This window comes from Schistocerca americana, chromosome 9 (genome assembly GCF_021461395.2).
Source record: "Schistocerca americana isolate TAMUIC-IGC-003095 chromosome 9, iqSchAmer2.1, whole genome shotgun sequence".
In the NCBI taxonomy this organism is placed as follows: domain Eukaryota; kingdom Metazoa; phylum Arthropoda; class Insecta; order Orthoptera; family Acrididae; genus Schistocerca; species Schistocerca americana.
Genome location: NC_060127.1, coordinates 149,033,581 through 149,105,669, shown reverse-complemented (window position 1 = coordinate 149,105,669; position 72,089 = coordinate 149,033,581). Strand labels below are relative to the sequence as shown.

The following is a 72,089-nucleotide window of genomic DNA, read 5'->3' as shown; positions in this document are numbered from 1 at the left end:
CAAGGATGTTAGCAAACGTTCCTCTGCCGACTAGGAGGAACCTGTGGTATCAACATGATAGCTGTCTAGCCCATACTGCACGAAGTACTACAGTATGTCTTCAAGAGTGGTTTCCAAATCGTTGGATTGGATTGGATGCAGATGACCTGTACCTTGGCCATTCCATTCTACTTATACTGATATGCCAAAACATTATGATTGCTGCCCCCTGCAATACTGAATGTCATCTGGTGGTTTTGCAGCCACGTGACGCATTGAGGAAAGTGCATGAGCGGAGCAGATATCAATGAAGAGTCGTCCTACTGACGTTATGGGGTACAGATGGGAAATCCACTGACGACAGCGACTTTCAAAAAGAGTGCACTGTTGTGGCCTGGCACCTTGGATCGAGAATCATGGAAACGATGAAGCTCCTCGTATGTTCTCGTCGTGTCGCCATGTAAAATGGTTGACAGACGGTGAAATCACAGATAATTTGTTGGATGTCCACAAGCTCATCACAGAACACGAATGGTGAAGGCCTTCCCGCTCCGTGGAGCAGGACAGAAGGCGATCTGTGGCAGGTCTGACGGCAGAGTACAGTGGCTTCGGAACACAGCACTCAGCACACATTGTTCAACATGGTGTTTCTGGTACCGAGCGCTGCGGGTTTCGAATCTGCGCCGGACAGCATGGAACTCGATGGCCACTAGAGGTCTCTGCAGCAGTCACACCATACACTGTGGATGCGCACGCTCCTGGCCCCGAGTGTAATGCGAGGGCGCCACTGTGGAGCACGTGGTCCCAGCGTCCAATAGCGACATACCTTGTTGTGTATTTAGGCGGCAGCTTCTCGCTCAGCGAGCTGAGATACCTTGGCCTCACCCTCGACCGACACCTCACCCGGACCCCTCATCTCCAGACCAACCAGCAGAAAGCCCATTCCCGCCTCCGCCTTCTGAAACTCTTGTCTGGCCGGACATGGGAATTGCATCCTTCTACCATCCTCCACAACTACATATCCCTCATCCGTCCCATCCTCTGTTATGCCAGCGTTGCCTGGATCTCCGCCCCCACCCGCTTTTACAAGGCCCTCCAAATCCTTGAATGCCATGCGCTCCGCCTTGCCTTCCGTATCCACCTTCCTTCCCCCACACGGCTCCTGTATGAACTGATCCCCTTCCCCCACCTCCTCCTGTTCCTCCAACATTTCCGCTTCCTTTACATTGTCTCCAGGCTTGATCCCCCCCACCCTCTGGTTTCCTCCTTCCTCTCCACCCCCCGCCCGTTGCCGAACCTCTATCGCTGTATCCCTCCCTCTCTCCACCTCCACACTCTCCATCTCCTTCATCAGGGCAATTTCCAGCGCCTCCCCCTCCCAGATGATGAACTTCGCTGTGACATCTACTCATCCTTCCAACTATAACCTGGCCTTGTTCCCCCCCCCTCTCCAGGGCCTTCTTTTACCTCTCCCCTCTTTCTCCCAGAGCGGATTTTCCTCCATCCCCCCCCCCCTGAGACCCTGCACCCCATACTTACCTCTTTCCTTCCCACATCCCTCCCTCCCTGGCCTTCTTCAGCGCACACCCCGCCCATCTCCCCCCTCTCTTCCCCTCCCTGCCTTCTTCCGGTCTCCCTCATCTCCTTACGCCTGGCAGATCCTCCATTTTGATCATCGTCAGTGTTGTGTTTAGTGCTGTTTCTCCTGTGCGTCAAGAGGTGTGATTTTAATTGTGTGCTGCCTTGAGTTTCGCTGTCAGTGTTAGTTATGTGCTATGCCATCAGTCGATACTTTATGCACTGATCATACTGTGCCTTGTGTTCTTTTAATTGTCACAGTGTGTGGTTTTTTTGTGTGCGCTACTTTTTACGGTTTTTATCTCCATTTTACAGTCGCCCCTTTTTTTTGGCTATTGCCTTCCATGATGTTCCCCCCTTTTCTTCTATGTTCACCATATTCTCTCCTTTGTATATTTTTAACTGTCTTCTGTTGTTTGTTCTATGTCTTTCGGCTGAAGAGCAGCGCATATGCTGCTGCCAGCCCGCCCCGATGGGGAATTGAAATACAATAAAGAAAAAAAAAACTGTGCGAGGCAGTCTGGTATTCGTGCTGAGTCGGTTGATATCTCGTTTACAGATATCGTGTTTACGTTGCGTGTGCTTACTTCCTGTTTACGATTGGACGTTGTTTTGATTTCGTGAGGTTATCTCTTGTGACCCCGTTGCTTAGTACTTTGTTGTTGATCTTGGTGTCTGGCTCGGTTGTCCGTCGTCGTGCTTGTCCTTCCATTCCCGTTCGTCCGTCTTGTTTGTTCGCGGGCCGCATCCGTTCAGTCCCACCGCGTTTTCGTTAGCGGCAACCCCGCGACCGCCCCTGTCGTGGTTACAACAGGGTTCCACATCACTCGACCCCTGCATATTTCCATGTTCGCTCAAAGACATCGTCATTTACGAGGGCGTTCAGTAAGCAAGAAAACATTTTTTGGTTGAAAAAATGTGGCATTTGTCTGTGACGTAGTTATGTTCCAAGAAGAGAGCTGTCGTTGAGTTTCTTTTGTAGGAAAGCCATAGCATCGCAAATATTCATAGGCGCTTGCAGAATGTCTACAGAGACCTGGCAGTCAACAAAATCATGGTGTGTCCTTGGTGGAGGCGTCTATTATCACAACAAGGTCACACAAACTTGGCTGATCTCCTGCATACCGGCGACACAGGTGTGACTCCTGCAGCGTTGGAACGTGTTGACACTCTCATTCGAGGTGATCGATGGATCACAGTCAAACACCTCGCTGCTCAACTGGACATCTCTGATGGTAGTGCTGGCACACTCGTCCAGCAATTGGGATACTCAAAGTTGTGTGCCCACTGGATTCCTTGCAGCCTCACGGAAGAGCGTAAAGAGCAATGGGGAATTTCTTGCACATTACATGGCTGATCGTCACAGTTTTTTGTCGAACTTCGTCACAGGCAGGCAGTGAAACGTGGGTCATCACTTAGAACTGGAAACAAAACGGCAATCCACAGAGTGGTGCCAGACCACCTCCACTGAAAAGAAAAAGTTCAAAGCTGCACCCCCAGTTGGTAAAGTCATGCAAACGGTCTTCTGGGACTATGAAGGAGTTATTCTGTTTGATGTCCTTCCACATGATGTAATAATCAACACTAAAGTGTACTGTGCTACCCTGAGGAAACTGTAGAAACGATTCAGCGTGTTTGTCGCCACAAATGCAAACGAATGTCTCCTTTTCCATGACATCGCAAGGCCTCACAGAAGTCTGCCAATCCGAGAGGAGCACACAAAACTTCATTGGTCTCTTTTTCCTCACTCACCCTATGGTTCGGATCTTGCACCACCTGTCTGTTCGGTCCAGTGAAGGATGCACTCTATGGGAAGCAGTATGCGGATGGTGGAGAGGTTACTGGTGCAGTAAGATGTTGGTTCCGACTACTGGAACCCTGAAAAAAAAATTTGTGTGTTGCATTACTTACTGAACACCTGCCGTACTATAGCGCTGGGAACAGGAACGTTGTACTGTGCATTGATGGAAAAGTGTCGCCCGGGTAGATGAATCATATTTATTGTTATGTCAGGTCGATGATAGTGTCTGGACATGGTAAGATCCCGGCAAACAGCTGCTCGAAACATAAATCACACCACAAATGCAAACGCATGGTAGCATTATTATGCTAAGGGGGATATTCGCCTAAGCTTCCATGTGACCTGTGGTAGTAATCAAAGGCACCACGACAGCTGTGGAGTACTGAACGATGTTGTGGACAACTTGTACCCCTTCATGCTTGACGTCTTCTCTGTTGTTGATGGCATTTTCCAACAGGATAGTAGTCTGTGTCACAACATGTGAAGCATGTTTGAGCAGCAGAGTAGTGAACTCACGGTGATGTCTATGCCAACAAATTCACCCGGTCTGAACCCAATGGAACTACTAGCATGTTGCTGGGCGCCAGCTCTGCACCTACAAACCTTTGGCTCATAATTTATGGGAGCTGTGTGTATATGGCACATGCTTCTGGAAACCTATAATACCACACAGAGTCGCTGTTGTATTTCTTTCCAAAGATGGCCCTAGATGCTATCAAGCAGGTGGTGTATCTACATCTGCATCTACGTGTTTACTATGGAATACAGACTTAATGTTTGACGGAGGGTTCACTGAACAACTTCCAGACTATTTCTCGACGATTTCACTTGGCAAGAATGAAGACCAAAACTTTTCTCTATTAACTCTCATTTCTCTTAGTTTATCCCATTGTAGGGGTCACCCACTCCTGGGCTGGAACCCCTACTGTTTTGTCAGGATCCAGACTGAAGACCTGTGTGGTGTTGGTAGATGCAATAAGACAGTATTCAAGATTATTCCATTTATTATTGAGAATATAAGTCGTTGCGTGTCGTCTGAGACGGCTAGTGGCTACATAATCCAGAGAGGAATCCACTAAATCCAACGGTGGACTCGAGGCTGCCGAGTACACTGCATTGGCTGGGAGTGGAAGTCGATGACATCCTGAAGCAGTGGCTTGCCACTTGGTGTTGGGCAAGCCCCGTCAGTAGTCCTGCTAGGAGGTGGGGGTGATCGTGACAATTGTGTTTTGGGGAGTACTCAGTCCCTCCCAGATCACTGTCTGTGTTGCCCTAACAGATGGACCGCAATGTCGTATGCATGATGTCATGCTGAACCTGCCCAGCCAGTAGGATAGGCAGTCAGACTAGTTCAATGCTGGACTTTAGGGTCACCTTTTGCCCTGGACCAGAGCCCTGTTAGTAGACATCCGGACTACTCATCAATGCTGGCTGCTGTGCTGACTTAAGTACTGGATGCTGGACTTCATTATCCATGGCTATGGGTCACTAATCTTCTCATAAGGCAGTAAGTGTAAAACCAATACAAGAACGATCTTACACACAAGATGTTTCCATACCACAACCAGAAACCACGTGCACCGTCGATCCTACTGACTACATGCTCTAGGCTAGTGGGGGGTCGAGGCTTTACGTCATCAAGGAGAGACTCTGCTCTACGACGTCATTCGTAGTGATCAAATCGGTTCTGCTCTTCTCAAGTTGTCAGTAGTTTTCAGTTCCACAACATTTGCCTGACGAATTTGCCACAGTGTCTTTACTGCTTAGTCAAACTCCTAATAGGCAATGTTGCTTCCTACCTAGTGTCTCCTACACAAAATTACGGAGTCAGTTTGGTCTGCATTCCTCTAACGATTTTGTGTTGAGCTGGCTCGCAATCTTGCTTAAGTGTCGAGGTTTCAGTCTTACTGACCGAGTAACGCTGTTGAAATTTTTACACTTCACAGTTGGTGGCTGTTGATAGCCACTTCCAAGTGACTGAGTAATCCCAGCTGTTCGAGCTTCAAAAATTTTACTCACCCGTTTCCTTATTGATTTGTCACATAACACTATGGCTGTTTCTTTCTAATTACGGTACGTCAGAATCAACAAGATGTTATGCTGTTCAGAGGAGAGAGTTTCTGACTGTAATTTTGTGAAGAGATAGTGGCTTTGCTGTGATGATTGCCACCAAAATTCGCTTATACACTACTGGCCATTAAAATTGCTACACCACTAAGATGACATGCTACAGACGCGCAATTTAACCGACAGGAAGAAGATGCTATGATATGCAAATGATTAGCTTTTCAGAGCATTCACACAAGGTTGGCGCCGGTGGCGATACCTACAACGTGCTGACATGAGGAAAGTTTACAACCGATTTCTCATACACAAACAGCAGTTGACCGGTGTTGCCTGATGAAACGTCGTTGTGATACCTCGTGTAAGGAGGAGAAATGCGTACCATCACGTTTCCGACTTTGATAAAGGTCGAATTGTAGCCTATTGCGATTGTGGTTTATCGTATCGCGACATTGCTGCTCGCGTTGGTCGAGATCCAATGACTGTTAGCAGCGTCATGATGGTTGCATCTGTGTTTGGTGACATCGTGATGAACGCACGTTGGAAGCGCGTATTCATCATCGCCATACTGGCGTATCACCCGGCATGATGGTATGGGGTGCCATTGGTTACACATCTCGGTCACCTCTTATTCGCATTGACGGCACTTTGAACAGTGGACGTTACATTTCAGTTGTGTTACGACCCGTGGCTCTACCCTTCATTCGATCCCTGCGAAACCGTACATTTCAGCAGGATAATGCACGGCCGCATTTGCAGGTCCTGTACGGGCCTTTCTGGATACAGAAAATGTTTGACTGCTGCCCTGCCCAGTACATTCTCCAGATTCCTCACCAATTGAAAACGTCTGGTCAATGGTGGCCGAGCATCTGGCTCATCACAATACGCCAGTCACTACTCTTGATGAACAGTGGTATCGTGTTGAAGCTGCATGGGCAGCTGTACCTGTACATGCTATCAAAGCTCTGTTTGACTCAATGCCCAGGCATATCAAGGCCGTTATTACGGCCATATGTGGTTGTTCTGGGTACTGATTTCTCAGGATCTATGCACCCAAATTGCGTGAAAATATAGTCACGTCAGTTCTAGTATAATATATTTGTCCAATGAATACCCGTTTATCATCTGCATTTCTTCTTGGTGTAGCAATTTTAATGGCCAGTAGTGTAGTATCTCTGTGAGTCCCTGCCCCATTTCGAGATGATAAAAAACAAGCTGCCCTTCTTCGAACTTTTTCGATGTTCTCTATCAATACTACGTTGTAAGGATCCCATACTTAGAAGAGAACAGTGAAGCGTAATTAGGTAGTCTCCTTTGTCGATTTGTTATGTTAATGAAACACAGCCTTTGGTTCCCCACAACATTTGCTAGGTGATGGTGCCATTTCAAGTCGTTCATAACTTGCTGCGGTAGGGCAGCGATATTATTGGGGTGCGAGGGGGGGGAGGGGGGGTAGAGCCAGTGGCAGTGGTTCTACGTAGTGCACAGACTCAACAGCTTTTAAGTTTGTGTGATTGGATTGCTAGTGTAACCACTAACGACGTTATGCCGACGATATTGGAGAAGTGTAAATTGCTAGTTCTCTTGGTCGAACAGTGCTTAATAACAAACAAAAATACATTCCAGACAAATTATCAATGAGATGTTGGTATTCTAAGAAGTATCCTTGATGTGCTCTGCATTAGGTCCCCATTGCCAAATGAGATCTTGCTGTTCGTATTTCTAAAGTACCGGTTGTGACAAAACTTCAAGAGAAAATGTAGTTGCAGACCTATTGCATAAATCTGAAACGGTTAGCCGCAGTCTTCAAGTTGAGAACTTCTGTCTGTGCAGACAACAGTGGGAAACGGTGAGTACTGACAGCGATGGAAGAAGAGAATAAGCGCTGTGCCCGTAACTACTTGTGTGTACAATTCAGGAAGATGTTACTGAAAACAAAATTTAAACTCATAGCTTACTCTGACATGACTGAAATATTTGTTTTTGTTTCTTTGATTGGTCATGCACACACTTTTAAGGTAGCATCATAAATTTATTTATTATAAGCGCCTAAATTTCCCTTTAAACAACATGCAACAACAATGTTAAGTAAACAGCTTTGTAGATAGAGGGGAGCAGGGGTGGTAATCACGACAATAAACAATCATTCACACTCTTGTCACTTACTATGAATACTTTTATTCTCGCAGCTATACACAATGTGCTTAGCATAGAGCGCGTGCAACAGAGAAGTGATCTGGCAAAGACACAGTTGTTCTTGCTGCAATAGGGCAGCAATATTATTGGGGGTAGAGCCAGTGGTTCTACATCTGCACAGAGCCCCCCCCCCCCCTCCCCAACAAGTCCAAAGCATGGTGACTGGAGTACATCCTGATGCGTTGTGCTGCTGGCGATTGCCAGGGCTGACATATCTTAGTCTGCCAGGTGTTTGGGCGGTCGGCCCATAGCGTCAGCAGCGGTGCCAATGTGACGGTGGCGGTATCCGTTGAGGTGTTGGTGGTTGGTTGTGTGTCATCTGGTGAGGCTGTCGGTCAGCCAGTGGCAGTGTCTGGGGTGTCAGTCATTATGAAGTGCTTTGGGGCCAACACAAACAGGAAGCTGTCTGAAGAAACAGGGGATTTCGGATCTGCTGTGTCGATCATAGGCGGAAGGGGCTTGGAGTGCTGTAGCCGGAATTTGGCCCTAACCACGAATAGTGAGTCCTGCAGTGTTACGGAAAAGTCTTCTGGGAGGTAGTCTCGCAGGTCCAGGCCTACTGTGAATTGGCTTGAGGGGCCTGGAGATGGGGCCAGTGGAGGGTAGACACTGGGTGTGTCTGCTAAAGTCCATGCCAGTTGTAGACAGTTCAGTAACACTGTTGTTGTTTTTCCAGCTTTTAAGATATCAAAAGTGTTCGGTCCTCATTTCAACACCTTTTACAGGCAACTGTACACAGTGTGGAGAGCAGGTTTGACAGTCCTGAGCATGATGTGGGTACACGATTGGAGGTCCTTATGCACAAAGATGATTGGTTTGGGCTGGTGCGATGGCGGTGGAATGCAGACATGGTGGATGTGGTCTCAGACAGGTTGATGGTTTATGATATGAACTCTGCTGAGAGGGTGATCGCTTTCCTGTAGAGGACCTCTGCCAGTGAAGCGTCCAGATCTTCGTTGCAGGCAGCTCATATGCCCAGCAGCACCCAAGGTAGGGCCTTCATCCACTCCTGGTTGTGGCACATGAGTGCTGTCTTGAATACCTGGTGCCACCATTCCACAAGACCATTGGGAACCAGTGGCACCCACAGAGGCGGTAGAGTTCAGAGAACAGGGCCGACTCAAACTGCTGGCCTGGTCAGTTGTCAGGGACTCTGGGAAGCTGAAGTGTGCAATCCATAGTGTGATGAAAGCTTGGGCTATAGTCGGCCGAGATATCAGTCAGCGGTGTGGCATCCACCCAACGAGTAGTCCTGTCTATGTCTGACAAGATGTATTTGTATCCGTTTGAATCTGGGAGTGGCCCCACCAGGTCTATGTGGACATGCTGGAAAGGACCTTTGGGATGGGGAATTTCCCAAAGGGCGTTTGGGTCTGATGTCCTGTCTTGGGCTGTTGGCATTGGATGCAGGCTCTTGTCCACAGAGCACAGTCCTGTTTAATGATAGTTCAAATGAAATGTTCCATTATGAGTTTCAGTGATGGGTTAGACAAGTTGTGGAGGAGGTTGAAAGCTGTCTTTCTAAAGTTCTGTGGCATGACTGGTTGTTGCCTACCATGGGATACGTCGCACCAAACTAGTTTGGTTGTGCTGCAATGGTGCACTGCTTGAGCTGGAGGCCCATTGTGTGTCCAGATAGCAGGTTTTGAAGGTTGGTATCAGTTGCTTGTGCCTCCACTAGTTTCGAGTCATGAGAGGTAGTCAGCCACTGTATTTTCTGCTCCTCGTACATAGCACACATCTGCAGTACATTGTGAAATCAAGTCCAGGTGGTGGAATTGTTGAGGGGAGACATTGGCTGGCGGGTTTTTATTAGCATCAGCCAGAGAGTGTGGTCTGTGTAGATAGTAAGCGACCAGCCCTCAATGTTGTCTCCGAAGTGCCAAACCACTTCATATATTGTCAAAAGCTCACAGTCGAAAGTTGACCACATTTTCTGGGTGTTGGTTAAGTTTCTGCCAGAAAAGCCATAGGGGTTGGGTTGCACTGGGAACTTCCTGTTCCTGTCCCAGTTGCCCGGTCACTGGCGTCGGCCCTTATAACCATATGGGTGTCCGACAATGGGAATGCCAGGGTGGTGGTCTGAGTGAGGTCAGTTTAGATATTCTCAAAAGCTGCTTGCATATCAGGAGTCCAAGTGAGCTTACATTTGCCTGACATGTTCTTGCTGCAGAGAGACTGTGAGCAGCTGAAGTGTTTCTGCAGCATGGGGGAGGTGTTGTTACTATGTCGTCAGCAAAAATAATTTCTCCTAACAAACGGTGTGACTCTTGACAGTCCATCAGGGGTGGTAGGTTATGGATTGCGTCTGTTTTTTCTTTGGTGAGGTGGATGCCTGCAGCATCTACGAGGTGGCCTATGAATGTATCACATTTTTGCCTGAGTTGGCATTTGTCCTCATTGACCACAACACAATGCTCTGCTAGTTTGTCAAATGCCACTTGGAGGTGTTTCTCATGATCTTGAGCTGTTTGTGAGAAGATAATTACATTGTGCAAGTAACAACAGCAAAAGTACATAGTAAAAAAACAACGGTGGAGCATTTGAATGCGCACTACTTGTACCAATACCAGTGCCTAACAGAAAGTCATGACACCAGCACTACCAACAACAGTCTTGTCAGTAAATGACAAACATATTGAGTGACATGGTAATTGACTGTTTGGGATTCAACCCTCCCTGCACTGATACTTTAATGCAGCCAATTATAGGTGGACCTAGACTTCTACCTTGGAAATGATACAACTGTGCAATTTTCAGACTGTACACTTCAGGATTTCTGTTCAAGAAGTGCTGCGAACAATTGTGCAGTTCCAGGCCTTCATGGGTGGAGATGGTCATTACACTGAGCAACGTCTGTACCCTGGAACATAAACAGGGTAAGCAATTAACAAATTTTACCCAAAAATGTGAAAATTAAAATGTGTTTCTTTCTATAGCTTATTTGTTATTGTCTTCCACATGTCCTTACAAGATGCCCAACGAACATTGTTTTTCATGGATGCCCTGGCGCGTAGAACCAATGGCCTTGCCGCAGTGGTAGCACTGGTTCCTGTCAGATCATCAAAGTTAAATGCTGTCAGGCTTAGCCAACACTTGAATATGTCACCGTCCGGGTCTGCCGAGTGCTGTTGGCAAGCGGGCTGCATTCAGCTCTTGTGAGGTCAATTGAGGAGCTACTTTACTGAGAAATAGTGGCTCCTATCATGAAAACTGACAACAGCTTGGAGTGCTGTGTGCTGACCACACTCCCCTTCGTATCCACATTTAGTAACCCCTGTCAGCTGAGGATGACATGGCGGTCAGTCAGTACCTTTGGGCCTTCTGAGGCGTGTTTGGATGGAGTGAACGTTTTATCACCACTTTGTAGGTTGTATTACAAAACCTAAACAGAGACACTATGTCCGGCATAGAAAAAGGTCATGATAAATGTCATTTTGGCGTGCAGTTCATAAAAATCACAAAAACTGACTGGCAATTATTCCCATAATTCATATGTAACAATAAAACACAGCTATATTGGAGGCTCATCAGTTATATTCACTATATATTGATTCATATCAAGGAGAACCTCTGGTTGTAGTAATTGTTAAAAGATTATTACAAAGTACACTAGATTCCAAGACAGAGCATAAAATGTTACAGACAAGTCATTTGATTTTGTGCTCCTATTAACATCCAACCTCCAAAATTCATACTGTTGAAGACAGAGTGTCCAAAGTTGGTTGCTTTCAGAGCTATACCTTCTTGTACTTCAGATTCAACATGAGGCTAGCCGGGCACAAATCCTGTAGTATAGGGTAGTGTCAAGGCTATCGCAAAGAAATGATGCTGTTCCATCAATGTTAGCAGGCAGCCCAAGTTATGACTCTTCTGATGTTACGTTAAAGGCTTCATACAAGCTGAAGGATTTAGAGTTCACTGAAGAACCAAGGATTTATTATTGAGCATCCCTTAACTGAAATGTTTTAATCTCTGGACGAATAAAAGCAGAAATATATATAGCTTATAAGCAATATAACGAACTTCCCATATAGTAATGAGGAAAACTATATTTGTTATCCCCCATTTTTCTACATTTTGTTGCATCATGAATTTGATATCCTTTGTTGTTGTTGTTGTGGTCTTCAGTCCTGAGACTGGTTTGATGCAGCTCTCCATGCTACTCTATCCTGTGCAAGCTTCTTCATCTCCCAATACCTACTGCAACCTACAACCTTCTGAATCTGCTTCGTGTATTCATCTCTTGGTCTCCCTCTACGATTTTTACCCTCCACGCTGCCCTCCAGTACTAAATTGGTGATTCCTTGATGCCTCAGAACATGTCCTGCCAACCGATCCCTTCTTCTAGTCAAGTTGTGCCACAACCTCCTCTTCTCCCCAATCCTATTCAATACCTCCTCATTAGTTATGTGATCTACCCATCTAATCTTCAAAATTCTCCTGTAGCACCACATTTCGAAAGATTCTATTCTCTTCTTGTCCAAACTATTTATCGTCCATGTTTCATTTCTATACATGTCTACACTCCATACAAATACTTTCAGAAATGACTTCCTGAAACTTAAATCTATACTCAATGTTAACAAATTTCTCTTCTTCATAAACACTTTGCTCACCATTGCTAGTCTACATTTTATATCCTCTCTACTTCGACCATCGTCAGTTATTTTGCTCCCCAAATAGCAAAACTCCTTTACTACTTTAAGTGTCTCATTTCCTAATCTAATTCCCTCAGCATCACCCGACATAATTCGACTACATTCCATTACCCTCGTTTTGCTTTTGTTGATGTTCATCTTATATCCTCCTTTCAAGACACTATCCATTCCGTTCAACTGCTCTTCCAAGTCCTTTGCTGTCTCTGACAGAATTACAATGTCATTGGCGAACCTCAAAGTTTTTATTTCTTCTCCATGGATTTTAATACATACTCCGAATGTTTCTTTTATTTCCTTCACTGCTTGCTCAATATACAGATTGAATAACATTGGGGAGAGGCTACAACCTTGTCTCACTCCCTTCCCAACCACTGCTTCCCTTTCATGTCCCTCGACCCTTATAACTGCCATCTGGTTTCTGTACAAATTGTAAATAACCTTTCACTCCATGTATTTTACCCCTGCCACCTTCAGAATTTGAAAGAGAGTATTCCAGTCAACATTGTCAAAAGCTTTCTCTAAGTCTACAAATGCTAGAAATGTAGGTTTGCCTTTCCTTAATCTAGCTTCTAAGATAAGTCGTAGGGTCAGTATTGCCTCACGTGTTCCGATACTTCTGCGGAATCCAAACTGATCTTCCCCGAGGTCGGCTTCTACCAGTTCGTCTGTAAGGAATTCGCATTAGTATTTTGCAGCCGTGACTTATTATACTGATAGTTCGGTAATTTTCACATCTGTCAACACTTGCTTTCTTTGGGATTGGAATTATTATATCCTTCTTGAAGTCTGAGGGTATTTCGCCTGTTTCATACATCTTGCTCACCAGATGGTAGAGTTTTGTCAGGACTGGCTCTCCCAAGGCTGTCAGTAGTTCTAATGGAATGTTGTCTACTCCCGGGGCCTTGTTTCGACTCAGGTCTTTCAGTGCTCTGTCAAACTCTTCACGCAGTATCATATCTCCCTTTTCACCTTCATCTACATCCTCTTCCATTTCCATAATATTGTCCTCAAGTACATCACCCGTGTATAGACTCTCTCTATACTCCTTCCACCTTTCTGCTTTCCCTTCTTTGCTTAGAACTGGGTTTCCATCTGAGCTCTTGATATTCATACAAGTGGTTCTCTTTTCTCCAAAGGTCTCTTTAATTTTCCTGTAGGCAGTATCTATCTTACCCCTAGTGAGATAAGCCTCTATATCCTTACATTTGTCCTCTAGCCATCCCTGCTTAGCCATTTTGCACTTCCTATCGATCTCATTTTTGAGACGTTTGTATTCCTTTTTGCCTGCTTCATTCACAGCATTTTTATATTTTCTCCTTTCATCAATTAAATTCAATATTTCTTCTGTTACCAAAGCCTACTGCAGTAGCACTTGATCCTCTGCTGCCTTCACTATTTCATCCCTCAAAGCTACCCATTCTTCTTCTACTGTATTTCTTTCCCCCATTCCTGTCAATGTGTCCAGATCACCAGAGAAAAGAAATAAACGTTAGTGTAACGGCAGAGGTGCCTGTTTCCCGTGCGGCTTTTCACAGCACTCCTGAGCAACATCAGTGCGAGGTAGGACGTTCCCTTGCTCGGCTGCAGGCTTGAACCTGTGATGAGATCATCATGCCACACCTGGTCCAAATTGTCCCACTGTTCAATGGTGTTGCCGCGCAAAGTACGTGGTCGCTGTCGACGTCTAGAAGTAGCTCGTTCGAGTCAATCCCACACGTGCTCTCTCTGAAACTCTGTACAGCCTCTGGTTCTTTCAGTTTATCCAGGTCCCATCTCCTTAAATTCCCACCTTTTTGCAGTTTCTTCAGTTTTAATCTACAGTTCATAACCAATAGATTGTGGTCAGAGTCCACATCTGCCCCTGGAAATGTCTTACAATTTAAAACCTGGTTCTTAAATCTCTGTCTTACCATTATATAACCTATCTGAAACCTGTCAGTATCTCCAGGCTTCTTCCATGTATACAACCTTCTTTCATGATTCTTAAACCAAGTGTTAGCTATGGTTAAGTTGTGCTCTGTGCAAAATTCTACCAGGCGGCTTCCTCTTTCATTTCTTATTGCTAATCCATATTCACCTACTACGTTTCCTTCTCTCCCTTTTCCTACTGCCGAATTCCAGTCACCCACGACTATTAAATTTTCGCCTCCCTTCACTATCTGAATAATTTCTTTTATTTCATCATACATTTCTTCAATTTCTTCATCATCTGCAGACTAGTTGGCATATAAACTTGTACTACTGTAGTAGGCGTGGGCTTTTTGTGTCTATCTTGGCCACAATAATGCGTTCACTATGCTGTTTGTAGTAGCTTACATGCACTCCTATTTTTTATTCATTATTAAACCAATTCCTGCATTACCCCTATTTGATTTTGTATTTATAACCCTGGACCAAACGTCTTGTTCCTCCTGCCACCAAACTATCCATTTCCCTTTTTAAATTTTCTAGCCTAGCTGCCCGATTAAGGGATCTGACATTCCACGCTCCGATCTGTAGAATGCTAGTTTTCTTTCTCCTGATAATGACATCCTCTTGAGTAGCCCCCGCCCGGTGATCCAAATGGCGGACTATTTTACCTCCGGAATATTTTACCCAAGAGGACGCCATCATCATTTAACCATACAGTAAAGCTGCATGCCCTCGGGAGAAATGATGGCTGTAGTTTTCCCTTGCTTTCACAGTACCAGCACAGCAAGGCCGTTTTGGTTAGTGTTACAAGGCCAGATCAATCAATCATCCAGACTGTTGCCCCTGCAACTACTGAAAAGGCTGCTGCCTCTCTCCAGGAACTATACATTTGTCTGGCGTCCAACAGATACCTCTCCGTTGTGGTTGCACGTACGGTACGGCTATCTGTATCGCTAAGGCACGCAAGCCTCCCCACCAACGGCAAGGTCCATGGTTCATAGGGGGGGGGGGGGGGGGGGGGGGGGGTGATATCCTTTATGCTTACAAAATTTTTCATATCACTATTTTACTGAAACATTTGCCTCACTGGAATGTTGACAGGTATTTACATGAACCACTTAGAGTAAGCATTTATCAAGGCTAACAACCACTTTAACAGCAAAATCATCTCCTACATTAGATGTGTGGACAAATCAATAACACCAAAAATGAAACTGATGCATCAGCAACAAATCAGAACACATGCACAAAAACATTTGTTTCTCATAGAATATAGGAACAATCACAACATTAACTTCTAAAAATTAAAAATCTGCAACAAAACCATAGATACCATTTTGAGATTTATAGGAAACCAACAGGCACTAATATTTGCACAAGGAAAATATCTTGACACCCAAACCAGCGAAAGATGACATACTTAAGATCCACAATTAATCACCTACATAAGATTTCACTAAAACTTAAATAACAATACCCGAGTTCAATAATTTGCAGGGATATGGAATCAAATTATCACACAGACTCAGTCGTAGGTAAATCAGATTGTAGGTTTACATTTGTAAGTAGGGTACTGGGATAATGCAACAGGTCTACAAAGTAGATCATTTACAAAACATTTGTGCCAGCCTTCTTAGAATATTGCTAAAGTGTGTTGGACCGAAGCCACATGGGACTAACGAGGGAAACTGAACGTATAGAATTAAGAGCACCTTGAATCGTCATAGGTTCATTTTACCAAAGGGAGACTGTCACTGAGATGTATAAAAAACCGGAACTGGCAGAAACTTGTAAGTAAACAACAATAATTTCACAAAAGCATGACAATATATTACACCCGTCCCCTATGTATCACTCCCGTAGGAACCTCAAAAAGAAACTTAGATTCCTTAAAGTGTGTACACAAGCTTTTCAGCAATTATTCTGCCTGTGCCCTATGGCGAATGGAATGGAAAGAAATCTTAATACTTGATATAATGGGAAGTACCAAGAGTACATATGTAGATATAGACATAACAAAAAAAATTAACATCGCTGCACCTGTAACTTCTAACAATGGACACAAGGCCTTCCATCATCACAAAAAAAAAAAAGATCAAACCAACACCAGTCAAGAAAGCTTCTCAACAGAAACTTGTGCAGACAGCACAGAACACCGTAGAAAACACCATATATAGAGCCATTATCATTTAAAAATATAATCTTTCATATAAACAACTTCCTGCAATTAGTCATTCATATCTTAAAGAATAATAATCTCCCCCTCCCCCCCTTTTTACAAAAAGATTAGGCTTATACAAGCTCAGTTGCAAAGATATATCCTCCAACATAGCCAAACATACACAGCAAATTGCCAGCAATCTGACATAACATCTGCTACCATAATATTTACACATACATGGGTGTCTCGTAATTATTTTTGTTTCGCTTTTGTATTTCAAAATATTTAACAAAATATTTCCATAGTATTTTTACTAAATTTGTTTCCTTTATTTTTTCATAATGGTTGTAATTAATGCTTTGTTGACTTCTGTCAGTTTTTTTAGGGCCACAGGACTTTCAATGTGACAAACTCAGTTCTCATCTTAGAAACCTGTTTATGTTCTTTTACACCTTTTTAGGTAGAAAAGCAACTGTGGGGTACCACCATCCCAAGAAACTTTTGCCACAATGGGAAACAGCCAACATTGCACATACAGCATAATTCAAATATAATTTTACACATGAACCGTCATTTCATGATGAACTTTTAATAAGTGGTACAGGTGCTATTTGTTCTTAATAAATAGCATTATTAAAATGGGCTGGTTCCTGTTCTCACTCTTTTTAATAAGAATTAAATCTGATTTTTCTTACCTGGTGACCATTCTCATAGAAGAACTTTGGAGAGAAAAAAATCTTATAATAATGAACAGAAAGATAAGTTTCATGCTTATAATTTTAAGGAAAGATTCACATCTTTGCAGAAAACTGGGTGTATAGGTTCTTTAACAATGGATGAGATCTGATTTAAGCCTTATTTTGATTATGAGGGTAACATTTAAAAGTCAGAATTTGGTAGTAACAAGGCTCCTACTGAAACTTCCTGGCAGATTAAAACTGTGTGCCCGACTGAGACTCGAACTCGGGAGGAGACGAGATACTGACAGAAGTAAAGCTGTGAGGACCAGGCGTGAGTCGTGCTTCAGTAGCTCAGATGGTAGAGCACTTGCCCGCAAAAGGAATAGATCCCAAGTTCGAGTCTCGGTCGGGCACACAGTTTTAATCTGCCAGGAAGTTTCATATCAGCGCACACTCTGCTGCAGAGTGAAAATCTCATTCGAGGCTCCTACTGCTGCACACGTCTTCCTTAGCCAGTTTGTCATTGTTGTCTTTTTTTTAAAGTAGCCAATCACTGCTGCTTTTTTTTTAAGTAGTTCATATTCTTGCAGTGATAAACCTTACAGCTAAACAATTTTTCTTTATATGTAAAGAAAATGTTATGTGGTCTGTGAAATGTTGGTTTCAGAATTTATTGTACTGTCTACGACAATAATGCAATAAACAGGTAGTGCATGGTGTTTATTAGTTCATCTATAAAACTTCGCCTAGATTGCCTGCACTCATCTAAAACAACTCAGCCACTGTTCTTTATAACTGATTCAGTCCACATTATACATGGTCCAGTCACAATAATGTGATCACCTAACAAAAGCCTGAATAATCCCCATCTGCTATGCGGATCGTTGAGAGACGTGGAGGAACAGCCAACAAGGTTCTCGATGATACCGACAGGGATGAGGAGCCGTGATGAGTCCAGTGCCATGGTGGCCAGCTGTGCCAAGTTTCTCAGTTGAGGATTCGTGGCACGAACAGCCCATTTTAGGTGATCCCACATGTTCTCAACTGGGTTTATATCTGGGGAGTATGCTAAACTCATCCTGGTACTCTTTCAACCATACTTTTACACTGCAAGCAGTGTGACATGTTGCAGTACCCTGCTGGTACATGCCACTGAGCCGAGGAAAAACAAACTGCATGTACACATGGACATGGTCACCAAGAATAGACGCGTGCTTGTGTTGATCCATTGTGCCTTCCTCAATGACAAGATCACCCAGGTAATGCCATGAATACATTCCCCCAGACAATTACACTCCCTTTCTCCACCCTGGAAACAATTATTGTAGGATGTTTGCTTTCAGATGTTTCACAATGTACACACCCACAGCCATCTGTCCGATGGAGCATAAAATGTGTCTCACCTGAGAAGACTACCTGTTGTCACTCAGTGGATGTCCAGTCACAGTAACGCAAATTCCAGCCTTCATCATCGACGAATAGCAATTAGCATTGATGAATGAATCAGGTGCCCACTGTGGAGACCCATACATAGCAACATTTGGTGAACAGTCATTGAGGAAACACTGTTGGTGGCCCCTCAGTTCATCTCAGCAGTCGGTTGCTCAACAGTTGCAAGTCTATTCACCAGTCACATTCCTGCAGCTGTCTTTTGACCCCGTCAGCTATGACTCAAGATGCACCACAGTTCATCTCAGCAGTCGGTTGCTCAACAGTTGCAAGTCTATTCACCAGTCACATTCCTGCAGCTGTCTTTTGACCCTGTCAGCTATGACTCAAGATGCACCACAGTTGCCCTGACACTTGTATTGGATAGCGCCATTTTGCAATGCGTGGCATACTCTAACCAAGGCAACATGTGAACAGTTGACAAACTTAGCTGTCTTGGAAATACTGAAAGCCAATCCTCGTGCCCTTTTGGACTTCAGGTAAATTGCTCTGTTTTGGAATTAAGACAATGACTGCAGTTTTTCACATCCCTCCACACTCTCCCTGGTAGCACTACAACTTGTTGTCCGGGTGGTTACTGCATGTTGATGCTGAACAAAGGAAATGGTCACATTAACGTGGCGGGACTGTGTACATGTATATGAGGTGTGTTCAATAAGTAAGAAACACATTTTTGCACAGAGTGTTTATTCCAGATTCCAAAAGTTTTGGAGTTCTTCTCAGGTGTGCAGACTCATCTGAGACCTTCTGTTGTCACGGAGTTGGAGATCACATTCCAACATTGCAGGAGTCACAGCTGTGTGCAGCCAGGTGGCCACCCTCCACACAGGTGTTTGGACAGGTTTGCGCAACCATATTGCAATGACGACAGATGCCTTGCCCCATGACTCATTGTTCCTTGGTTCACTGCCAGATATCCACAGACATTCTGCAACTGTCTCTGAATGTTTGTGATATGCTGGTTTTCTGTCAAAATAAACTCAATGACAGCTCTCTCCTTGGAAACACACCTCCATTACAGACACCATTTTCAAGGTTACACATAGTGCAGCCAGCTATCAGAACTTCATGAAATCATTGAGGCTGAAGTGGAAATATTCCCTAATATCCCACAAAAAAATTCTGCATTTTTTCAACCAAAAATGGCTGAGGTAAAAAGTGTTTTATTACTTACTGAAGGACCACCTCCCTCTGTAATTGAGTTAACAGACACTCAAATTTTTCCTAAATACCACAAATTTAACAAAAATAGTAATGATTCTTAGCTATTACTGGGATTCCTTCACAAGATGGAATGTAATGGGCCGATTGCGGACTCCATCTGAAATCTCTGTCAATATTATCATGAGAAACACGGTGTGATCCTAATTTTGAAAGCATTCAGCTAATACGAAGCTGAATGTCCTCTCAACTGCAGGTCAGAACCACAAAACACATCATCAGGCATCTACGGAATTTGTTATAATTATACAGATATAGTAGAAGATAGTAAATGTCAAAACAGTTCACAAACATCTTTGATTGAATGATCATTTTCAGTGTACTTTGAAAAAGTGGTTCTTACACGAACACATTCATGAGTTGACAAATGGAAGCATGAATCAAAACACTACCATACTTCCATAGGATACCGAATTTACTCTGACATACAAACTCTATAGCTTGACTGAGATGGGAAGGTAATGTACTAATAAGCTTCATTTCAAGTAATCTTTACCTAAAAAAATTCAAATTTATATTCTGGAAACAATATCTATTAGTTACTGCTCAATGGCATGTTCTCATCAATTTGAGGCATATGTTTAAGGTGGAAGCCAAGATTAGGATGTGAACTTTTGGCTACTCAATGTCGAGTTCAAACATTTTTGATAAACCACCGTACCTATCGGTGAAGGATATAACTACGTGTAATGCTGACATACCACTGATTATTTTCAAAAATTATATTTTAAAAAACTATTATTTTTGTTGATGCAGTGTGTATCTTTGATGTTAAATGCTTAGTCTAGTGAAAAATTTTGGTAGCAGTAGTCTCTTCCTACCTCAGACTGCTGATTTGAGCATTGTTGTTTACAATTATGTTGCTGAACAAACATTAGCATCCTCATCTAATGACAATAAGCATAGTCAGAGTATTTTCATAATAGAAGGCAGCAGACACAACAATAGTGAGCCTGTTAGCTCTACAAACATAAACAGTGAAAAATGTGTAATATACAGAAATCACAGTATTAATGTGATATTAAGTGTACTGAGTGTCACAAAAATAGCGGAAGAACAGAATGTGGAAACAGTGAAACACTGAGGAACAAATCAAGTTGCCAAGTGCAAACACTTAACATGAAAATCCAGTGTATATAGTTAAATTAGTGAAAATAGTAACAACAAATCATCATGTTAGAAAGTTATTCTTTCCTCTATGTAATGATATAAAAAGTAGATATGGAAACTAGTGTAAAAATGCTAAATTACAATGAAGAAACAGCACGTGCAGCGACCACATCGTATTGTGATCAGCCAAAAAAAAAATCGCACAGAAATTTTAAACTTTAAGTACTGCTATTGCAGCAAACAAGTCGCAAAAGGTGTGATGTGTATAAAATGCAGAGTGGTACACCATTACACTAGTCCTGAAGATATCTCAAGCCAAAATATCTGGGATGTTGATACTGTTATGAAAAAGAATTAAGCCTAAAATCTGACACAAACTAACTTTTTTCAGTTACTCAAGGTAAAGAGAGTAACATATGCAGACAGCAAAGGAAGAACATTTGCCGAAACTTTATTGTATGAACAAAATGTTATCTCTACCAAAATGAACTGAATAAAGCCACTCATCGTTTACATGAGACACCGAATGACCTACGTAAATATCAAGCGATTGTTATGGATTTTCCTAAAAGGAACAACCTTTTGTGTTTTTCATGTGTAAATGAAGAAATAAAGAAAGCAAATAAATCATACAGAAAAAACTGCCAGGGCTCCCCAACAATATTACTTTACAATAGATGACATGGATGGAGAACATTATACAACCCAAGACATGCACTTAAATGGAAAGGGGAAATTTTTCCGAAGTCAAAAAATTGCGCATTTAATAAGCAATTATCATAGTGTGTCCCAGTGTACAAATACCAAGACATTACCTCAAACTACCAAAACGGCTCCAAAATGCAAGAAATTGAACTACGGCTCTTCATCAAATGTCCCCGCTACTCCATACAGAAGAGCAAACAGACTATCTACAGCTGCCAAGAGTAAACCCAGAGGGTCATCAGCTACAGCAGCAACCAAACGAGGCAGCCACTGCTACAAACAACACTAGTAATCAGCAACCAGACAGTAGGGGTGCCCATGGCCTGGGAGATTTGCAGCAATAGCAGTAGAGGCATTCAGTCATGGTAGGTACACAAAACCTAGGACACCTGCTACAATACATGAGATTTTTTTTTATGGCATTGCATTAATGTAAGAACATGTTGGAAAATTAGTAAGTAACAATACTAACCCATATGCAGACATTGCCAAGAATTAAGACTCAATACAAAGCGATGGGTCAGTTGTGTCACAACCTGGGAAAAAAAGAAATCAGTGCAGTGTAACTAAATTTAAGGGGAGCAAGTGAAACGCTTACTGGCTTACAGGGAGGGGCCTCATTAAAATTAAAGACAACAGAATACCTCATCAGAATGTACAGTGCACCAACAATAAAACAGATTAATTAGAGGTAATATTGCAGGAATATAAGCCAAACATTCTAGTAGTCATTGAACATGGGCTAAAAGAAAATCTGACGGAGGTCTACAACCAGAAATGTAAGCAGTTTTTGCATAACATTGCATAAGGATGGTGGTGTTGCCATTTTCTCAAGCTGCAAATCAACTACAGCTATCAAAACCATCACAAAATATGCTACAGAAATGAGCTTTGAAGCTACAGCAGTGGAAATAAAAATTGCAGGGAAGTCATGCTGTGAATTAGGTCTGTACTGATCACCAAATGGTGAAATAAAAACATTATTTAATGAGCTAGAAGGCACAATCCAAGAACTTTTTTAAAATATGCTTATTTAACAATTATTGGGGATTTGAACATACCAGGAAAAATACAGAAAACTATGGACTTGTTGCATGCTTTCAACCTAAAAATACAAATAGATCAAACCCACAAGAGTAACTAACCATAGAGAAACCACTATTGATCACATATAAAATTTCCTTCATGCTACTGTGACATCCAAGTAATAAACTCCACATAAGCAGATCATTTTGACATCATGATAGACATTAAGATAAAGACTGCTGGAAATGAGAAGAAATGAGAGCAATTGAGGTAGATCAGCACACAAAAAAGAGCTGAGTGACTGGAGAAGCACTCCATGCAAGAACTAAACAAACTGCATCATCACCATGTCTCCAAGCAAGAACAACAATGAGGCATATAATGCTTTTTTACGAAATAAAAAAAGAGAGTACTGCATTTTCGTCAGAGAAACAAAGGCCACTGTTCATTAAGACAGCTGTAGATAAAAGAGTTATGCAAAAGTCTTATGGCCTTTTCTAAAAGAAGAGAGAGGAAAAGCAACAAAACTGACAGAGGAAATCTGCACACTCAAAGACGGCAAAAGTGATGTAGATCCTCTAGAAATAGCAAACACCCTTAACAGATACTATACAACTGCAACAAATGACATGAAAACAAAATTAAACAGCCAAACAAAGTACAATGCCAAAAATCCCACCCAAGCCATTACTTTCATCCCAGCAACAGATACAGAAGTTGAAAATGTTCTCAGTTTACTTGACAGGCAACAGAAGACTTGTGGGATCTTCACAGATATTTCTAAAGAATTTGACTGCGTAAATCATTCCATACTAATGGAGAAACTTATCAGTATGGGATTCGAGGGAAATGCTATGACACAGCCAAATCGTATGTTATGAATATGAAACAGTGCACAGAAACCAAACATACTAGTGCTGGAAATATAATTAATTAACAGATCTGAATTACAAACTGTCAGGCATGATGTGCCATAAGGTCCTGTGCTCACGCCAATAGAGTTTATTCTATGTGTAAATGATTTCCCAAAATATACAAAAAGAAACTTACAACATATACTGATGATACTACATATATATATATATATGTGGAACTGATACTAAGGAGCTTGAAAAGGAAGCACTCATAAATATTGAAGTTGTAAATAAATATGTAATACCAAACAACATTTTTATGAATCAATCTAGCATTCCAAATCAAACAGAGTGAAAATTAAATAGTGAGGCAATTAACGAAGTAAGTAGCACAAAATTCTTAGGAACTATCAAAGATAGATGTTCGGTGTAAAAAGCTAAACACACATGTCTTTATCATGCACAAAACAACAAAAGTTGTGGATGATAAAGTACTCAGTATAATATATTATGGAATTGTGTTCCCACACTTGTCCTACTTAATTCAGTAACAATCAGTGGGTAAACACCTCCTAAATATAGATGTACATGATCACATAACACAAGGAAAGAAAACTTATTACACAAGACAGTGAAATCTGGAACTGACAGTGAGTGCTCTAATGAAGCAACAAAAGGTTTCTTAATAATCTTCCAAAATCAATTATGGAAGTATTGGAATTAAATTTATTTAAAAATTGTCTAAAAGTGTATCTTGCAGGGAAATATATATACAGTATGAGTGACTATTAAAATGTTAGATTAAATATTAGCTGTCGTATTGTAACAGGAAGTATTTACTAACCTCATATGCACTCATAAAATGTAATCCTGTTTTCTTTATTAAACATTTAATGTTTGTAAAAAATTGTTTGACACACTTTATACTCTCAGCTGAAAATTATCAGCTCAAGTCCATGGCCAACGAATAAATAAATAACCTAACATTTAATTTTATTCAAATAAAGGTTTTTGTTAAAAGAATTATTATGGAGTTTTCCCACTGAAAATGGAGAACATAGTCTCAGCCAAGCTAGGGTCTGCTCTCTCGTGTGTAAAACGTATGGTCGTTACTAAAATGGGTGATAAAAATGTACAAACACAACAAATATTGCACACCAATGATCATCTTGCCTGGAGGATGAATGGGCAGCAACTGACTTCACTGTCTCAGGGACTGGAAGCAGCTGTGGGGTTGCCTTGTGATATACACTATGTGTGGATTTTCCGTCACCACTAGCAAGAAGAGAAAAGGTTTCCTAGCTCAGCGCCCAACGTTCTTGCAGCAATAAATCATTTCATCTCCATAGTGAGTAGTTGTCTGTGAGCTTAGTCATTATTTTCAGCCAGTGCAGGACTTGCTAACAATGTACTGAAGATAGGAAATACATGAAGGGGGAAGTTAATAGTGAATGAAAAGAACAGTTTTAACACAAAGGTTCAGGTAGCATTTTCTTGAGGTACAGTATTTAATAGTTTCATTTTAGTATTCCTAATAACAATATAAAATTAAAATGTTCAAACTAAGTATTTCACTTTTATTAATGTACATTTTGGCAAAGCTTACAAAGTTTACAAAATTCTAAATTGTAAATATGTTATCTGAAGATTACCTATCATCATTCGTAACATGAGATGAATTTTTTTTTTTTTTTAAATGTATGCATGCATTTGAATATCTGTGACAAAATTTTTACAGCATCCTAACTTGAAGGTGACAGAAGTTCTAATACAGAATTGTGCAACACAGATGTAAAGTTCAGTTGTGTGGTCAAAAGTAACATCTTTTAACTCGCATTAAGTAACCTAATGTCAATGCGATAATCTAGAAAAAGTATTTTTTAAGAAAACAAGAAATAATTAATTCTACTTGCAGCACATAAAACTGAAAAAGAAACCTGGACAAAATCGAATCAGATCAGCCTGCTATGAGGTTTCAAGTCGCTTGACGATACAAAATTTAAGTAAAAATATGTTGTGCTTCACATTCTCAAGTACCTTTTAAAACATTACAATATACCCATTATTTAGTCATAACAAACAGTTAGGAATTGTTAAATTGATTTAACAATTAGGAACAGTATTGAAAGCATTTCAAAGAGAACAGTTACTTCTCACTGACTCATCCCATAAGCTCACTGATACGTTGTACGGCTTTGGGATGTGTGGCTACAGTCTCGGCCCATCCAGGTGTGCGCATCACCTCGCACAGATTGTGTCTGATGAAAATGATAGCACGGTCCCACAGAAGGTCGCAGGAGAAAACTGAGGCATTGGCTGCAGTTGCTGCGGCATTGTCCACATTCAGACAGCTGGCGATGTGGGTCTCACACTGACGCTTCAGCTGGTGCAGCTGGTACTTATCAGCGGCTATCAAGAGCTCAAACGGCATGTCCTTGAGAGCCGGTGCTACACCTGTGTACATGTACAGCATAATCTGCTTCAGTATTTCCGGCTTCACGTCCCTGACCTCCACACGACCCTCCTTTGCTTCCTTTGTGTGGGGCTGCAGCATGGCAGCAAAGTAAGGACTCCGAACGGCCAGTAGTGCCCTATGTGCCTTTAAAACTGTATTTCCTGCATGTAGCTCAAAGTCTGCGAGGACTTCGTCGCGCATCATCTCATCCACAGCCTTCACTATACCGCCGTGTGGTTCTTCTGTGTCTGGCACAGGCAGTTCATCCTGGATAACGCACTGTAAGCAGATTTCGCACTGGAGTACTATCTCATTTTCATTGTAATTCTGTTCGACATTGTCTGCTTTCCTAATGACTTGCATTTCTGTTTTTTCGCCTTCCTTCAGGTGATACCATTTGCACTGAAGTACTTCACGTATCACACCAGTCGGAAGAATTTCGTCAGTCTTCAACTTTGCTCTCAATATCTTGTTGGTTTCACTCTTTTTTAGTAAAAAACACAAAAGCAGTTCGTTGGCTTTCTTCGTAAGGATCATGCACCATTTACTGCCATTCTGATGGGTTAACGGAGCAGACTCGATACATGTTGTTCCTTCACACAACGTCTTCAAACCCGTCACAGTCCAAGTATGGACAGATGAGAAGTCCTCAAATCTTGTACCACTTGAGTACTTTAGAACAGTTGGTGTTTGTGCTGCTACTTCTGCAAATGCACTTGTCACTGTACCTGACCCTGAAAAAAAAAAAAAGCATCATCATCAAACGAAGTTGGATAATATAACATCTCCACAGTCACACAAAAAAATAACAAAACTTGAATATGTTCCAATTATGGTGTACATATTGAGTTACTGGCCTAATGCTATAAAAATACGCTGATTGAAAAAAATATTTGTTACACACTTTAAAAAGCACAATGGCAGATTTTGAGCACTGTACTTGTGGTCATGTGACCCTCCGCTGCCAAGGTAAGTCATGGCAGTCCAGCTGTACGAACTCAACACAGTAACATAGATCAACATGGAGACATATCAGACTGGAAGAAAGGATATACCATGTTTGGACATGTACGTGGCTATATCTTGAATGAACTTGCCCCTTGCCCGATTTGTTTGTATGTCAATGTGGATTCTACAACATTTCTACAATGAATGGTGTACGACACGCAGACAAGTAACACTTGGGAGCAACAGTGGTATCGAAAAGATCCCGAATGACAGGAACTGGAGACAAGTGTCATGCATTGTCAATGGCAATTTGTTTCACACCAATATGAATTGCTGCGTCCATCTCAACCAGGTTTGAAGAAACAGTGCGAAGACAACTCCAGGCAACTGATATTTGCAGTCGGGTATATCACAAAGGGACACAGCTGACATGGGCAAATAGAGCTGTCTGTGTTCTATTAACCAAACAACACAGAAACTGCACAGCAGCTGATGGAAGGTGTGTAATATGATCCTACAAGTCACAATTTCTCTTCTTCTCAAATGAGACAAGGTTTGCTGTGCTGAGGCGTGTAACTATTATTGTTAGGAGTATGTTGTTTAGGCCATATGTGGTTCTGTGATGTTTTGTGATGGTTTTTCCTACTATGATTTGGCTCACTCATTTGCAAACATGGACTAGGGTCTTTATTTCAACAGTCTCTGTGATCACGTAACGCCCTTTCTTCTGTATCATCATGTTGAGAAAGCTTTTTTTCCAAGATGACTCCAGCCACCTGCTTTCTTGGTGGAACCACATCCCCAATGAGTTGTCAAGCAGTTTAAGTTTAGGCTTTTTCAATGTTTCGTAATTCTTAAGAGCATTTTCATCATCTACTGTCGTAGTACACAATTCAGTGTCTTTCTGATTTCTCCTCAAATCTTTTATCATCATAGTGCCTATATTGAGTTCCTTGACAATTTTTTGCACTGATTCCGCGGGTCCAGTCTTCGTAGCGCTCCTAATTTTTAATTTAGTGAAGGAGTAATGTGTTTACATTTCACTCCTGACATGACGAAAAAACACAGCCAATTGTAAGGTACACAAATTGTAAAAAAATTACATACAGTACCGTAACAACCATTGGGAAAAAAAAGGTCATACAACCACTGAGCAGCAAGCATTAAAAACTTCACAGTGCAGAACTGTACAAGAAAAAACAGACAATCACAGAAATGATATGGGAGACGACAGAGCACCAAAACAGACTACCTGTAAACAACAATGGCACAATGGCTAGTCACCACCACTAGTCAGGGCAAGTTTGGCTCTAGCACAATCAGATCAACTGGAGTGGTGGACCAGCCAAGGACAGACGATTGGGTTCTCCTGTAGACGTAAACTATCTCGGGAAAACCTACTAACAAAACTTCAAGAACCATCTTTACATGGTGATTCTACGAATGTACTCAACCCCCTACGTACTGCTTGCACAGGGATCGTGAGGCCAAGATTACAATAATTATACGGCACACAATGAGGCATTAAAACAATCATTCTTCCTGTGCTCCATATGTGAATGGAATGGAAACAAACCCTAATAATGTATTTTCTGCCGCACACTTCACAGTGATTTGCAGAGTGTAGATGTAGATGTTGATTGGGGGGGGGGGGGGGGGGGGATATGAGAGGATTGCTCCAACAACACCTCAGGCAGTCAATGAGGCCAAAAAGCCCTACCTCACAGGGATGTATAGAATCCATCTTCACAGGCAAAGTGTAACACCAGGTCAGCCCCTTTGGCATAGTCTGCTAGCACCAGACGTATCATGTCAGCAAGATTATGATGCCACCTCGAAGCGCCAAATCAGCCTGTTCATGAGCACATGGACCACCGTCAGGTCAGCTCTGCATCAACAGAGAGGAGGAACCTCACATCTGCGAATGTGGCCATGTATCAGCCAAGGGTACCTAATGTGGAGCCAACAGAGTGTGCATGTGTGTATCCAAAGCCTGTTCATCCATCAAATGTGGAGCAATCGACAAATACCACTTCTGAGCCCAGATACACCTCAAGGACAGCCAGAGCAGGTTGCGAAAAATTGTGGTGTCAACAGAACCTTTTGAACCAAAGCAGATTTCGAGACAAATCTGAGTTCAGAGCACAAGCCATGGAAGCAAATACAATGTCTCCCTGACCAGAGGTGACAACTGAGGAAGCTGCAGTTCTGAACAGACACTGGAGGCATGATGGAATTGTAAATCTAGTTCTGGGTCGCTGTTGTGGGAGGTGCAGGACATGGTAGTTGGGATGTTCAGGGAAGCAACAAACACAAATCATAATTCAGAAGCTGTTGTTGGCACCTGATAGATAATGGAGGAACTCCAGCCTCAGCTAGTAGGCTGTTCACAGGGCTGGTTTAGAAGGCTCCTGCTGCATGTTGGACACGTTTTGTAGCACTGCTAAAGGGTCGAGTGAATAGCTAGTGTTACTGAGGCAGCAAAGTGTTTTGAGGTGTCGCCAGCATTTTTGATTAAGTTGGCGAAAGTGGGGAAGCCATGTCAGCCACGAATCTGAGACCAATCCCAAAAAGCGGTGCATCTGAACTACAGGAAGTAATTGATCGTTTACATGAAGCTCTGGGTATGGGTGGGCAGTACAATGACAAAATAAGTGCATCCACACGAGTCTTGGTGGCTGAAAACCAAAAGCCATGGGTGAGAACCCATGATTGCACCTTTCACATGGCACCCTAAGACGACGCTGAGCAACACCCATACTAGAGGAGCAATAATAAAAATAAAAATCATCGGCATATAAAGAGGGCGATATCTAAACACCCCCCCCCCCTCCCCCCCATTACCGCTAGTCCATAATGGTCACCAGAAAGAGGGCAATGCTCAGCAGAGTCCTGCCGGAACCTGTACTCCTGGATATGGGGGGTACTGAGTGAAGCACCCACTTGAACCCAGAAGGTACGGTGCGGCATGAAATTCTTGACAAAAATTGGGAGTCAAACCCAGAGACCCCACTCATGCAAGGATGTGGTGATGCCATGTGGTGTCATAAGCCTTCTGTAGATCAAGAAAGACAGTGATGAGGTGCTAACAACACGCGAAGGCCATACATATGGTGGACTCCAGATGAACCAAATTATCAGCAGTGGAGAACCCTTTGCAAAACTGCGCTGAGATGCAGCTGAAAGGCCACCAAGACTCAAGGAGCCAACACAGCCGCTTCCTCACCATGCATTCGAACAACTTGGAGAGTGTTGGTAAGGCTGATTGGGCAGCAAATGTCCTCTCTGGGGGTTCTGGTTTCAGTACTGGAACTATCACACCTTCTCGCCACTGAGATGGAAACTCACGCTCCTTCCAGATCCAGTTAAAGAGGGCAAGGATGTGACACTGACAATTGCTGAGAGATGCTGCAGCATTTGGTTGTGGATGTAGTCTGGCCCTGGGGCCATATAAGGGCAAGGAGTTAAGGCACTGTAGGGCTTCCGTCCACTTAATGGAGCACTATATGGCTCCAGGTGCCGGGTAGTAAAAGATAAGTGCATTCGCTCCACCTGCTGTTTTATCAGCTGAAAGGTGAGGTGGTAGTTCTTAGATGCAGATGCACCATCAAAGTACTCAGCAAAATGTTCAGCGACAGCGTCTGGATCAGTATAAATGGCATCATCTACGGAAATACACGGTACATCTGCAGATGCGTCCGATCTTTGCTCATACCTGTGATGGAGAGTTACGTTATCCAGTGGTGGAAATTTACTGTTCCCAGGATTCTTGCTTTTTTTTCCATTTTATGTGGTAGCAGATTTGGGCATGAAGCTGTTTAAAAGTGATGAGGTGTTCCAATAAAAAGCGCCACCTATGGTGTTTGAGAGCCTGCCTAAGATCTCTAAGGACTGTAGCAACCTCTCAGGTCCATCAGGGTACCATCTTCCAAAGGGGTAAACACGAAGAATAGGGGGCGACATAGTTGGCTGCCAAAAGAATTGCTGCCATTGTATGCTGAACAGCCACATCGATAATGCCTTGCGATGGGGAACTAAGGACAACAGCAGAGGTGAATCCATACTAACAGCATTATGGAGAACCCATCTGGGTAGGCATCAGGGGAGCAATGCTGAGGGAGGAACAGGAAGATCAGGAACTGGTCACTGCCACACAGGTCATTGCGGACCCTCCAGTGGATAGATGGTAGAAGACCAGGGCTGCAAAAGGAGAGATCAATGGCTGAATAAGTTCCGTGGGCTACACTCAAGTGTGTGGATGCACCAGAGTTCAAAGGTCGAGCCGTGCCAGTGAAATTTTTTGTCTATACCTCAGCCAGTGATCGCTGCTCCACCCCGAGGCACAAGGTCACTCACTATATAGAGTGTGCAGCACATAACACACAAACTTCATCTGATTCCCTCTCATAGCCAGTACGTTTCTTAAAATAACCTCAGTAGCCAAAGGATTTCCACCTTGTGCACTGAAAGAGTACATGCTGAGTCCAGTGGCATGGGGACCACCAGAGTTTCCTTCGCCTCAGAGCATTTCTTTTTGTCCATTTTCTCCTTACAAGACAAGGCTTCCCTTAATTGGTTTAAAGAGCAGAGGAAGAACAAGAAGTTCGACCGCCAGCATCCTGTGGTTCCTTCAGCCACTTGCTAGTGGCTGGCTGTGGACCAGCAGGAACCATGGAAGGGAGGGTCCTGATGGACGTCTTCTTAGCTAAAGAATCTGGAGAAAGATGAGGTGCCTCCAGCTGTGGGATGGGGACCAGTGTCCTCAGCAGGTGGGGACCCAATGCTCCCGAAGTGGCTGCAATGAGAGCACCAGGTCTCCCAACCACCTGGCAAGTGGGGGAAGGAGGGGGGGGGGAGGCGCAGCTCTGAGGGTCCACTGTAAAAGGTGCAACAGAGGAAGGCACAGTCGACAGCGAAGGCGACGACATTGTGGCTGTAGTGTAGGATTGTGTCATTTGTATTGGATTAAGATGCTCATACTCTTTTCTGGTCTCTTGATATGTGAGCCTGCCCAGACTTTTATACTCCTGGATTTTCTTCTCACACTTAAATATGGAGCAGTCTGGTGAGCAGGGGAGTGGAGCTCGCCGCAGTTTACACAGATGGGAGAGTGGCACAAAGAACATTCATATGCAGTGGATGTCCACAATCCCTGCAGACTGGGGTAGCAGTGCAAAAGGAAGACATTGTCCAAACTTCATACACCTTAAGCATCTCATAGGAGGAACATTAGGTTTCATGTCACACTGGTAGACCATCACCTTGACCTTCTCAAGCAATGTATCACCCTCTAAAGCCAAGTTGAAGGCTCCAGTAGCAACTCTGTTTTCCCTTGGTCCCCTATGGACACGACAGACGAAGTGCACATCCCAATGACATTTTCATCAGGAGGGACCCAATCTTTATCTTAGAGATGGCTGCAACCCTCCCGTATTTGTCTTCACTGTGCCCCACAATATATAAAGGCTTTGTGGCCAAAAAGGTGTCCCTTTCAGTCCTGGTACAAACCAGGTATTGAGGGGGAGGGAAGGGGGGGGGGGGGGGATTTTGCTCCTTGCTATCTAGTCCTTCATTCCTCCCAAGGCTTGGCCAGGGAAGGGAATGTACTGTGATTGTACTTTGTTGCATCATATTAGGCCTTTCCATCCAAAGAGACTGCTGGGACTGTGTGACCACCAGTAGGTGAGAGCCTATGTCGTTTCATGTGTGAACTATCTGCCATAATGCCACCGACTGCCAGTAATCCGTTGCCAGAAGTCCCCGTGCCCCATTCACGATAGGCACATATTCCATGACATACATGAGGAGTGTGCAGTGCAGGCACCAACAGTGTGATCCCGGCATGATCAGAGGGCTACCACAGTGCAGGTTCTTGACAACCCTCATGCAACGGGATGGCTGCTGCATTGGGTTTTGCGCATACTATTACAATAGGAAGGAAAGGTGCCAGGGTGGAAGGGCACAGAGGTGGAGCATATACACACACAGGACAACATGCACTTCTGGAAAATTTGGAAAAGATGACAGGTCAAACGCAATAACAGGGACTATATAATTGTTAATGGTAGGTGCAGATAGCACCAGAAGTGAAGCCTGAAATCCTAACCAAAATCATGAACTAAGTCTAGGCAGGCTCGGCGCCAAAAGGACCATCCAATGGAAATTCAGGGAAGGTAAGAGATAGCACAGAAAGAGGAAGTAGCGCTACAAAGGCTGGGGCCCTGCGATAGCCTCATATGTACTCGCCAACCATGGTAAGCCCCTTGGAGAGAGGGGGAGAAGGGGGGAGAGGGGGGAGAGGGGGGGAGAGAAGGGGGAGTGGGGGGAGAAGGGGGCGAGTGGGGGGAGAAGGGGGCGAGTGGGAGAGTAGAAGTGGGGGGGGAGAGTAGAAGTGGGGGGGGAGAGTAGAAGTGGGGGGGGGAAGAGAGAGAAGGAGGGGGGAAGAGAGAGAGTAGGAGGGGGGGGGGGAGAGAGAGTAGGAGGGGGGGAGAGAGAGTAGGAGGGGGGAGAGAGAGTAGGAGGGGGGAGAGAGAGTAGGAGGGGGGGAGAGAGAGTAGGAGGGGGGGAGAGAGAGTAGGAGGGGGGCAGAGAGAGTAGGAGGGGGGCAGAGAGAGTAGGAGGGGGGCAGAGAGAGTAGGAGGGGGGCAGAGAGAGTAGGAGGGGGGCAGAGAGAGTAGGAGGGGGGCAGAGAGAGTAGGAGGGGGGCAGAGAGAGTAGGAGGGGGGCAGAGAGAGTAGGAGGGGGGCAGAGAGAGTAGGAGGGGGGCAGAGAGAGTAGGAGGGGGGCAGAGAGAGTAGGAGGGGGGCAGAGAGAGTAGGAGGGGGGCAGAGAGAGTAGGAGGGGGGCAGAGAGAGTAGGAGGGGGGCAGAGAGAGTAGGAGGGGGGCAGAGAGAGTAGGAGGGGGGCAGAGAGAGTAGGAGGGGGGCAGAGAGAGTAGGAGGGGGGCAGAGAGAGTAGGAGGGGGGCAGAGAGAGTAGGAGGGGGGCAGAGAGAGTAGGAGGGGGGCAGAGAGAGTAGGAGGGGGGCAGAGAGAGTAGGAGGGGGGCAGAGAGAGTAGGAGGGGGGCAGAGAGAGTAGGAGGGGGGCAGAGAGAGTAGGAGGGGGGCAGAGAGAGTAGGAGGGGGGCAGAGAGAGTAGGAGGGGGGCAGAGAGAGTAGGAGGGGGGCAGAGAGAGTAGGAGGGGGGGCAGAGAGAGTAGGAGGGGGGGGGAGAGAGTAGGAGGGGGGGGGGGAGAGAGTAGGAGGGGGGGGGGAGAGAGTAGGAGGGGGGGGGAGAGAGTAGGAGGGGGGGGAGAGTGTAGGAGGGGGGGGAGAGAGTAGGAGGGGGGGGGAGAGAGTAGGAGGGGGGGGAGAGAGTAGGAGGGGGGGAGAGAGTAGGAGGGGGGGAGAGAGTAGGAGGGGGGGAGAGAGTAGGAGGGGGGGAGAGAGTAGGAGGGGGGGAGAGAGTAGGAGGGGGGGAGAGAGTAGGAGGGGGGGAGAGAGTAGGAGGGGGGGAGAGAGTAGGAGGGGGGGAGAGAGTAGGAGGGGGGGAGAGAGTAGGAGGGGGGGAGAGAGTAGGAGGGGGGGAGAGAGTAGGAGGGGGGGAGAGAGTAGGAGGGGGGGAGAGAGTAGGAGGGGGGGAGAGAGTAGGAGGGGGGAGAGAGTAGGAGGGGGGGAGAGAGTAGGAGGGGGGGAGAGAGTAGGAGGGGAGGAGAGAGTAGGAGGGGGGGAGAGAGTAGGAGGGGGGGAGAGAGTAGGAGGGGGGGAGAGAGTAGTAGGGGGGGAGAGAGTAGTAGGGGGGGAGAGAGTAGTAGGGGGGAGAGAGTAGGAGGGGGGAGAGAGTAGGAGGGGGGAGAGAAGGGGGGAGAGAGTAGGAGGGGGGAGAGAAGGGGGGAGAGAAGGGGGGAGAGAAGGGGGGGAGAGAATCCCGAAATTGTTTGTGTAAGCTATTTTTACCTCGAATTCTATGCTGCAAAATGCTCAAATGTACATATTTATTTACCATGACGAGTAATTCAAATATGTTATTGTTGCCGTTTGGACCACTAGTGATCTAACACTTTCCTGCACGTTTTCAACTGATCATGTCACCCTGACTCCTGATTGTTGTGCCGTACACTTTTAGCACCAAAAGTTACACAAAACTGGTCACATATTGTTGTACATTAAAATACACACACTACCATTTGTTAGTGTTAGCAGCTAAGAATAGCTGCTTTAGGTGTGTAGTAAAATAATGTATACGGTTATGAAATGATTGTTTATCTTCTACAATAATTGTAGCTGACCACTAGTTGTAATACCATTTCATTGCATGTTTAGCTAGAAATGGATCCCTCTATTTGTGGGCTGTCACTAATAAGGAAACACAGATGTAGTACACCATTAGATGACAAGGGCCTATGCTACTATCTGAACGGCTACCTAAAAAAAAAAAGTCACTCTGGTGATCACAACATCTCTCCTGCATCAAATGACGATCCAGCTTACAGTCCCCGAGATTCAAGATCCTCTTTGGATTTAAATGCAGAAGACAATGACTCCTGTTCTAATGATAATTATGAGACCATGATAATGGTAATGGCACTGATGAAAATGATATCTCAATTGAGAAACCAACTGGACAAAATATAACACGAGTAATTTTTAATCGGGATTCAGAAATTAATATTTCCACCAATTTTGGTATCCCTTCTGATGTTTATAAAATGTTGGTAACACAAACTACTTTGTTGGAAATAAATAAATATGCAGCACAGAAAGCATTCAAAATGCCAAGCGAGCTGACAATTTCTATACAAGCATTTCTCTAACTCATAAGTTGTTAGATAAAAATATGCTGCTCTAGCAAACAAATTGCCCAAATAGAGCAGGACCTCCCTAGGATATAGTGGAGAAGCAGCTTAAAAAGAAGGAAATATGTGGAGCAGAGGACAATATGGAGTCAAAATTTTTAATTGGGTTGATGAAAGGAGAGTTCTAATGATTTCAAGTCTTCCAGGACAGTGATGTTTTAGAGGACAAAAGGAAAAATAACAGAAAAGGAGAAGTTATAATTAAACCAAATGTTGTGCTGGAGTACAACAAGATTTCAGTGACCAGATGTCTTGAGAAAGGGGGTGAAAAGTTGGGAGAAAAGTTGCAATGGATCTTTAATTAGAGACCTCTATAGTAAATGCTAGGATTCTGCATCGTAAAAAGAGCACTTCGAGGAGGAGGAGGTCATTTCGAAATTTCTAACAGTCCATTCCCTTGCAAGTATATGGATGTGCCATTCATCCATCAACAAAGAAAGCACATACTTTGGGAAAAAATGAGGGACCTGCAAGCAAATTTTGGCGACACTGCACATTCTGCTACAAATGGATTTTCGCTCAAGAAGGCAAGAAAGCAGCATACAACAAACCCAAGAAAGTCACAACCTTCTGCAATGACTGTCTAGGCCAACCTAAAATGTGCATCAGTTATTTCAATGAAAACTACATTCAGGAATGACTTTTTAAGATTTTGGTGTTTAAATGGTGCAAAGGTTAGGTTGATAAGTATTTTTTGTATAACTTGTTTGTGTGTTTTGCAAATGAATTAGTAAGATAAAATGTCCTTCAAAAATAAAAGCAGCAAGAGACAATAAAACCAAGAATGACTTTTTAAAATTTCAACTATTAAAGAGTGCAAAGTTTATGTGAAAATTATTTTATTTTTATTGTTTCCTGTAAGGTATGTGTTTGCCAAATAGAGTAGTACAGAAAAAAAAAAGCATAGTTTTGGGGTCATTTCACAATCTAGCTGGCCACTACTGAAGCAGTTTATGCAGCGATATGTTCCCTTTGCTACTGACAGCCTACCAGATACATACATGATGAAGTGACGTAACACACTCACAGCATTCAAGACACCGGTAACCTGAGCCGCATTTCAGCAAAGTTTTCATCAAGCCACCAGGACGTGATACGCAGTACAGAAATTTCCACAGTGAACATTTTAGGAGGGGATACTTCAGCCAGAAATTCTTAGTAGAATCTGATATGAATTCCACTGGGGCTTGGCCCTTTGTTCAGTTTTAATGACTGGAGTTTGGTCGGAATGCCACTGCCATTAATATCTGTATCACTCATCCTTAGAGCTATGCAAGAATTGGCCTGGGTCTGTACTCCTGGATTTTCTATCGTAAAGGAAAAATTGAAAACAAAATTCAGCATTTCTGTTTTTGCTTTGCTAAACTCAGTTTCACAGGGTGTATACATGGACAAGGAAAAAAAAAATTCCCGGATTTCCCGGTTAAAGATACACTTTCTTCCGAGTGAAAACATACTTTTTCCCTGTTAACTGACAGTATATTTTCTCTCGGAACTATATAACTTATGTCTTTTGAATGATTATGGTTTTATACATGGGCGTAGAATTTCCCGGGGCTTTAGAAAACTAAACACAGAAAAAAAAACATGTTTTGAGAAGATCTTTGATGTGCAGCAACATGTACACTGCATATTTTCGTATTACGAAAGTATAAATTCGAATTCCACCAAACACCGCATGTTACTTTCCGAAGCATTAAAATAGAGATTGCGATGCGCTTTTGTAAGCCAGTCATAGCTCATGTCACGTGATCTAGCTAGCCGATCACAACGGGTATTCAGAGCTTAGGACACGTGATGTAGTTAACCAATAGCAACATCACTTAAGTAGTGCGAACACACAAACAGAAAAAGTTAATGGCTTAAATTAATATACATATTGTAGCTACAGGAAACGCAAAGCTCTCACATATAATATTGGTCTATAAGATTAATACGCTGCAAGAGAAGCTAAGCTGTCACATACAATGTTGGTCTTTTATGCGCATATTACAATTTAAGATAAACACACAAAGGTGCCAGTAAAATTTTTAATAACGACATAAATGTCTGATCTTCTTGGCTCGAAATTCATCCAAATGGCTCGTCATCAAAGAGTTGATTTTTAAATGAGAGTCAAACACACTGTGATTTAAGAAATTCATCTTACATTATCGCACATAGTTCCGGTGTAACTGCCAGAATGGTACTTTGATGGTAACGCTTTTCAAACCACCACTCGGAAAATTTTCCCGCGACCTGTTACAAATAGGTTCATTTCTGCAGCTACTAGAGAGCGCCAGATGACAGTCACCGCGCTTGCGCAGCTACGATGTCATAGGGAGCCCATATGTTCGTACGTGTAAAACATTAAAAGATCTTACATTATGCCATAAAAGAAACAGGCATCAGAGGATACTCCAAGAGGATCGGAATTTCGTGACGCCCGATTCCCAGTGAAGTAGGCCACGACCTGATGTTAAGATTTTCAATGTGGTTTTCGGGATGTAAATTTTCTTGGAGTATTGTGTTCTCATGTTTGGTTCTTTATTATGGCATAATGCCAAACATGCTAGAAGTTGAAAATGTGCACTTGAAATGCAGCTAACAGTGTGTGGAACTAAACACTTTGTTTCCAATATATTGTCTGCCTCAGCGGAAATGATAAATAAGAGAAAATTTCTTTGGCAAACCGACAAAAATAACTTCATTGTTGCGCAAGGCAATTAATGCTTGACTGTCAGAAAGGGGGAAATAAAATAAAATCTGCAACTAACAACACATTTTAGCCTTCCATAATTATGTATTTTAATTCACTTGATAGCTCCCAGCCACAGAAATCTGTTTTGTTTTCATTTGACGTGAGAGCAGTAAACGAAGAGGAAACAGCAAAATCACTAAATGTAAACATGGGTCACATGGAGACTATCCACTTCCTCACTGTAACTCAGACTGCTCTGCACATCATCAGCCCCGGATCTACAATGTTTCCTAACCGGGACAATACCACGCCATTCCCTCACGCGTTTGAGACAGGACCTCAAAATTTTTTTTAAAAAATCGAATTTTCAAAAATGTGTTCATTTTGTAGCACACATCTTTCTGAAGAGTCTGATGCATAAAACATTTGTGTTCGAGGAAATGTAAGACATGTTATTTGGTCGTAAGTGTGCCAAAGTGCAGTGCCTCGTCTCCTCACACAGCATTCTTCTATCGCACGTCACTGTACTTCGCTCTGTGGAATTGAAACATGTATATTTTGTAATGGATGCCATCAAACCATATTCAGGACAGTGTAAATTAAAATGTCCTGTGGTGCGTCTCGTGCTTACAGTCTGTCACTTTGACATCCTGTCCCTCAGTTTTTTAAGAACTCTTCAGAAAATCTGTGCTCTTTGTTCCCTATCAGCTAACAACTTGCTGCTTTGTGTGACAAAATTAAATATAGGATACATAAACCCAGTAAAGACACGAGACAAGCAAGACAATACACATTTCTTCAATCCTTAGCTCTAGAATTTTTTTATGTGCGATCTTGGTACAGCTTTACATGGTGTGCTTTCCTTTCTGTGAAAGAATCTTACCTCATCAAAGTTCATCAAACGTTTTGTTACACGAAAAGTTGAAATGTCGCTGTCTAATACTGAAAAAGCTGTTAATACAAATAAGACCCAAGACTGCTGTGGTTTCCCGATCTGATTACATCTATTTTGTCACTGTCTGCTAGATAAAACAAAACAGGCCTTTCTAATACCGCAACAATTGTAATACACACCAAATAAACGAGACTGTTTTGGCACAAACGGTTTTTTTTTGTAACGACAGAATATAATTAACGAAGTCCAATATCAAATGCCCATTAGACCTACTACAAGCAAAAAGCTTTATGTTAGGAAATAGTTTCACACTTCATTCATGTGCTCCAGTTTCTCAAGCATTAGATCAAAAAGTAGTAGTACGAAATTTTAATACAAACTTGGAATAGTCATATTGTTCCATAATTTGTGTGATGTCCCCGTTTCTCCTCCTTCCTTGTTCTAACAAATAGTCTTGTTATCACTAATTCTGTAATTACTCCTGCCAATGTCAAAGCTTATTCGCAGGTTAACTTCACTAACTTTGCCAGAATCACCGGTTTAGTTATCCCGCGATTATTCTCCGGTTAGGTGTTGTTACATGCTCGTACAATGAGTTTTCTGCACTTCTTCCAGAATAGAACTTAAAGCGGCTGCTAGCCGGGGACTACAACTGGCCCTTATTAGTACAGCGATCTGTCCAAGAATTTTCTGTCAAAATTTCATTTTCTTGGATACACCAAAAAGGTAATACATAATCTTTCTTACCTGTTATTCATTTATTTCCACTCCTGTAGTCTGAATCTATGGATTTTGCTAGTAATTATAACAACGCTCATCATTTGCAAACCCAATCAACCACACAATCAGACAGCGGTTGGCATTCATCCGTTCGGTCTTACTCCGCTCAGCTTGTATAGCCCTTTTTGTCTGTAGGAAAGTTTGTTTCTACATGCAACAAGGATTCCCTTGACTGAGACATCATGTACACTATGCACGCATTCACAAATCAACTTACGATTCATTCAGAAATCAACTTAAAATGTGTTCAAAAACTGACAGGGATGCATTTCAAAGTCATATGAATAATCGATAGACTAATGTGTGCTAGATGCTAGTCACTTCATGAAACAAGGTGCTTTCCCTCAAGAATATGAATTTGCCACTCCCCCCTGCTGCGCATGCATGAATCTGGCAGCTTGGGCACTCCAGTAAAATTTTTCCCAGTAGCATCTAGCTGCTTGCTACGATTGCTTACACAGCCAGCAGCCACATTTCTGTAGCCAGAAGCAGGAGAAGGTACTACTCAACTGCGTATGTGCATGATACCGCTAGTAACTGCTAAAACGAATCTAATGTAAACAGTTGTGACGTCACGCTCATTGGAGGCAATTTTTTGTTACAGAGCATTGCACAGTCTTCCTAAAGCCTTTGACACATTTTGCTGTTGGCAGACGCTTGTATGAGCATCGTGTTTTGTTGCTGTATATTGTGCATTTCCCTTGCAATTTAAGTTTTATTTTCGTTTTTTCTCTCGTTCATGTTTTATTGCTGCATTATTATTCTGTAGTATAGGGACACAGTAATATCCTTTGTTAGAGTAGCAGTTCTTACCAATCAAAATTACAAAAATTTAAGCGATAACAAAAACAATGAAAAATTCCCAGATCTCTCAGTTGTCCCAGGTAGTATACACCCTGTTTCAGTTCCAGTGTCACCTATGGTTGTGTGCAACTGACAGCTTTTACACGATTAGAATTTCTTTCACTTTTGTGGAAAGTCTTTATACATTTCTGTTATAATAGTCATTGAAGACATCACACATTGTCTTTTCTACAGCCTGAATATCATTTAGCATCTTTGTATCTATATTCCTACGCATTATTTTACACTTGTTGTACTATATGCACTGTTCCTTACATACAGGGAGAAGAAAAATACCACACTTTGTGGTCAGCATGCAATTTCTCATCCAGGTTCAAGACAAAAGTTTATGTGGCAGAATCAGATTGGGTGCATTTTGAAAAAAGATCTATGAAAACAAGAAGGTGAAAACACTGTCACATCATGCAGTGCATCGGAATGTACAGAGGAATGTATGTCACCCCCACACTACCATGCCATCTGTCGTAGCTCACTGAATAGACTGCTGGGACACCAAATGCACATATGTCATGGCACTATGGTTTGAATCCTCAACAGGTTCCTTTTTTTCATTTTTAGTTGGGTTCCTTTTTTATAGTTCTTGTTTATAAGCAGCTCATCATTTTGTCACATGACAATAGCCTATCACATGACAGTGGGCTCCATTAAACTGCACACATGTCTATTAACTGTGCAGTACACAACCATAACAGGTCATGTCAAGTACATATAAGGCAGCTTCCCGATGGCGTACCCAACAATGAATACATCAATATGCTTTTGGTGCTGTGTGTGTCCAATAACCAAGCTGCTGCTGCTCATGCATATGCTGCACAGTACCCTCACAGGTGCCATCCTGATAAAGTTCTTTGTCACCTTCGGGGAAACCTGTGATCTTCATCCAGAAGTTATGGATAGAAGTCATCCAAAAACTAGACATACTCCACAAATAGGTGACACAATTCTTGAAACTGTTCATCAATCACCTTGGTAAAGTACTTGTGTTATTGCAAAGCAGTTCTATATACCCCAAAGGCTAAGGATTGAAGTGTTGTATAATGAAGAACTGCATCCATATCAGTAAACATCAATGCAGCACCAGTGGCCAGAAGGCTGCATTCAATGAGTGCAGCTTTGTGAATGGCTTTTGCAGCAAGTGGAATATATCTAACACTTTATACCGGGTGATCGAAAAGTCAGTATAAATTTGAAAACTTAATAAACTACGAAATAATGTAGATAGAGAGGTAAAAATTGACACACGTGCTTGGAATGACATGGGGTTTTATTAGAACAAAAAACACCCCATATTGCCAGACGCGTGAAAGATCTCTTGTGCGCGTCGTTTGGTGATGATAGTGTGCTCAGCCGCCGCTTTCGTCATGCTTGGCCTCCCAGGTCCCCAGACCTCAGTCCGTGCGATTATTGGCTTTGGGGTTACCTGAAGTCACAAGTGTATCTTGATCGACTGACATCTCTTGTGATGCTGAAAGACAACATCCTCCACCAATGCCTCACCATAACTCCGGACACGCTTTACAGTGCTGTTCACAACATTATTCCTCAACTACAGCTATTGTTGAGGAATGATGGTGGACATATTGAGCATTTTATGTAAAGATCATCATCTTTGCTTTGCCTTACTTTGTTATGCTAATTATTGCTATTCTGATCAGATGAACTGTTGGACATTTTTTGAACATTTGTATTTTTTTGGTTCTAATAAAACCCATGTCATTCCAAGCACGTGTGTCAATTTGTGCCTCTCTATCTACATTATTCCGTAATTTATTCAGTTTTCAAATTTATACTGACTTTTTGATCACCCGGTACATGTAACACTATATGGAATGATGAATCAAGCTTCCCTCATGTCATCATTTTCAACCTCCCTGACAGCCACTGCTGGTCAGAACGCAACCCAGATCACCCGTGAACGTGGCTTTAAGGAAGACTTTGGCATAAATCTGTGGGCTGAATAATGGGAGTGCTTTCAAGCTCTTACCTATTGCCAGTCAAGTTGAATCGTACATTTCTTCCCAATACTTTGCCTGATGCATTAGAAAACATTCTACTTGGTGTTTGGCAGCAGCTATGATTTCAGCGTGATGGTGCACCGCCACACTTTAGAATAAATGTGCGTAACTATTTAAACGAAGTGTGTCCGGGGAAATGGACTGGTCATACAGGCCCAACGTTCTGCCCTCCATGTTCCCCAGACCTAATTCATTAGATTTTGATTTGTGGGGACACAACAGGAACAAGTTTATAACACTCCAATAATGGATCTATAATACCTAATAGCTCACGTGCAAGCCGCTTTGGCAACGGTGGATGCAGTTGTGTTGCATAGCATACAGTGAAGTACGATCCAGCAAGTTGCTAAGTGTTTGCAAATGCAAGGTGGTCACTTTGAACATCTCCTCTAAATCAAACATTGCTCGTACCTGTATGTACTGGCTCTACAACGATAACCCTAGATATCAATCCTACATAATGTGCTATTTAGTGTAGCCTACCTATTGTAGTTGTTGTACCTCAATGGATATAGATGAAGTTACTATATCCACTATTATTTTCTTCTGGCCTTATTTGTGTCATGGACAAAACAAAATGGTCATTTATGTCTGTAAGAAGTTCATGTTACGTCTTCATGTTTAAATGTAGGTAACAGTAACAGAAAGAAATATACAAGCTACCACATTGTAGAAGTGTAAATTGGATACAATTTAATGCTTTAATTAGGTAGATGGGGGTGAGGGGAGAAGTAATTAAGTTTGGTGCGAACACGACTAACATCAGTAAAAGTGTACATATTCGTTCCCACGGCATTTGCCTCATCTCGCTGAGCTAAGAGAACAGGTCTGGCTCAGTGCAGAGTTCATGCTACCTGTTCGTGGCATGCTGTTACAGCACTGCCAGAGATTTGTTTTTTAAATTGCAAATCAATTAAACCTATTGTTGGGACTTGGTTTTGCTAGATACACTATTGTCTTGAACTGGGATAAGCAATGGTATCTCAACCTCCAAGTGCAGCATTCTTTCCTTCACCTTATATGCTGCATACTAGGAAGAGTCCATCACATTACAAACTGTCCTATGTATATCATTGTCTACTTTTTGGTCCACCATTCTAACAGATTATTGGAGTTAGAGGACAAATTGAAATGGAAAGGGGTGTTGAAGGGAACATATTGTAAATACAATGATCAGACAAACGAAATGATACAGTCAGACAAAAATGTAAATAGACTTTGTTGTTTCCAAAGTGATCACCAGAACTATTAATACAGTCATCCCACTGTGAGACCCAATCAATGCCTTCATGGAAAAAATGTTTGTGGTTGCCTAAGAAACTACAATTGTATCCAGACATGTACCTGTTTGCCTGCAACAAATTGATGGTCATTAATGTCTTTCTTTAGGGCTCCATAAATATAGAAATTGGATTGGGGTGAGCTAAAGACAATGTGAAGGGTGTGTGAGGACTTTGCAGAGAAACTTCTGCAGTGTAGTCAAAACATCCTTGACAATGTGTTGGCATGCAGTATCCTGCAACAGGAAGATGCTGTCTGCCAACATTCCTGTACGTTTGGGCTTGATCGTGCAGTTCAATTTTTGCACAGCACCCATGTGGAGAGAAACTGAAGCACATCATGAATGTTCACGGATGGCATCATTTTGATGTAGGATAATGCCTGCCCATATGTTGCCAAGATTATTTCAACTATGCTGCAGACATTTTGCTGGGAAGCCCTTAAAAATCTTCCACTCTTGACCTCTGCACATGCAATTTCCATATTTTTTGAGCCCTGAAGAAAGAAATTAGTGACCACTGACTTGCTTCAGCTGAAGAGATGCAATCTATGGGGGCTACTTGTAAAATAATAAACAGTTCAGTTCACTTACTTTTTTTCCACCTCTCTTGTTTTCATTTTAGTGCCCCTTATTCATATTGATTAGCACTGAATAGAAAGTCCAAGTATTAAAAACAACATGTTTGTTTTCACAAAGATGATGCATATTACACTATGCTAATGTGAGCATCCAAGCAAAACTTATTCCTTACCATAGTTACAGAGCCTCAATGCCTAGGTAACTGCTCGTTCTTTGATCACTGTGAGTTTCAATTAGTCATAAATTTGCTTATGCTTGAATATTCCACCAGTGTATGAAGTTACACAAACAATTCCAATTAATTTGTGGACAGCTGCTATGTGAGTATCTTCCCTTTTACAATCTGGACAGTCCATCTAGTAAAATATGGTTACAACTTTGAACAGTCTTTTACTTGAACATTCGCACTTGGGATTTTTTTCTGTGGAGTCAAGTACTAAATTGAAAGTGTGTAAATGTCAGAAGATGAAGTGATTATGCATCTGCATCTGTACATTGTGTTGGAGAGGGTGCTTAGCATACACTATCCTTTAATTCCCTTTCTATTACACTTATGCCTGGTACGGGAGAAGAAAAACTGTTGGCACTCACGAATTTCTTTAATTTTTAGTACAATCATTATACAAGAGATATGCTGGAGAAGTTAATGTGTTTCTTGCCCCTTTTGGAAAAATGAGGTATCTGAATTTTGTAAGGTCTCCCAATTCAGTTTATTGAGCATAGCTGTAACACATTCCATGAGCACAGTTTTTCTACAGACAGCAGTTTGTTGTATGGGTTGATGAACAGCCGAAGAATGCCAGCAAAACTTAAAAATAATGCAGTAAAATACTTGCTCTAAACAAAAGGTCTGTAGAAGCAAAGTATTGTAAACATACATATTTTTTAAGAATGCAGTAGCCAGATAATCAAATAAAAATATTTAAATTCAAAATATATACAGGATAATGGTAATATGAGAAATAATGTAAATATTAAGTATCATACAACAAACAATGTAAGTTAAAATGAAATACAATGACACACACACACACACACACACACACACACACACACACACACACACAGAGAGAGAGAGAGAGAATGTAAAAAAAGAAGAGACTTTTACACTTTTGGAGACAGTGCAATAAGGAACAAAGAAACTGACACAGCACATTTTCACGTAAAACATTCACTGTACATAAATTTCATTAAGCCATAATTTTAATATAAAGAGAAAAAATGTTCAGTCGAACAAAGAAATTGCAAACTTGCAGCCAGTAGTCAATAAATACACTCCATAATATTCTGACCCGGTATCTGCAAGTCATCCTGATTTGGGGCATCAAAGACTGGCGAAGATGTCCATCATCCACAATTTATTAGTGTGCTGTCAATATTACTCGCATGCACCAAAATCATGGTAACAGACTGAGCACATTGCCCAGCAGGTAGCACCCTTGCCGCAGGAACTGCAGAACTCAGCTGCCGTCAGGATTACCACTCACCACAGCCGTCAACATGCTCCGTTGTCTTCGATTAGTCACAAAGCATGCAGGCCGAAGAAAGAACATAGATACAGGAACCATCGGTATAACAGCTCTAAATTGTCGTAGCTGTGTTGGGAAAGTACCGCAGTTCCAAGCATTAATAGAAAGCACCGACGCTCAAATCGTTATAGGCACTGAAAGCTGGTTAAAGCCAGAGACAAGTTCAGATGAAATTTTTGCGGAGAACCTAACGGTGTTCTGAAAGGATAGGCTAAACACAGTTGGTGGTGGTGGTGTTGTTGTTGTTGTTGTTGTTGTTGTTAGAAGTAGTTTAGCTTGTCGCGAAATTGAAGTAAATAGTTCCTGAGTTAATAGGGGCAGAGGTCATTCTTGGCAACCAGAATAAAATAATAATTGGATCCTTTTACTAACCTCCCAATTCAGATGATGCAATTGCTGAAAGGTTCAAAGAAAACTTGAGTTTGATTTCAAACACGTACCCGACTCATACAATTATACCTGTACTTAATGGCGGCTTTAACATACCCTCGATATGTTGGTGAAAATACATGTTCCATTCCGGAGGTACGCATAAAACATCATATGAAATTGTGCTCAATGCATTCTGTGAAAATTATTTCGAGCAGTTAGTTCATGATCCCACACAAATAGTAAACAGTTGTGAAAACACATTTGACCTCTTAGCAACAAATAAATCCAAGCTAATAACTGAGCATCAAAATGGATACTAGGATTAGTGAACACATGGATGTCGTAGCGAGACTGAATACTGAAACCCCCAAAAATTCCAAAAATAAAAGAAAAATATACCTATTCAAAAAAGGAGATAAAAATTCATTCCACGTCTTCCTGAGAGACACTCTCCACTCTTTCCAGATTAACAATGTAGGCGTATACCAGATGTGGCCTGAATTCAAAGAAATAGTATCAGCAGGAACTGAGAGATTTATACCAAATAAATTAATAAACAACAGAGCTGATCCTCCTTGGTAAACAAAATGGGTCAGAATACTGTTGTAGAAACAACGGAAAAAAACATGCCAAATCCAAACGGACACAAAATCTCCAAGACTGGCGGTCTTTAACAGAAGCTTGAAATTTAATGTGAACTTCAATGCAAGATGCCTATAATAGTTTCCACAATAAAACTTTTTCTTGAAACCTGACAGAAAATCCAAGAAGATTCTGGTCGTATGTAAAGTAGGCTAGTGGCAGACATAATCAATGCCTTCTCTGAATGATAGCAGTGGAAATACCATCTACAACAATGCTGCCGAAGCAGAGTTACTAAGCACAGCTTTCTGAAATTTGTTCGCCAAAGAAGACAATGTAAATATTCTGGAATTTGAATCAAGAACAGCTGCCAACATGAGTAACATAGAAGTAGATATCCTCGGAGTAGTGAAGCAACTTAAAACACTTAACAAAAGCTAGTCTTCTGGTCCAGTTAGGTTCCTTTCAGAGTATGCTGATACAGTAGCTCCATACTTAACAATCATATATGACTGTTCACTTGATGAAAGATCCATATCCAAAGACTGGAAAGTTGCATAGGTCACACCAATATTCAAGAAAGATAGTACGAGTATCCTGTAAATTACAGGCCCATACCATTAATGTCAATATGCAGCAGGATTTTGAAACATATATTGTGTTCGAACATTACGAATTACCTTGAAGAAATGGTCTATTGACACCAAGTCAACACAGATTTAGAATACATCATTCTTGTGAAATACAAGTAGCTCTTTACTCAAACAAAGTGGTAAGTGCTATTGACAAGGGATTTCAAATTGATTCCGAATTTCTAGATTTCCAGAAGGCTTTTGACACTGTACCACACAAGCGGCTTGTAGTGAAATTGTGTGCTTATGGAATATCATCTCAGTTATGTGACTAGATTCATGATTTGCTGTCAAAGGTCACAGTTCGTAGTAACTGATGGAAAGTCATTGAGTACAACAGAAATGATTTCTGCCATTTCCCAAGGTAGTGTTATAGGCTCTTTGCTGTTCCTCATCTATGTAAGTGATTTAGGAGACAATCTGAGCTGTCATCTTAGGTTGTTAGCAGATGATATTGTCAGTTATAGACTACTAAAGTCATCAGAAGAGCAAATGAACTGCAAAATGATTTAGAAAAGATATCTGTAAAGTATGAAAATTGGCGTTTAATCCTGACTAATGAACAGTGTGATGTCATCCACGTGAGTGCTAAAAGAAGTCCATTAAACTTCGGTTACACGATGAATCAGTCAAATCTAAGGGCCGTAAATTCAACTAGATACCTAGGAATTACAATTAGAACAACTTAAATTGGGAGGAACATGTAGAAAATGTTATGGGGAAGGCTAACCAAAGACTGCATTTTATTGGCAGGACACTTAGAAAATGTAACAGATCAACTAAAGAGACTGCCTACACTATGCTTATCCACCCTCTTTTAGAGTACTGCTGTGTGGTGTGAGATTCTTACCACACAGGATTGACAGAGTACATTGAGAAACTTCAAAGAAGGGCAGCATGTTTTGTATTATCATGAAAGAGAAGAGATAGTGTCACAGAAATCACACTGGATTTGGGTTGGACATCATTAAAACAAAGGGGATTTTCATTGTGATAGAATGTTCTCATGAAATTTCAATTACCAACTTTCTCCTCCAAGAGCGAAAATATATTGTTGATGCCAGCCTACACAGGGAGAAATGAACACCATAATAAAATAAGGGAAATCAGAGCTCACACTAAAAGATACAAGTGTTCCTTTAAAGTCAGCACCGCCATTAGACTGCTTTTTATTTGCAGTATTACATTTACACGATCATGATTTCAGCTTTAAAGTGTCATTATCAAGTGTTTTAATGTTATACCGTGCCTAAGATGCCATACTGTCGCATTTAAAATACACTATTAGACTCACTGTTCAGTCAAGATGGTATACTCAGTGATAAAAAAAGCAGTAGGCTTTTATCAGAAATATTGACTCTTAGACAATGAGTCTAATGGTGTATTTTAAATATGACAGTATGTCATCTTAGTCACTGTATAACATTAAAACACTTGATAATGGCACTTTAAAGCCAAAGTCATGATCTTGTAAATGTAACACTGAAAATAAAAAAAAACAGTCTAATGGCAGTACTGACTTTAAAGAAATATATTATGACTGTGGCCCCACATTATGAAAAAACTGAATATAGGTGTTCATTATTTACATGCGCTGTATGAGATTGGAATAATAGAGAATTACCGTGAAGGTGGTTCGATGAACCTTCCGCCAGGACTTAAATGTGATTTGCAGACTATCCATCATGTAGATTTAGATTACAGCAAAGCATGGAGATGCTAACATCCCATACAACCTTTGGCAGATACTATCATAATTCATCATATATTCAGCCACACATATTTTCATGTACTCTTTAACAGTGGTGTCCCAGGAAGATGTTGCTGTGGCCAAAATCATTTTTTTATCATACTCCATTGAATGTCTGGTGAAGATACCGTGTTTGGAAATAGTAGACTTGCTTGGTTACACAATGCAAGTGCAGAATTCTTCCAGGTTGTGTGTGAACTGATCGATACAAGTCATACTACATTGGCAAAGTGTGTTGTGAATTCCAGCCTTGCACAATAACAAATTATCCTTCACTGATCCCAGATGGTATATGATCTACGGTGGATGGAAAACCACTTTCACTTGAAATTTATGGAAGACTTTTGCTATCATAAATGAAATATACCGATATTCTCACCTCTTTGTGCACTTCATGCTCCTAGATTTTAGCTTGTAGTGCCCTTTTAATCTGCTGGATGGAATATTAATATTCCCTTTACACTGCCTTTAGGACCTTAGGTAAAGTATCTGGTTCTAAAACTATGTGAGTTCTGTGCCCAAGGAGACTCAAATGGGAATTCCTGGAGAAAAGGTAATGTTCTTTTCGAGGAACACTACTGAGAAAATTTAGAGAACCAGCATTTGGAGCTGACTGCAGAACAATTCTACTGCTGCCAACATACATTTTGCGTAAGGACCACAAAGTTAAGATAACAGAAATTAGGGCTCTTACGGAGACATACAGACAGTCATTTTTCCCCTCATTCCACTTGTGAGCAGAAAATGAAAAAGAAGACTAGTAATGGTACAGGGCACCCTCCACCAAGCACTACACAGCAGTGTGTGGAGTATCTATGTTGACGCAGACATAGATGAAGAACTCCTAAATCCAAAAGTTTTCTTTTGCAGATATCCTCTTTACAGGTAGAATCAATTAGCACAAACTACAAGGTATCAGTACTGTTGCTTTATCGTTCAGCCTTCAGTACTACTGCATCAAGATCCACTCAGCAATTTCATAGTGCAGCTCTTTCTGCAGAGGTTAAGTTACTGCACTCAGCAGAAAGTCTCAAAAAAAAAAAAAAAGCATGGCACACTTCCCTTCTCATTTCTCCTGCATCATCCAAAGGGAGACATTCAGCTTCTTCAACACCACTCACAAAACTTTGAAGCTGATGCTACAAGTGCACATACAAAATTGAGGCCTTTGCACAATACATGCAGCATTGCATCCTCCATATTTTTCTTCACGAAACTGACAGCACGATGTCATGAAGTTCTCCACTGGGACAATGACTGCCGTGGCAGCATACAATTAAATTTTGACATCTGCTGAGAACGTGCTTCCTTATTTATCCAATCAAACGTGGCCAAAGTCACTCTGTCAACTCAATACCATGATACACGAAAAAGATGTGTTACAACCATTAGATGCAAGTGGTACAATTCTTCAGAAATGGCTTGGAAAAATGTGACACTGATGCTATTAGGTAGATGACTCAATTTTGCAACTAAACCTAGGGCACCTACTATAATCAGCTTTGTGAGTAGTGTTGAAGAAGCCATATAACTCCTTCCTCTGGATGCTGCAGAAGAAATAAGAAAGCAAACTTCCGGTGACCTTTTGGAAGCGTCTCCCAAACACAGTAACAACCTCCACAGAAAGAGTTGCACCATGAAATCTCCAAGAATATCCTGACGTATTGGTACTGAAGCCTAACAACAGTAATGCAAGTACTGAAGCCTAACAACAGTAATGCAAGTACTGAAACCTAACAACGGTAATGCAACATTACTGTTGCTCCATAGATGATAATGAGGCATTTAAAGTGACTAAACCACTGGGTCATCTGTCCCTCCATTTCATTAGGGAAACATGTAAAAACTAAAGAGTGAAAAAAGTGGGAACTTGGCTGCTCCAACTACATAAGCATGTGAAAGAGTTTGAAAAAGAGATGACAGTAGTTGTAACACAACAGGTAAATGAAAATAAAGATAATCCAGGCAGCATCTTGCACAAGAGGGTCTAAAGGCACAACAAGGTGAGGGGGGAGAAGAGAGTAACCTGCAGTCGTGTGGGTGGCACCCCCCCCCCCCCCCCCCCCCCCCCCACACACACACACACACACATACACACACACGGGAAGTCGAGGAGTATTATAGTTTATTGTAAAATTCACTCTCCCTCATGAAATGCGAAACTTTGGTAGTGGCTGTCTAGTCATCTGCAAGCATCTGAGGTAGTGAGGTCACAGCTGCAGTGAGGAGGATCCTCCCGCTGCAGAAGGAACTCTTGGGTGAGTCTCACGTGGCCGATGCATAGTCAGCACAATATAATGGCATCTTTCTGAGAGGCCTGGAAAGATGTGTGCCACACTTGTTTTGGGTTGTAGCAGCCTGTCATTCCAATTGCCAGAGGCTCAAAATATTGTCTTAAAGTTGAGATCATAAGTCGGTGCCCAGAATGCCGACATCGAGTTGACCTCCTGTAGTTGCATCTGGCTGCACAGTCAGCAAGTTCATTTCCTGGAATGCACACGTGGCTCGGTGTCCAGATGAAGGTCACTGTCTTTCCAGAGCTGTAGAGATAAACCAGTAAGTGCTGGATGTTTGGGACCAAAAGATATTTGGGATAGCACAGATGTTGCCTCCATAGTTTGTATGTTGATAAGAAGTATGGTCTAGCAGTGATTCTATCTACAAGAAGACTGATTACAGCCCTACAGGATATGTACAATGAAAAATTTCTGTATTCACGAATTCTTCCTAGTTATTTCAAAATACCCTGGTAAGGTTAAAGATTGCATTGTTGTGAACCACCACCAGGACTGTATGACCTTCCTAGAATTCATAAAGGTCTATCTTTTAAGTAATAATAAGCTACATTAGTGCTCCTGCATATGATTTAGACCAGAGACCACCAAGCATTTTGCACGAGATGCCGGATAACTGGAAAAAGAAAAAAAAAGGGCATGCGCTGGCCGCATCATCATTCTCTACAATACTTAAACACCAGAACAAAATCTCAGGGAAGAAGGATTTCAGTTCAGCATCCCATGTAAATCATGCGCGAGTGACAGGTAATGCATAAAACACAAGGATAACGAAGATATTTATTTACTAAAAATTTTATCAAAGAACGCAATTTAGGAAAAAGATAGGTCAATCCGACCTAGGGTGCACATATCTGAATCTCACAAATTAAGCAACAAGATATTTGTGAAACTGACTTTTGGGTTTCTAGATACCGTTAATTTGGTATTGCTGTATCCTATCAAGGCAATGGGTTTCAAATGTACAGTAGTCAACCTTGTTCGATATAGTGACTTCAGAAAGTTCATTTCTAAAAATGATTGTTCACAGACATAAGTTGTTCAAAACACTGATGTAATACCAGCGGAAAATTTCTTCAGTCTCGGAAATTCACCATCAGATAAACAGCAGTAAAATTCAACAACTTTTCTTTCTTTGTGCTTCCCTTTCAAAAAGTCATTGGTTTGCTAATCAATGAGGTGCTACTGTAGGTCAATGGCCATATCATCAAGGTTGCAATCAAACAGATTATGGAAAAGAAGAAGTTCACTCTCAATGTTGTCAAGATCTGAAAATCTCTCAAAAAATGCTTCTTCAAGTCAAGATTTCCTAGGACTCCATATGTCATATGTCAATGACAGGCCAAATTTATTGGTTGAACTCTTGACTTGCTGGTAGGAACGAATATTCTTGTGATGGGTGGCCACATTGTTGCTTGAAAAATTCCAAGGGGAGTCCAGGTGGTTCACCATACATGGATTCTGCTGCAGAAGCTCCAATGTCAAACTTAATGGCTACACGTAGTCCTAGTGACACCAGCAGTAAAGCAGATTAAATACATTTTATCACGCAAACTCAAGTACTGTTGGCAGGCCAGATGAAATTATGTCATGGCCGGATTAGACGAACGTAGTAAATTACATTCGTTCAGGTTGAGGATCAACTGCTACACTCTGCACCAAAAGTTGATCATCTGGAAGCCTTCCTGCATTTCACCACAATTTTCTAGAGTAACTACTTCAGTGTATACAACAGCATCACTATCCATGAAAAGCCTTGAGGAACTTAAAATGTTATCTACTAGGTCATTTATAAATGTACTGTGAAAAGTAATGGTCCTAACTACTCACCTAGAGCACGCCCGAAGTTACTTTTATGTCTGAAGACTTCTCTCTGTTCAGAGTGACATGCTGTGTTCCGTTCACTAGAAACTCTTCAATCCAGTCACACAGTTGGTCTGATATTCCAAATGTTAATGTGCTGTCCCCTAGTAGCCCACTATTTTACGAACGACTTTGAGGAGATAGCACTTGAATCAGCAGCCTTTAAATAAACCTACATTGGAGATGTGTGTGCAATACTATAATAGGATGGCCTCATAGAGAAGATAAAATAATAGAGTTGTTACTTCACCTCAACAACATTCATAACATATGGTCCCCTATGTAAATAGAGGAAGGTGATTATCTGCCTTTCCTCAATGTTTTGGTTAGATGGATGAATAATGGTTCTCTGGGACATTCAGTTGATCAGAGACCCAACATTACTAGTTTGTATTTTCTAATAGGGCACCATTAGTTAAAACCTAGAACCATTAAGTGCACAAAGAGGAAAGCATGCCACCAATATCTCTACCTTTTCTTCCCTTTGGTTGCAATGTTTCACTTAAGATAGCAAGAATCCTATGTAAATTTCAGGTAAAAGTGGTTTACCGCCCACCATCTAAGACTATAGACTATCTGGGATCAGCGATTTGTTATTTCAGAAGGAGTGAACATACAAAATACCTTGCCACTGTGGTGTATCCTACATAGGACAGATTATATGCACAGTGAAAGAACACTGCACAGAACATCAATGTTCCACTCGCCTTTACAACCTAGCGGATCTGCTAATGCCAAAGAGTCTACACCTACCAGACAGTCAATGAAGTGTGATAAAACAATAATCTTAGCCACAACTACGTGTTTTTGGGATTCCATTATTAGAGAGTCCACAGCAATATGCTTTGGAGAATATCGGATGAACCATGACAGTGGCTACTGATTGGATCTCCACAATTTCCCCCAATCCAAGACTTCAGATGATGCTGATGGCTGTCGCAATAAGATAACCTGAGTTCTGTAATTTCATCAGTGAGGGTGCTGTCAGTTGGGTAATTTGCTCATACGTCACCACAATCTTGATGCAATGCATGGAATACTAACAGCGCTAATAACATGTGAACTTGGTGATGTTTCTGACAGTATTCAATGGGATTTTCACTCTGCAGCGGAGTGTGCGCTGATATGAAACTTCCTGGCAGATTGAAACTGTGTGCCCGACCGAGACTCGAACTCGGGACCTTTGCCTTTCACAGGCAAGTGCTCTACCAACTGAGCTACCGAAGCACGACTCACGCCCGGTACTCACAGCTTTACTTCTGCCAGTATCTCGTCTCCTACCTTCCAAACTTTACAGAAGCTCTCCTGCGAACCTTTCGAGATACTGGCAGAAGTAAAGCTGTGAGTACCAGGCGTGAGTCGTGCTTCGGTAGCTCAGTTGCTAGAGCACTTTCCCGTGGAAGGCGAAGGTCCCGAGTTCGAGTCTCGGTCAGGCACACCGTTTTAATCTGCCAGGAAGTTTCATATCAGCGCACACTCCGCTGCAGAGTGAAAATCTCATTCTGGAAACATCCTCCAGGCTGTGGCTAAGCCATGTCTCCGCAATATCCTTTCTTTCAGGAGTGCTAGATCTGCAAGGTTCGCAGGAGAGCTTCTGTAAAGTTTGGAAGGTAGGAGACGAGATACTGGCAGAAGTAAAGCTGTGAGTACCGGGCGTGAGTCGTGCTTCGGTAGCTCAGCTGGTAGACCACTTGCCCGCAAAAGGCAAAGGTCCCGAGTTCGAGTCTCAGTCGGGCACACAGTTTTAATCTGCCAGGAAGTTTCAGTATTCAATGGCTTCACCTGAGGATTACTGACAGGTATCAGAGACTGTAGTTAACAACTACCGGATGCAAGCACAAATTTCTTTGAACAGCCAATTCGCTGGCCAAATTTTAAAAGTTCACGAAAGTTCCATTTTAAAAGGTTTACTGGCGTATACTGCACACTAAATAGTGTAAGTTTAGTACCTATAGATAAAGTACGATAAGTGTTTGAACTGAAGTTCATGCTTTCACCACAGAGCTCAGGAGGGGTATAAAGCAAAATAACCCTTTCTCCTGTAACAAAAAGATAAGTTAATAAACAAATCAAAGATAAAACAAACAATGGCACTGTGAAAGACAGATTAATTTCAGATGCAGTATTAAAGAATTCCAAAACATGTATCATATTTGAATTTTCCACATTAAACAATCTACAGATTTTGACATTTATGGAGACATTAGTACAAAATACGAATCAAAAAGAAGCATAAAACTTAATACTGACGATTAAGTAAAATAAAAGATATCTGATAAAATAGAAGTTTCTATAAACCATTATAACAGGTAAAGCTACAGAGTTCACTTCTACTAGTGGCAATAAATAATATGAACAACCAACCAAAACTAAAGGATCTCTTCTGAGCTTGAAGGAAGTACAATATAGAGATATCCATGCTGAAATTAATTTTTTTGTACATAATTATTTAGACATTGGGAATCAAGGCTAAATTACAACCATTGATTCATTTTTGTCACCAGCAAAATAAAACTAATAGAATGTTGGCCACAATTATCTTTATTGAATAAAAAAAAAATCAAAGCACCAACTAATGGTCACAATTTACTGAGGACTCACAACAATCTTTGAGAACTATATTCCCATCTTTAGGTGTGAAACATGTCAATTCAATGTGTGCATAATCTCCAAGTGAGAACACAGTACTGGAAAAACTATGGTTAATATCAATACTTCAGTACTGATGTACAATTTGTCAGTTGCAGCCAGAGACTTAAACCTTTCATTCGTTCTAGATGTAAAAGATAGTGGACAATCAAACAAAACCAAAAATTTATTAATAATTCATACTTAATCCATAACAACTATAAACTATCAGTTGGACCCATAACACATTTTGTATTCTGATATTTCACACACCTCTACGATGCACTGTTGTTGCCCTTTTCCATGGACTTGAAAGGTCTCAAAGATAAACCCTAGTGTTTGCACACACCATGTTTGGTTGAATGTTACCTTTTGTCCATGGCAGGGGTAAGGAAAACTGGACATACTATGCAATATGTTTTATGTGAGACCAATGTGGATGCTCAAGAACACCTCAGTGAATACTCAGACATGAAGACTTCAACAACAGCGATGTGACCTTGATTTTGAGATATTTAGTGATCAAACAAAATCGAAACTGGAAATAAAGTGCTTATGACATGACAGCTGATGATGGAGAAGCTCACATCTTCAGGAGGAATAGATGTTTTCAATGGAGAAAACAGCAACCACCAGGTAATGTAATTAAAGGCTATATAACATGTTTCTGCTGTTGCCTGGACTGCAAGTCTCCAGCAATTTCACAAATATTTCTGCATTTCATTGAGAACTGTCAACCACTATCTTCTGCAACTCCAATAGTGTGTGTCACTGAAATGTTTGTACCTTGCCATGGAAGGTTTGGGTATGGAAGGTATATGCCACACAAACTGGCACAATATGGCTTAAATATTCAGTGCTTGACTGAACAACACATGGCTTCCTTGTATTACTCTTACACTTATGGGAAAGGCAGAGACAGTCAAACCCTTTCAAACGGTGTATAAGATCAGCACTCCCACACAGGCTGTCCTTCAGCTGGTGAAAGACACTGAAAATATGCAGAGAAATGTTACACGTGACAGTTGGTACTACTCAGTAAAACTATGGCTGAAGGCCAACAGGCAGATTCCATATTCCTCGAGTTCCGAGAGGCATTTGACATTGTGTCCTACTGCAGACTGTTAACAAAGTGGCTCGAAGACTTCTTCAGTAACAGAACTCAGTACATTGCCCTCAACAGTGAGTGTTAATCAGAGACACAGATATAGTAAGGAGTAGGCCAGGTTAGTTGGTTGGTTTGGGGAAGGAGACCAGACAGTGTGGTCATCGGTCCCATCAGATTAGGGAAGGAAGTCAGCCGTGCCCTTTCAGAGGAACCATCCCAGCATTTGCCTGGAGTGATTTAGGGAAATCACAGAAAACCTGAATCAGGATGGTCGGACGCGGGATTGAACAGTCGTCCTCCCGAATGCGAGTCCAGTGTCTAACCATTGCGCCACCTCGCTCGGTCGGAGTAGGCCAGGGAAGCGTGGTACGGCCACTGTTATATACACAGATGATCTGGTGGACACAGTGAGCACCAGTCAGCCACTGTTTGCTGATGATGCTGTAGTGTACGAGAAGATGTCGTTGAGCGACTATAGGAGGATACAAGATGACTTAGACAAACTTTCTAGTTGGCGTTATGAATGGCAGGTAGCTCTAAATGTACAAAAATGTAAGTTAATGCAAATGAGTAGCAAAAACAAACTCAAATACAGCATTAGTAACATGCTGCTTGACTACCACATTGAATAAATATCTATACATAATTATGCAAAGAGATGTGAAATGGAGCGAGCACATAGAAGTGCTAGTAGGGAAGGTGAGTCGTTGACTTCAGTTTACTGGCAGAATTTTAGGAAAATGTGATTCATCTGTAAAGGAGACCAAGGACAATAGTAGTGTGATTCTTGAGTATTGCGCGAGTGTTTGGGATCCCCACCAGGTCATATTAAAGGAAGACACCGTACAACTTCATAAGCAGGCTGCTAGATTTTTTACCAGTAGATGCTTCGGGAACTGAAATGGGAGTCCCTGGAGGAAGATGATATTCTGTTCGAGAAACATTTCTGAGAAAATTTAGAGAACCAGCATTTGAAGCTGACTGCAGAATGATTCTACTGCTGCCAACATACATTTCACATAAAGAGCATGAAAATAAGACAATTATGGCTTGTATAGAGGCATACAGTCAGTCATGTTCCCCTTGCTTTATCATTGAGTGAACAGGGAAAAAATGAAATACAGCCTTGGGCCATTTTCTCCACATTTGTTGATGTTGCTTGTGGTGTGAATTCTTGTGTTACATCAAGCTTAGCCAAAGACAAAAGTCACGATGAGACTTATCTTCACGAAGAGTCTCGCAAGAGACCTTTTAATGTGTAGGCTTTCTATTTGGAGGAAAACAAGATATGCATCAACTGTGTGGTGTTGCAATTTCTTTGGAATGTTCTAGGAAGGCCTGGGTGAAATATGATTCAGAGCCTCATGAGAATATATAACTACTTTCCTCTTGATCTTTTAATTTAAATTGTTGCCAAATTTCTCCTTTCATAAAAGTACAGAGTGCAACACAGTAGTCACTCTACATTGGAATGAAGTGCAGGAAATTCAAAGCGGATTTCACCAACAATTTCTCATAAATGAAATGCCTTCCCCAATATACTTTCATAGGGAACCTGTAAGATTCTCTCACATACGATAACCTGTGAACTAGTGGAGAGGTAACAATCTACTACTAATTTAATAGTGCGTGAAATAAAAATATACCATAAATTTTGCTGTATTTTAGTTGTCCAAGCGTTTTAAATCCTACAGTGTTAAAAAAATTCAAGTTTCCATGAAGTCTAATTACAAACTGTGTCTCAGACAACTTGAAGTCATCAAAATACACTCCTGGAAATTGAAATAAGAACACCGTGAATTCATTGTCCCAGGAAGAGGAAACTTTATTGACACATTCCTGGGGTCAGATACATCACATGATCACACTGACAGAACCACAGGCACATAGACACAGGCAACAGAGCATGCACAATGTCGGCACTAGTACAGTGTATATCCACCTTTCGCAGCAATGCAGGCTGCTATTCTCCCATGGAGACGATCGTAGAGATGCTGGATGTAGTCCTGTGGAACGGCTTGCCATACCATTTCCACCTGGCGCCTCAGTTGGACCAGCGTTCGTGCTGGACGTGCAGACCGCGTGAGACGACGCTTCATCCAGTCCCAAACATGCTCAATGGGGGACAGATCCGGAGATCTTGCTGGCCAGGGTAGTTGACTTACACCTTCTAGAGCACGTTGGGTGGCACGGGATACATGCGGACGTGCATTGTCCTGTTGGAAAAGCAAGTTCCCTTGCCGGTCTAGGAATGGTAGAACGATGGGTTCGATGACGGTTTGGATGTACCGTGCACTATTCAGTGTCCCCTCGACGATCACCAGTGGTGCACGGACAGTGTAGGAGATCGCTCCCCACACCATGATGCCGGGTGTTGGCCCTGTGTGCCTCGGTCGTATGCAGTCGTGATTGTGGCGCTCACCTGCACGGCGACAAACACGCATACGACCATCATTGGCACCAAGGCAGAAGCGACTCTCATCGCTGAAGACGACACGTCTCCATTCGTCCCTCCATTCACGCCTGTCGCGACACCACTGGAGGCGGGCTGCACGATGTTGGGGCGTGAGCGGAAGACGGCCTAACGGTGTGCGGGACCGTAGCCCAGCTTCATGGAGACGGTTGCGAATGGTCCTCGCCGATACCCCAGGAGCAACAGTGTCCCTAATTTGCTGGGAAGTGGCGGTGCGGTCCCCTACGGCACTGCGTAGGATCCTACGGTCTTGGCGTGCATCCGTGCGCCGCTGCGGTCCGGTCCCAGGTCGACGGGCACGTGCACCTTCCGCCGACCACTGGCGACAACATCGATGTACTGTGGAGACCTCACGCCCCACGTGTTGAGCAATTCGGCGGTACATCCACCCGGCCTCCCGCATGCCCACTATACGCCCTCCCTCAAAGTCCGTCAACTGCACATACGGTTCACGTCCACGCTGTCGCGGCATGCTACCAGTGTTAAAGACTGCGATGGAGCTCCGTATGCCACGGCAAACTGGCTGACACTGATGGCGGCGGTGCACAAATGCTGCGCAGCTAGCGCCATTCGACGGCCAACACCGCGGTTCCTGGTGTGTCTGCTGTGCCGTGCGTGTGATCATTGCTTGTACAGCCCTCTCGCAGTGTCCGGAGCAAGTATGGTGAGTCTGACACACCGGTGTCAATGTGTTCTTTTTTCCATTTCCAGGAGTGTACACATTCACCACAGTAATGGTTTTGTATGCAAAAATAAATAAATAAATTAATTAAATAAAATAAAAAGACACACTGAGGGATCACTCCATAATAGTTGTGCTCCTGTGAATGTCCATAGTAGCTAACAATTGTGTAAACAAAGGAAGCCAAAATGTTCTTACTCTGAATGTAATAGTCATTGATCACAATAAAATTTGCTACATACATTAGCAAATCCAATGAAGGAAACAATCTTATTTACACTGAAGAACCTCACGTTTTAATTATCTGTAAGTTTATTCATTAACAGTCAATATTTGATAGACATTACTCTGTATTCAGGTCATAGCGTTCAGGCAGCTATTTCCATCTTTAGACAATTCTCTGTGTTTGGACACAATGCGTTAAGTCCATTCTCTGCAAAAAGAGAGGGCAGGAGCTTCTCACAAAACGATACTGTCCAATATCCTTGAATCCACCGATTGTTGATCTTAGGAAATATCCTGAGCTCAAACATAATGAGCTCGAAATAACTGACCTCCAACATGCCACCCAAAAAAAAATTCCATACACATGCGACATGTCAACCAATGTGCACTTTTCTCACAAAGACATTGGTGAAAGCAAACAGCAAGCAGAACTATTTCTTGGCCTGTGAAAAGCATTGTACCTACTCTGTACCACACAAAATAATTATTAACAGAAGTCAGAGAATACAGAGTACCAAACATAATTTGTCACTGGGTTGAGGATTTACTGGAACAAAGGATGCAACATGCCAACTTAGAGGGGAAAAAAAAAAAAATCACTGACAGGTGTAGAAGTTACCACAGCTATGCCCCATAGAAGAGCGTTGGAATCTGTACTGTATTATGTTGCATAATACTTCATTGGCAAACAACATTAACAATAACCTCAGTTGATGCAGTTATTGATACAGAAGCACTGTCAAAGAGCAGCATACTTAATTCAGTCCGTTCTTGAAGAGATTTAAAAGTGGTGCAAAGGCTGCCAACTTTGTTAACATGTCCAGAAACACATAATGTGCTCTTTACAAAATTACAATTTCTATCAGATTCAGCTTATTCATTATATACGGGTATTTTTTAGAACCCATGTCTGCATATTTAGTATAAATACAGAAAATTGCAACAAGTCAATTTTTAAAAATTTTGTTTAATCCATCAACTGGTTTTAGAAACTTTTCAGGCTTCAATCTTCATATGTGGAACATGGAAGCTACACATTTATTTCCATAGCCTAGTGAAATTTACTGGCTATTTGAGAAGAAGGTAGGCTACATAAAAAGATTTTAATGCTCAGCCATGAATAATAGTTATACAGTGAATTGCATAAAAAAATGAAATCTGTTAATTATAAATTAAAGAGAATCTGCCTTTTTGGCATGAACACAGTTGCTCATTTGTTTTAATACACAAATATGTTTCAACACAACTGTGGCACTTCCACTGGGTATTTCTCTTTGACTGTTCCTGAAATACATACAGGCACATTTTAAGTCGGGTAGGAATATATTACTTCAGATTTAGCAATTTAAACTACATGTGTACTTTATCCTTTTAATTTTGTATGGTTGCCAACAGAACCAGCCATATGTTTAAATTAATAGATCATTACACCTGCAAACACAGAATGTTCTTAGGGCATCGTCCGAACTTAATTTTTGTTTCAGATACAACCTTCTGTTAAAATCATTGCATATAGCCCATTCACACTTACTATTGCTGTATTGGACCTGACCTGGGATATGGCAGGTTTTTATTTGCTTGCTAATTGTGTCTTTGTTGTTTTGTATTAAGAATAACCTATTGAAATTGGTAAAAGATTTGTGAGGCTTTGGTACGAAGAACTATTCGATTTGGTTTGGTATTTATGGATTAGGCTGTGTACTGGGATGTTAACAGCATTTACTTATGACTTTTCCTGCTCATTGCAGAATTCTGGATCTTGATAAGTTGCTGCAGCTTGTTCTTACGTTTCGCTGCACTATTTACGTTTCTGACGTATGTCCGAGAAACATTTGTTTCACTGTTTTGATTTGGATTAGTGGTCTCGAAATTTGATTTCATTCCAATGTGTTTTCATTGTCTCTCTCACTCATGTGTAAAGGTGGAGGGGAGGGGGCGGGGGGAGGGCTTCACCAGGCTCTGAATGCACATGGCTTCACCAGGCTCTGAATGCACATAGAAAACAGAAACACATTGTGCTGCATGATGCTCAAAGAAAGAACTCCAACTGGCAGGTTGCTAGCCCCTTCAGCTCCACTCTCTGAGAAGTTGACCACGAAGTTATTTTAACATGATTAAAGGCTATTTTTGAGTATTTTTAATCTTTTCTGCAGTGTGTTGTCAGTTCTACATGCCACATATATTCCTTGTTTCCCTTAGTGTTTTCTATTCTGTATGTTGTTTTGTTATTCACATTCAGACAAATGACCACGGGCAATGTTACAAAATAATCACAGAAATGTTACAAAATGAACACAGTAGAAAAACTGAACCAAACCAACACTGAACGGAGAGTTAACAATCACACAACAGAAAATACATGAACACAAAAGATGAAGAAAACAACAAACAGGAAAACATGGCAGACAGTGACATCTGTCTACAAAATAACACACATAAAAGGAAACATAAGAAAACAAGGAATACTTGTGGCATATATAACTAATAACAGAGTGCAGAAAATATTAAAAATACCCAAAATCACCAACGTAAATTCAAGAAAGCAGGAATATATCAGCTAACCTGCAACACAAGTAGACTTGCAATAAAAGCACTGAAGGGTGACAGCTAACATTCATCATCTAGAACCCACCCCATTAAAATAATCTCCAGTCTAGTAGCATAGCAACAACCCTCCAGATAAACAGATAGTGACCGTCTTTCCCACTTTTAAACAAGTGGTGAAAATTACCACATCCAAAAGGCTGTCATAAGGGCGAAAAAGCGATCTATGATCGAACGGTAGTCCCCTCCCCCCTTACTTACTGAACAACAACAACAATTTTTAATAGTTGTAACCCGACATGCCGTACTAATTTGGCCCTCTGGATGATTTCACATGTATATATTTCAGGAACAATTTAAGGAAGAAAAAACCAACGAGGGTGCCGCAACTCTAGTGAAACGTCTTTTGGTATCGAAGCAAAACAATAACCTTGTACCTGAAAAAAAGCCGGACTCTTAATTTAATTAGTTTTTATTTTGATGCAACTACAGGAATAACACTTAAGAGTTTTAATGTAATCAATTCCATTACTTACTGCGAAAGTTTGGGTGGCTTTGCAATTCGCATCCACTTATCAGCTTACGTTGCGACTGCAATTGTGCAACCCAACAGACGAACTCCCCGATTTCGTCTCAGGCCACGTCAGTCGCTACGCTATCAGCCAATGACTGGCTCCTCCAGAGTGGCCAACTCTGCGGCACAATTTTCCCCTATATCGCATTTGAGTTCGGTTTAAATCGAGTCAAAATATGTTTTTACAGTGCCATAAAGCATCAAAGTGAATAAACTGTTATTCCAGGTGTCAAACGTATTTCGTGAAAATATTCTATACAAACAAAACTTAGCTGATTATAGCGATCTAAGAACAAACAGAAGCGCGACAGTTTACTCACCGGTGCAATATTGGTATCTATTCCCACTAGATGTTTACCTGGGAATGGTGCTACAGCTAAAACAAACTAGTAGAAAAGAAATTCATTATACAGATCTGTATTTGCATTCACCAATGTTTCTGTGAGAAACAGAGTTTCAAAATTCTCATACCCAATACCAAGTGATTATCAAGTGATCCGCAATGTCTGATGTGAGCACGCAATAGCAAAACAATTTTTTAAACAGTTACTTACAACTTCATTAACCATTAAATCAATGCAGTTTTCTGGACATATATATTGCTTCACTTGTAAAAACCAGGTCTCCACCTTCATATCACTTATTGTCGCATATGTTGTCGTGAGAACCATACGTTTAGGGTACATTGGATACACTGTTTAGTACTAAAATATTCTTCATCTATGTAGTTCTTCCTCTGTAAGACCTTATCGCGTGATTCAAATGACCATATCTCGGCTTCAGGCGACAATTTGGCTGCAGTAAAAGCTTGATTTTCTTCAGGGAACATCTTTTGACAACACTAGAAAACAAACAAACACTTAAAATTAGTATTAATGGTCAAGATGTTTGATGCACATCAATAGCTCTTATTTTCTGGAGCTGTAGTTCACAACATAAAGAAAGCTATTCCAACATATCAACTAACACAGAGCAGAATAATCTCTCTCGCAAAAATGAATTAATATGATGAAAATTTTAAAAGAATAATTTGTTGCCTACCTCAAATAAGTACATAGCATATATCTTATTTGTGGTACCTTCAAGCACGTTTAAGTAAAATAACATTTCTGTGTATTATTCTTGTGCAAATACCAGTAATTATGGACATTCTTACAATCATAAAACTACACAATGTCCTATTCATATTTCATGCCTATTAAATTACTTTTAGATTACAAAATGAGTATACAATTTCAGAACATGTATTGTGAGAAAATAAATCATTCAACAATCCTCCATTATCTGTGGTATGTACGTTTTATACAGAAGCATGAACTTGAATCCTTGAGTCAACACACTTTCCGCATATGTTTTAGGTGAGCAGGATTATTTTGTTGCACAGTTCTTTGCCTGCGGCCCTCCACACAAAGAGCAACTCAAATGCTACCCGTTGCCGACGTTAGCTGGTCCTTCACGCACTTGCGTATTCATTTATTATGAAAATGAACGACAGGTTACTAACATAACGTATGTACAGGAAGTGGAAAAACACCTTATTTTATGTAATTTCAAGGCGCCATGCTACTGCAGAAGGGATTTAGCACAGAAAGCGTGGCTTTAAGTGGGGAAAGAAGTTCATATGACAGGTTTGTAGTGTATTGTTCATCTGTTGTTTAAAATAATACTAGTGGCATGTCAACAGGAGCAAATGCACAAACATGTTAATCATTCTGGGAGCATTCATTTGTGACTAGCAGCGCCTGTGCTGTTCTGTTAAATTACATTATTGTGTGCAAGTGCACCATGAAAACGGCGGGAAACGACAATACAACCACAAGTCTATGGTACTTGTATACACAATAGTGTTCACATTCAAATGATTTTTAAGGGAGGATGTAACAGAAAATGTAAACATTTATTTAAAAAATCATTACAGCCATATTTATTAGTGTACAAATGTAAAATTATGCATGTGTAAAGCAAAAGATCCTTGTTTTAAAGGAAAAAAATTTAATAAAATACGCAGGATTAATATTTTACCAGAAATTTTAATTTTTAATTTTTTGTTATTGTCTTTATAAAAAGCCATAACTCAAATTCTAACCACGCAATTAATCTGAAAATTTTATTGTAGCATCCTGAGAAGGTTGTAAGACAACTGAACTATAGATATTAATTTATGGTACAAACTGTATCATTAACAAAGTTTTTAATTTTACACATCGAAAATTAACCTTTTTCTACATACAATCATCTAAAAATCAGAATGTAATTACATGATCTCGTGTTTTTCAGTTCCAGGGAGACAGCAGCATGTTGTGGCATGTGGTTAAAATTGTGGTATTTTACAAATTGTGGGCAGGACTGCAATAAAATCAATTACTTATGATTAGTGTAACATGGGGTTTCATTTAATCTCCCAGATAAAGAGAAATCTCTACCTGAGAACATGTACCAATGTTGTCCATCAAGCAGTGTAAATGGGACTAAATTTTTTTCAGAGTGATCTCACATAATTTAGCGAGCTATTATTCAAGGTGGCAATGTTTCTCTTAACCAAAATGAACTACTTTTACACACAATACCACACACGCACGACATTAATGTATTCTTCCCTGTCAAAAAATATTTCCTAATAGTTCTTATAAAATAATCAGTTAGACCGTCAGCGAGAGCTGTTACTAATAAGGTGAGTACACCGTTCGCTTGTTACATATTTTTACGAACTTCAAACAGGAGCGACTTATTTTCAGTTATCTGTGTAGTTACTAGTTTATTTTTGTAATTTTTTGCATGTTCGAGTGCTTACTAGTGACAACCTTTCATTTCAATAAGAGTGTAGTGTACAGTACCACCGTTGCTATCGACCATTGCATCGATTCTCGTATCGTGCAGGCTTTTGTTTGTTTGATTAGAACAGCTCAGTGTCAGTTAAACTGTCAACGAGAGCGCACCACTAGTTCCTGCTACTAATAAGGCGAGTACACCGTTCGCTTGTTACATATTTTTACATGCTTCAAGCAGGAGCGACTGCAGTAATGGATAGGGACAGCTTCAGGCTGAGTTGGCTTCCATCACACAGCTTGAGGCTGCTGCCAAGGGGCGTCACTATGGGGGATCGGACCCGGGGATGTGAGGGATGTCGAGCATGTCCCAAGTGTCCTCCGATCGGTCCACTGCTGTGACCTCCCTGAGTACTGCCTGCACTGAGGTTGACCCCTCACCCGTTGTCGAGTGGGAGATCATTCCAAAGTCTGGCAGGCAGCGAAAAACTTTCTGACGGGCATATCATAGGGCCTCCCTGGTTCGTTTGACGAGCAGGTTTCGAGCGTTATCAGTAGCTGACGACATCTCTGAGCTGGATGCAGTCGTCCACCCTGTTCCAGAGGAAGCTTCTCGGCCCACAAGGTCTGGGCATTCACAGGGGGTGGGTTTGCTGGTAGCTAGGAGCTCCAACATTAGGCGCGTAATGGGGCCCCTTAGGAACATGCCTGCCAAGGAGGGAAAGGAAGCCAGTGTGCACTCCGTGTGCATACCAGGGGGAGTCATTCCGAATATGGAAAGGGTGCTTCCGGATGCCATGAAGAGTACAGGGAGCAGCCAATTGCAGGTGGTGGCTCATGTCAGTACCAATGACGCGTGTCGCTTTAGATCGGACCAGATTCTGTCAGGTTTTGGGGTCGGCTTGCATAAATGGAGAAGACTGCCAGTCTTGCTCCCGAGATTAAGGCGGAGCTCACCGTCTGCCAGCATCGTCGATAGTACCGACTGTGGTCCGTTGGTGCAGGGCGGATTGGAGGGTCTGAACCAGAGGCTCAGGCAGCTCTGTGACCGTGTAGGCTGCAGATTCCTTGGCTTGCGCCATCGGGTGGTGGGTTTCCAGGTTCCACTTAATAGGTCAGGAGTCCACTACACACAGGAGGCGGCTACATCAGTAGTGGGGACTGTGTGGAAGGGACTGGGCGGGTTTTTAGGTCAGAGGGTCTCAGGGAACCACAGAAGGGAAGTCTGTCTAAAAGTGGGCAGGTAAAAAGCAGTAAGGTACGATTGGTGTTGTAGCTGTAAATTGTCATAGCTCTGTTGGGAAAGGACCAGAGCTCAAAGCCCTAATAGAAAGCACTGAAGCTCAAATAGTTGAAGAAACAGAGAGCTGGCTAAAGCCAGAAGTAAGTTCAGCTGAAATTTTTTCAAACGATCTAACAGTGTTCAAAAAGGATAGATTAAATACAGTTGGTGGTGGAGTATTTATTGCTGTCAGAGGTAGTTTGCCTTGTAACGAAATTGAAGTAGATAGTTCATGTGAAATACAATGGGTAGAGGTTATACCTGACAATCGGACTAAACTATTAATTGGATTGTTTTACCGACCCCCCCGACTCAGAAGACATGGTTGCTAAACAGTTCAAAGAAAACTTGAGTCTCATTTCAAATAAGTACCCCGCTCATACAATTATAGTTGATGGTGACTTCAATCTACTCTCGATATGCTGGAAAAATTATACGTTTAAAGCCAGCGGCAGGCATAAAACATCATCCAAAATTGTACTGAATGCTTTCTCAGAAAGTTATTTTGAATAATTAGTTGCGAAAGCATACTTGACCTTTTACAACAAATAATCCTGGACGAATAGTGAGTGTTGTGACGAATACAGGGATTAGCGACCACAAGACAGTTGCTGCTAGGCTGCACACCGTAGCACCTACAACCATCAAAAAGAAACACAAAGTACATCTATTCAAAAAAGCTGATAAAAAACTCTTAACGTCTTTTAAGAGACAGTGTTCACTCCTTCCGATCTGATCATGTAAGTGTAGAAAAGTTGTGGAATGTTTACAAAGAGATAGTATCAACAGCAATTGAGAGATATATATCACATAAATTTTTAAGTTATGGTCCTGATCCCCCATCGTACACAAAACGGATCAGACCGTAGTTGCAAAAGCAATGAAAAAAGCATGCCAAATTTAAATGAACGCAAAATCCCCAAGATTGGCAAAGTTTTACAGAAGTTCAAAATATAGCGCGTACTTTAATGCGAAATGCTTTTAATAATTTCCACAACGAAATTCTGTCTAGAAATCAGCCAGAAAACCCAAAGAGATTCTGGTCATACATAAAGCATACCAGTGGCAAACCGCAATCAACACCTTGACTGCGTGATAACAACGATGAGGTCACTGATGACAGTGCCACTAAAGCGGAGTTATTAAACACAGTTTTCCAAATCTCCTTCACCAAAGAAGACGAAGTAAATATTCCTGAATTCCAATCAAGAACAGCTGCCCAGATCAGAAACATAGAAGGAGATATCCTTGGTGTAACAAAGCAGCTTAAACCACTTAATAAATTCAAGGCCTCCGGTCCAGGTTCCTCTCAGAGTTTGCTGATAAAATATCTCCATATTTAGCAATTATATACAACCACTCGCTCACAGAAAGATCCGTACCTAAAGACTGGAAAATTGCTCAAGTCACACCAATACCCATGTAAACTTGTACCGTTGTGACAAAATTTAAACTACGCCAGCTGTTGTTGCTAACGAAGTTTGGAGTCAACTATGGGTAAGTAGTGATAACATGCAGTTTTTACAAGCAAAATGAATGTGTAACACAATAGGTGGCAGCTGGGTCCCTATAGTTTGGTTTCGTTACTTATCGGTTCGGTTTGGAACACTCAGCGTCAATTGTTCTGTTATTATTATCGCCAACACCAACAAATTAGCTGTTGCTGTATAATAAGTGTGCAGTAAAGCTAAGCGTTGTAATGTGTGTTGCCAACGCCGATTGTGGAATAAGTCAGCCTTTCCTCTCTCGTGTCATCCTTCACCGCGCCTCCAACCGGCCTAACGTGTAAGCTCATCCCTTAGCTACGCAGCCCACCCTCGCTGCGAACTTTATTCTTATCCGCCACTCGTATCTATACTTTATTTGCCATTAGAATAAACCTGATGTTGCAAAACACATCCCCGGGTATTGCTATGGAATTGGAAAAAGCATCTGACATTATAAAAGATTGTTTTAATTTTTTTATTGCATTACTGGGAATATTTCCAAGATTTAATAGCCATATAGAGTTTACCTAATCGATGAGTTCAAAGCTCAAACTAAATATTTGTGCACATTTGACAATGATTTTCGCGGTGTCAATGGGGATACACAATTTTTGCCTAAAGAAGTGGTACATTTCACCATGAGTGGGACGTTTGGCAACGCTGGTCTACGAGTATAATCTAAGTTTTCATTGTCGTATAAAAACTCAATGCATTGTTGGAACTGTTGTAAGGTTGTAACAGTCAGTCTGCAGGTTACTATGGAAATTTGATGTGATTATGTAGTGTACTATGTGCAGTCTTCATCAGTTTATAACATAAAAAGAAGTGTTAGTTCCGAAATACAATGTCGAAACAACAAACTTTAATTTATTTCTTTTCTAATAAAAGACAGTGTATTGCAAAAGACAAAGACGAGTGTGAGTCTACTGAAAGAAGTGCTAGTGATTGTGACGATGAACAGCGAAAGTCTACCAAGTCTTCAGTATCCCTTCCACAGTTTTCAAACTGTTATTGGTATGGTCTTCAGTCCTGAGACTGGTTTGATGCAGCTCTCCATGCTACCCTATCCTGTGCAAGCTTCTTCATCTCCCAGTACCTACTGTGGCCTACATCCTTCTGAATCTGCTTAGTGTATTCATCTCTTGGTCTCCTTCTACGATTTTTACCCTCCACACTGCCCTCCAATACTAAATTGGTGATCCGTTGATGTCTCAGAACATGTCCTACCAACCGATTCCTTCTTCTAGTCAATTTGTGCCACAAACTTCTCTTCTCCCCAATCCTATTCAATACCTCCTCATTAGTTATCTGATCTACCCATCTAATCTTCAGCGTTCTTCTGTAGCACCACATTTCGAAAGCTTCTATTCTCTTCTTGTCCAAACTATTTATCGCCCATGTTTCACTTCCATACATGGCTACACTTTCAAACTATAAATGTGCTATTTCTGGCCCATCCATAAATTGCAATCCTAAACAAAGTATTGAACGCGAGATTAAGTATCAGCAAAAATGGGAGTGTAAGTACAATTGGTTGTACTTTGATCATGAGCAGGGTGGGGTTTTCTGCAAATTGTATGAAATGCATTTCAAAAACCATATCTAAGCTCCACAGATAACAGGAGGAGTGTTCATTTTTGTACCTTTCACCAAATTTAGAAAAGCTACTGGAAGCACAGGAAAACTAGAAAAGCACGCCAACTCAAAAAACATGCAAGAGCCGTTGCACTTGACAATTGTAGATTACAAGGATTAAACGCTCCAATTCATACACAGATATTTAAACAAAATGAAAATGGAAAAGCTTTAAACCGCCATGCATTGTCATCGTTAATTCGAAGTCTGTATTTCCTTAGTAAGGAAGAAATACCCCACACAACAAAATATGAATCTCTAATTCATAAGGTAGTACTGAAAAGCGACATTAATCTTGAAAAGTGGTTAAAATTTCAGAGCGAAAGGTCCACATATCTTAGTAAATATTCTGCGTCAGGATTGTTGACTTGTTTGGGAGAGTCTTTAGACTTTCAAGATGAAACACTTCATGACATATATTTTTCATTAATAGCAGACGAATCTACAAATGTTTCCAACCAAAGTGAACTGTCTTTAGTAGTTCGATATTTTGCACCGTCTCCATCATTTGAAGTGAAGGAAAAGTTTTTATGTCTCGTTGAGTTGAAAAGCACTTCAGCTGAATCCATATTTACAGCAATTGATACTGAACTAAAGAAAAGAAAACTTTCTTACAACAGATTAGTATCTTGTTCTTTCAATGATGATGTTAATTTTAGTGGTTCTATCTCAAGAGTCCGCGCTCGGTTGTCAGAGAGGAATGGCCATAAGCTGCCATACATTCACTGTAGAGCACATGTTTTGTCAATTGCTGTCACCAACTCTAGGAATAAACTCCCCATTATAAAACGCACATTAAACGTTGTTAAAGACATTTACAAACTTTTTCATGGCTCTTCCAAACGAGAAAATGTTTTGCATGAAATTCAGTGTGCTTTAGAGCAAACTGTTTTAAAAATCCCCGAAGCTGTTGACATCTGATGGCTAAGTACCAATC

At 41.7% G+C, this 72,089-nt stretch overlaps 1 protein-coding gene across 2 annotated transcripts; it reads right to left on the bottom strand.

Annotated features, from left to right (window-relative positions):
- Positions 1-24,977: 24,977 nt before the first annotated feature.
- Positions 24,978-64,052, bottom strand: LOC124551255 (speckle-type POZ protein-like). Of its 2 annotated transcripts, none has more exons than XM_047126253.1 (3): positions 63,946-64,052; positions 55,699-55,788; positions 24,978-26,585 (listed from the first exon to the last, which is right to left on the bottom strand). In XM_047126253.1, the coding sequence occupies exons 2-3, from the start codon at positions 55,736-55,738 to the stop codon at positions 25,558-25,560; spliced, it is 1,068 nt and encodes a 355-aa protein (XP_046982209.1). In that variant the 5' UTR covers positions 55,739-55,788; positions 63,946-64,052; the 3' UTR covers positions 24,978-25,557. The 2 variants fall into 2 exon arrangements, with proteins under 2 accessions (XP_046982209.1, XP_046982210.1); XM_047126254.1 differs by having other exon boundaries at positions 63,986-64,009.
- Positions 64,053-72,089: the final 8,037 nt, after the last annotated feature.

Excerpts from the sequence above, each read along its gene's own strand:
- LOC124551255 (XM_047126253.1), bottom strand. The coding sequence starts at position 55,738 with ATGAACTTCAGTTCAAACACTTATCGTACTTTATCTATAG. Across the intron at positions 26,586-55,698 it reads TTATCGTACTTTATCTATAG|GGTCAGGTACAGTGACAAGT; the intron begins GTACTAAACTTA and ends TTTTTTTTTCAG.